Raw genomic sequence first — 70,724 nt, 5'->3', positions numbered from 1 at the left:
GTGTGCATAGGTTTGCATCCTTAACTGATTAATAGCAGGAGGTTTTGTCAATTGAGTATAAATTGATTCAATTGGAATATGTGGCAAAACAGTAGTTCTGAAGCAGGGGGAAAAAACATGTTTTAACCACGCAGCTGTTGTATTAGAAGAGATTTTCCTTTCTGGGTGAAAGGAACAGGGACTGCCTCTTCTTGCCATCAGCAAGAAGTATTTGTATTAAAAAGTCAATGTGCAGTTGATCTAGGATGGGGAGCCCAGGGTTCAAATTCCCATTTGGCCATAGTTGTTTTAGCCAGTCTCTATTTCTCAACCTAACCTACCTCATGTTATTGCAGCTAGGATAAAATTGGAGTGGGGTTTTTTGGGGGAGGGGGTGGAGACTACATACAGAATGTCACCTTGAGCTCCTTGGAGGAAAGGGAGCATAATATAAATGAAGCAAGCATGAAACCAACAAGTAAAAATGATAATACTTCTTTTAAACAAAACTGCCAGGTTAATCAGGGCTACTCGTTTTTTAGTTGGTCCAAAAGTTTTTAATCAGTCTAAACCATGGCTTGGGAACAGCTGCTCCTCACCCCTTCCGAGGTAGACTGGGGCTGATGACGCTAGGAACCCAACAACAAAGTAGTTGCTGGTTCATTTCCAGGCCCAATTCAAGGTGCTCACATTAGTGTTTAAAGCCTGAAATGACTTGAGGCCCCAAATACCTGAAAGAGTGCCTCCTCTTGGGTGTTAGGCTTGACAAAGGGGGTCCTAGTGTTGGTTCCAACAACCTCAGAAGCTCAGGGATGTGTGTGTGTTTGTGGTCTGCAGCAGCCCCTCGGCTGCGGAACTCCATCCCCACAGAGGTGCATCTGGCCTCCTCACTATACAGCGATTGCTGGAGACACATCTCTTCACCCTGGCTTTTGACACCTGAGTTGTATACTGTTAGAACCCACCTTTCCTCTATGATAGTAAGTTGTGTTAAACCTTTTTTAACATTGTGTTTCACCTTAGGGTGAATGGTGGGATGATGATGATAATGAGGATGATGATGATGATAATAATAATATAAAAAGACATGGGTTGTCTCATCCCCAATCTAATGTAAATGTTGCAGTCCTTATAGAAATTGTTGCAAGCCAGTTCAAGTTAGAAAAATTTCCCTGCAAATCCACACGCCCATCATATCCTCTCTCTGTACTTCTAAATCTCCTTCACATTACTTCCCCAGGTTGTTTCAGTAGCATATTTATAGTATTATTATGTTTGATTCTTGTGCGTCTCCCAATCTTCCACTGAAGAGCTCCAAGTGCCTTAGGAGAACAGAAAGCTGCCTTAGACCGGTTCACACTATTTGTACATCTAGACCTTTCACTCAATCCTTTGCTCACCTGGTGCCCTCCAGAAGTTTTGGTCTACAGCAGTGATGGCCAATCTTGGCCCTCCAGCTGTTTTGGGACTACAATTCCCATCATCCCTGACCACTGGTCCTGTTAGTTAGGGATGGTGGGAGTTGTAGTCCCAAAACAGCTGGAGGGCCAGGTTTGGCCATCACTGGTCTACAGCTTCCATTAGCCTCAGCCAGCAGAGCCGTGTCAGCTACGGGAAGGCAAAGTTAACTGTTTGTTTATACTCCATTTCTGCTAATACGGTTTCCAATTCAAAGTGGCGGCTGGTAATCTAACAGGCATGATAGAAAAGGAGCATGCGTTGAGAAAGGAAGAGGAGATTAAGCAAATTCAGGCCCTGTTTCAAGCAAAATGTTAGCTCCAAGCTCCATAAGGACAAGGCAGAAGGTGGCCACTGTGCAAGGTAGTTCTGGGAGGCAAGGAGGCAAATAGCCATTGGTCCAAGCTGACTTCAATAGAGCTGTTTTCTCTCTCCATCTCTGACAGCCAGGTCAATGGTTGTGCCTTTGTAAGGATTACTGGAATGAGTGGGAGAGAGTGGATCCTGAAGCAGTGTTTACTTGCACAATGGTCCAAGAGCCTATATGATTCAATGCCTCAGGGGAAGATATGAACATAGGAAGCTTCCTTTAGAATGAGTCCATCTAGCAGCATGTTATTTATGCACATTTGCAGAGGTTTTCCAGGGCTTCAAACAGGAGACTTTGCCAATCCTACCTGGAGATGCCAAGGATTAAACATGGGACCTTCTGCATGCAGCCCCTAACTCTAACCACTGAGATACAGCAGCTCCCAAGATGAGAGGGTGATTTTTTTGGCTCTTTGGATACTTGAAGATTCTTTAACTTGAGACCCTTGTGTGCATTGGGGGTAACCAACATGGCCTCCAGGTATTGTTGGACTACATCTCATCATCATTCCTGACCATTGGCCCTGCTGGCTGGAACTGATGGGAGTTGTAGTCCAATAACATTTGGAGGGTTCCAGATTGACCACCCCTGATTTTACACAATAGAACTGTGCACAGGGATAGCACTTGATTCTTGGACAGGCTGAGTTCTGCCTAGGGACGCTGTGCCAAAACCACACAGAACCCAGGACGGATCCGTGCTCATCCTAAAGCCAAGCTGGAGTCTAGCAAGGGTGATGATTCCATGATCCAAACCCAATATTGTTTCAGAGCTTCATATCACCAATGTAGACCATCTTGGGCTTCATTCGTCATATATCTCCCCTCCAATTTCGCAGGACGGCGCTAGGTCAGCTGTAGGGGAACCTGAAATTGTGAAAAGACCTGTGTTATTTGTCAAGGACAGCCCAAGACATTATACTCCCTGAGGCTAGAAATAAGACGGTTGGCCCACCAATTTTGAATACAGAAGCCAACTGGATTGTCAGTCAAATCACTTCCGACACTTCAATCAGTTCAACATTGGCGACAGAACAGTGGCCCTCTACTGCATCTGGAGGCAACAGCCTATAGTTAGAAGGGACAGGGCAGACACATGTAATTGTACCCTCCCAGACACTGACACCAAGGTTTGCCTCCTAGCACCTGCTTCCTGAGGTGGCTTCCCAACTCTACCTAATGACAGGGCCGGCACTGTGTTTTCCTGTTGTTAATTTCCTGCAGTTACTTCATGTATAAAAAATAATTGCAGTTGGGATTCTGACTGACTCAAGTGGCTCTTGTTCCACAAATGTATGCTTTCGGTGTTTAGCTTGATGATGATGATAATTAATGATGAATAACCAGAAACAGAGCTATATTCACACACACACCCCCCATCTACACTAGCAAATCTTACGAAAAGTACTAGGGATGTGGGAGGGATTAGGTTTGGATGACTCCATGATTTGCATGTCCCGGAGAAATGTGTGAATTGAAATGCAGCTGTGCTTTGAAACCCGCCCGTTCCCGAAATTTGTGACGCAGTTCTCCAACTAAATAATGCGTACAAAACTGAGGGGGTAGTGCATATAATAGTGAAAATAACATACAACAAACGCATTATGTTAGGGAAGTTCATGAAGTGTACCCTAACTCCTTCATAAAGCCTACCCTAATCCTATAGAATGTTTCATTGGAAGTAAATCCTGCTTTTTTCGGTGGGGTGGAGTCCCAGATAAGTGGAGCCTAAGACTGAAGTCCGTAATGGTTTATACGAACGTTTGTGATCATAGAACCAGATTGGAGCATGGGTGAAAAATCCATTCAGTTTTTGTTTTGGGGCTTTTGGATGAAAATGCACTCCATCTCCTGTGGTTAAAAATGTGTATCTGCATGTGTGTTTGTTTATTGAAGGATGATTTTGGAATTGCCACAATTCAAAATTTGGTAGAAAGTAACTCCATTCTCCCTTGCACATGGACCTCTCTTCCCTCTTTCCTTTTTTTTTTAAAAAAAACACCCTCACAGATTATGGCACTGGTGCTTGGACATTTTTTGTTTTTTTAATAAATAAAATTGTATTTGTAATGTCAAAATATTATTTTTCTCTCTCTTCTGTAACTCTAACAAGTCAGATATGTTTCATTTAACGATAGCTGTTTGAATTTTGTGTATTTTTCTGATTTTGTGCAGTTGAACTGATTAAAATGGGTGATTTTTTTCACTCCCCCCTTCAGATTCTTCTGTCTCCAGCTGTGCCAAATACAGGATTTTAAATTTAATTTTGAACACTCATCAGGGTCATCTTTCCTCATTCAAGAAGGGGTGGGACACCTTATTTTCTCTGAGGCTCAAGGGCCTCAGGATCAGTGGCGTAGCGTGGGGGGTGCAGGGGGGGCCGGCCGCACCGGGCGCAACATCTGGGGGTTAGGGGGCGCAAATCCACGGTTAGGGGGCGCAAATTACTTGCCTTGCCCCGGGTGCTGACAACCCACGCTACGCCACTGCTCAGGATTAATCCTCTCATGGATTAATGCATTAGCTATTGATAACTATTAGTCACAATAATGGCTTGTCTACACAGTCTGAAGCAGTCGTGTTTCTGAATATCAGTTGCTGGAAACTGCATTTTTGTATTTTTATATTATAAACTGCCCTGTCATCCTCAGATGAAGGGCAGTATAGAAATGAAGTACAGTGGTACCTCACGTTACATACGCTTCAGGTTACAGACTCCGCTAACCCAGAAATAGTGCTTCAGGTTAAGAACTTTGCTTCAGGATGAGAACAGAAATTGTGCTCCGGTGGCGAGGCGGCAGCAGGAGGCCCCATTAGCTAAAGTGGTGCTTCAGGTTAAGAACAGTTTCAGATTAAGTACGGACCTCCAGAACGAATTAAGTACTTAACCCGAGGTACCACTGTATATAAATAAATAAGATGTGCTCGTAGAGTTATTGAATCGGTTCCCCCATGCATAGGAATGAGTTCTCAGTCCTTCCATTCAAAAATCCACTTCTGGTTTTCCCAAGTCCAAGCTTGCTTTGTTTTAGCAGCACATTTAATGTATATGTAGGGGGTCAGGATAGGGCAGGGAGAAGCCTATTGTTGAACAATTGGGTTCCACAAACCGGTCAGTAGAGCACGAGACTCTTAATCTCAGGGTCACGAATTTGAGCCCAACATTGGGCAAAAGATTCCTGCATTGCAGGGAGTGGACCAGTCACTAGATGACTACAAATCTTAAGTTGTGCAGATTTTACCTGTAAAGCCCTGCTCATCTACATGATCCTGCCGGGCTTTGTTGGACGTGGCAAACTTGCAGTGTGACATCCTGGCTATATTTTTGCAGTGTGAAAAGTAGCCAAGCTGGAGAGAGGATGGGGAATCATCCCTGGCAAATGTGTATGGAAGCAGGAACCTCTGGACACCTTCCTCCTCCTGTCACTTATCTCTGGCAGCTACTTAGCCATCAGCCTTGAACTTACTCAGATTTTATTACATTTTAATCTCTCCCCAAAGAGTTCCTTTCATGGTGCTTCTGGACCTGCTGCACTTGGAAGCCAAAAATGGCCTCGGCCAATTCTATCCACTGATACAAGGCAGTAGCTTTGTCTACACACACACACACACACCCTACAAAATATTTGTTATACAATACAGTCGCAGCAAAGACAAGAACACAGCACCAAGTCTCAGTCCTGTATACCTGAAGGAGCATTTCCACCCGCATCGTTCAGCCCAGACACTGAGATCCAGCGCCGAGGGCCTTCTGGCGGTTGACTCATTGTGAGAAGTGAGGTTACAGGGAACCAGACAGAGGGCCTTCTCAGTAGTGGCGCCCCCCCCCCTGTGGAACGCCCTCCCTTCAGATGTGAAGGAAATAAGCAGCTATCCTATCTTTAAAAGGCATCTGAAGGCAGCCCTGTTTAGGGAAGTTTTTAATATTTAATTCTGTATCGTTTTTAACACTCGATTGAGAGTCACCAAGAGTGGCTGGGGAAACTCAGTCAGATGGGCGGGGTATAAATAATAAATTGTTATAATTATAATTATAATTATTATTATTATTATTATTATTATTATTATTTGCCATTTGTGCCTCAGTTACTGCAGTGAGATCTATAGGGCAGGGTTGATGAACTTTATCCGCAGACTGAGGGCCATACTCCCTCTTAGGCAACCTCGCAGGGGCCGTGTGCAAGTTGTGGGCAAGGCCAGAGGCAAAAATGGACAGAGCAATAAGCAAAAAAGTTACCTTTGTACTGAATTGTTCAAAATTATTAGTATTCTTCACATGTTTTATCCAACATTTTCACCAAGGAGCTCAAGGTGACATTCATGGTTGTCTTCCTCCCCATTTTATCCTCACAACAACCCTGAGGTAGGTTCAGTGGCGGAGCTTCATGCCCCAGCACTGGGGGGCGGAGAACAAGCGGGGGGGGGGGGTGGCTGGCGCACGTCCCAAGGGGCGCGACGCGCGTCCTGGGGGTGTGGTGCCCAGTGTGGGCAGGGGGGCAGCTGTAATTGTTATGTACTGAAGTTCTCACCCTGGGCCAGCAGGGGTGTACTGTAGATAGTTCAGGTCCACATATGCAAATAAGGGATCGAAAGCAGTGGCGTAGCGTGGGTTGTCAGCACCCGGGGCAAGGCAAGTAATTTGCGCCCCCTAACCCGTGGATTTGCGCACCCTAACCCTAACCTCCAGATGTTGCGCCCGGTGCGGCTGGCCCCCCCTGCACCCCCCACGCTACGCCACTGATCGAAAGCGACGTTCAGTGATTGGATAGTTACAAAGAATGGTTACTGTTGCGTTCTAGTGGAGCTCTATATAAACAGGCTGGCTGAACCCTTCAGTTCAGTTCAGTTCTGGCCTGTGAATAAACAAGAGCTGTTTGAAGAATCGCTGTGTCGTCTGATATGTTCACCCACAACTTAACAGCGATGGCACCCCACCAGGATTGCGCTGCCAGGGGCGGTGCGCTCCCCCTGCCCCCCCTCTTCCTCCACCAGTGGGTAGATTAGGCTGAGATTGATGTGGCTGGCTTAAGGTCACCCAGTGACCTTCAAGGCTGAGTGGGGATTACTAGCACTAGACTCTCAGGTGCTAGTCCGAAACTCTAACCACTACACAACACAGACTCCTTTGCTATTCATATTTTCAAACATCTAACCATACAGTTCGACACAATAGGAATGACAAAAGAGGAGTGCTTCAGTCAGTTCCAGGAAAATGCTGACATCAGTTGTGTTTCATTTTGAAAAGTGACCAAAGTTTTCCCTGAGAGCCTGGGGAGTTATACCTATGTTCTTTAGGTGCCTAATAAGTAGCACAACTTGACCTCCAAGCCATGGTCCTTGGAGGAGCAGCCATAGCTATGTGGTGGAACAGCGTTCTTCGACTTTGGCCCCACAGATGTTGATGGACTTTCAACTCCTCATTCAGTTTGGCCAAAGGTTAGGGGTGATAGGAGCTGTAGTCTAACCAACACAAAGGAGAAGGTCTTCAAAAGGAACAACAGACAAGATCACAAGGACTATAGAAATAATGAAAATGGCATGGAAATTATTTATATGTAGGAAAAGCAAGACTGCATGTAAAATGAGAGAGAGAGAGAGAGTGTGTGTATGTGTTAACCACTGTAGTCTAACAATCACAACCTTTATCACCAAACCTCAAACTATTCTATTGTTATGATGACAGCTCCTGCACTGCATCCTGTTCTATGCTTCATCAGAGCAAAATGGAGAATCTCTCACAATGGCAGCTGTAGATCCTCTTCTTTGACTTTTCAGAACTGTGTTAATCTTTGTTCATCTTAAGAAATATATAATGCAATAAATAATGAGTGACATTATTTGAGAATTTGTCCATTTTGTTGTGATGAAGCACAAAACAGGATGCAATCCAGGAGACCTCATAACAATATATTAATAATTTGAGGTGCTTAGAGGAATTATTGTATTATTATGTAACTGTTGGCTAATGCATTACAGTAGAGAGAGAGAGAGAGAGAGAGAGAGAGAGAGAGGGAGAGAATGTTCTGAAATAATTTGGGGGTGTGTGGCTCCTCAAAGTCCAGCAAACAAACTAACAAAAATGCTTAAGCAATTCTAGAGTTTGCTAGCCTCTCAGTCAATGCCTCAACATTAAAACACGGTATTAAAAACAATTTCAAACAACATACTGTATATTGAACAACAGCAATACAGCATATACCAGTCTATCAACGCCCTGGTATGCAGAAACACTTTTATTTCTTCACCTGACCGCTCAGTATAAATTATTTCAGTATTTCCCAAAATTTAGAGAAAAATATTTCAGTTCGTTGATCTTTTATTTCAAGAAGAAAATGTACTTTTCCATTTAAAAAATATGTAAAACCTTGGATAATTAAACAATGATAAAAATGCAATTGTTGTGTTTGCAGAGGAAATCAGCCAGGGATCATTTCTGTAATTCGCTTTAAATTGCAGTCCTACATACTCATGCACCAGGGGAGTAAGCCCCATTGAACTCAGCGGGACTTCCTTCTGAACAGACACGCGTAGTAACGCGGCAATTGCTTTAGCGTTGCTTTGTGTGGACTCTGATTTCAAAGCGACTGTTCCTTTAACCGCGGTTTATAATCACAGGAACTACAAGTCCCAGAATGCACCGATGAAGTGGCATTGTTCATATCCGGTAAAAGGAGTAAGTGATGGGAGCTGTAGTCTACAATGATTGCCGTTTGGACCTGTAGGAATACATTTCCGGTGGGGACCCTCTTTTGTTTAAATTGGGTGCTCGACTTTTATGAATAAAGTAGCCAATATCTTGCACAAGTAACAACAGTGATTGTCTTAAAATGATCCTTGAGATGGAAGGGAACACGCGCTTGTGCGTTAGAGTACAACAAAGCATGCATTTTTTTTGAAGTGAGTCTGATCAACTCACTATGCAGAGGTTCGTTTGCTGACTGTATGAAGCTTCCTTACACTCAGTCGGGGCATTGCTCCATCTAGCTCAGTATTGTCTGCACTGACTGGCAGCGACTCTCCAGGATTTCAGACAGGACTCTCACCCAGCAGCTAGAGACCCTGGGGATCGAACCTGCTACCTTGCAAAGCACATTCTCTACCAGTGAGCTAAGGCCTTTGTCCCTTAGACCAGGGAACTCCTGGCTGCTTTGGGCTTGAGAGCGCAAATATTGTAGTGGATCAACAATAGTTTGCATATGCTGATCTAAATTGCACCTTAAAAGAGAAAGCAGCGGTTCTGTCTTTAAGTTCTGCATGTTTGTTTTGAAGTCCCATTAAGCTCATTGAGGCTCATTCCAAAGTAAGTGTGCATCGTGTATTGTCTTCTAAATGTGACTTTGAAATGGGAAGTTTACTTTAATGCCAGAGGGTGCTGCAGATAATCTGGATGTATATTTGGCATCTGTTCCACCAGGAAAGGATGGGAGTCTGCTGGGGTTTTTTTTAACCTACTTGCAGATGCTCATTCTGTATCTGCTTAAATGTCTATCATTAAAGCTGACAAAGCCATTCCAGCACAATGCTGGTGAGAGGAGGACAGGTTAGACCGGTTTGCTTACTGAACAAAGGAGCAGCAGCTAAGCAAGGTTAGGACACACCAGTAGAAAGCCAGGCAGGATCCGCACATGCAGATGGAAAACCTGGCCTACTGAACATGTGAATGGTGTGCAGATGGGCAGGGAGTAGGTTACAGAACTATAGCGTCCCAATCAAGAGAAGTCCTAGTACTGCTATTTTCTGCCTTGGTTAAACCACACTGGAGTACTGTGTCCAGTTTGGGGCACCACAATTTAAAGCGGCTAATGACAAGCTTAGGGACGCGGGTGGCGCTGTGGGTTAAACCACAGAGCCTAGGACTTGCCAATCAGAAGGTCGGTGGTTCGAATCCCTGTGACGGGGTGAGCTCCTGTTGCTCGGTCCCTGCTCCTGCCAACCTAGCAGTTCAAAAGCACATCAAAGTGCAAGTAGATAAATAGGTACCACTCTGGCGGGAAGGTAAACAGTGTTTCTGTGTGCTGCTCTGGTTCGCCAGAAGTGGCTTAGTCATGCTGGCCACATGACTTGGAAGCTGTAGGCCGGCTCCCTCGGCCAATAAAGCAAGATGAGCGCCACAACCCCAGAGTCGGCCACGACTGCACCTAATGGTCAGGGGTCCCTTTACCTTTACCTTAATGACAAGCTGGAGCGTGTGCCAAGGAGGGCGACCAAGATGATCAAGGATCTGGAAACCAACCAAGCCTTATGAGGAACGGTTGAGGGAGTTGGGCATGTTTAGGACCCATAGCAATGAATTCAAGTTATAAGAAAGGAGATTCCAGCTAAATATTGGGGGGAGCTTCTGACAGTAAGAGCTGTTTGACAGTGGAATAGACTCCCAGCACAAGAGATGGTGGACTCTCCTTCCTTGGAGGTTTCTAAGCAGAGGTTGGATGGCCATCTGTCATGTATGATCTAGCTGAGATTCCTGCACTGCAGGGGGTTGGACTAGATGATCCTTGGAGTCCCTTCCAAGTCTACAATTCTACAGTTCTATAAGTCCATGATTCTGTTACAGACGGCAGTAAAGCAGCAACTGTTGTTGGCGTGTAATCTTTCCGAAGGAGCAAAGTCTAGTTGAGCGTAACTCATTTTGTTTTACAGTGGAATTAATTTCTGCTGTTAGTAAGAAGAACAGGGGAGGGGGGCTTGTTTATGTATAAGAAGAATCACGATAGCTATACGTGTGCATTTTGTTTTGCGGGGTGGGATACAGGCCTGCTATGATTTTCCTGCGCCTTTCTCGCCATGGGCGTTAGCGTTGCCAACTTCTTCAGGGACGGCTGCTGTGCCTTTCATGGCAAACAAAATATCCAGCAAGCAAATGCCCAAATGTGAACACGACTGAGGGTGCAGCTGTAGCAGCGGCAGCAGTAACAGAAAACTCCACCTGTTAAGTTTCTGCCTGTCACACCCCATGCCAGGCACAGTAGCAGGAGGAAGTGGGGAGTTGTTGACAGCCTCTTTTGGGGGTGGGATAAGGGGCATTTGACTGGAGGACTTGGTTGCCAAGGGTCTTTTACGGTTATGCAGCATGTATAAAAGGGAGAGGGTGCTTTTTTGAGGTGGGCCCCCCGCCCCGCACAGTTCTATATTTGCAATAAATGATGTGCAGCTATATATATTTCTGTATACTGTGTATCATAACTCTCATCCTCAGTTCTAAAGGCTTAGGCTACCTAGGTGTTTTTATTTTTATTTTTTTAAAGCCAAACCCAAGCACCCCGATTTCCCTTTTACGTATGTGCTGGGTCCCTCCGCCCCGGGGTGTGCGCGTGTGCGCGCGAGGCCACAACAAAGCCCCGCGCGCCTCTGGAGCTCGCGGCTTGAGCTTCCTTGTAAGCCGGCGGCGGCGGCGGCCAGGCTCGCGGAGCCTACCCTTCCCATGATGCAGCGCGCCGCCCCGAGTCCCCAGTGGGCCGCCATGTTGTTGGAGTGAAAGGCAGGGGGAGCGGCAGCCGGAGCTAGAGGCCGGGGGGAGGGGGGGGCCTTTGAGATCCATCTTCATCCTACCGTTCCGCCCGTGAGTATCCGGACCGGAGTGGGCCGAAACGGGACTCGGCACCCCAGGCAGCCCGATGGTAGAGCCGTATTGGGGCTAGGGGTTAGGCCGAGGCGGCGAGGCCCTTCCGAAAGGCGGCCCTGGGCGGGCATTATCGCCGAGGCTCTTCCTCGCGCTTGTTCCTGGTACATATTTTCGAGTCCAAGCAAGGCCTCTATTGTTGTTCCAGGAGGGGAGGGGGGAGGGAGAGAGGAAGGACCGATGGGGGGGCGGCTCGAGGGGCCCGGGACGCCCCCCTTTAAACTGTATAGCCCCCCCCCTTCCCGGAAAAAGCCCCCACCTTAAAAAAAGAAACAGCAGCTTATACCATCCCCTGGGGTGGTTTTGTTCTCTCATTCCCTCCCTCCCCTCCTTCCTTTTCTTGGGGGGGGGGAGGAGAGGCGGGGAAGAGAGTTTACTTCGGCTTAAAATAGTCTTTCCAAGCAGCCAGAGTGATTAATTTGCTTCATTTTTGGGGGGGCGGGGGGTGGTGGTTTGGTGGCGGTGGTCGGGAGGTGGCTGATTTCATGGTGCAGGATTGAACTCCAGCGATGTGGGGGATAAAAGGGGGAGTACTTTGGGGGAGGGAGGTGGGGGAAAAGTGATTAAACAGGGGGAGATAATTAGGATTTTCAAACGTCCGTAGGTGATGCCTAATTAAAATCGTCCGCGAGCAGGGCATACAGGAAATGGTGTACGTGACTTAAACTTTGTCTGCCACTGGTGTACAGGGTTGGGTGGGTAGGTATGTATGTATACATTGGATGGGGGGAGCTTCTTAGTGTCCGGTTGGGGGGAGTGGATGGTGTGCTGGGTGTTATACAATGGGGAGTGGAGGGTGTTTCTCTTCCCTGGCCCACAGTGAGTTAATACCTCTGGAGCTCGTGTTTCTTTGTAGTAGCTAGTTGGGCTTGTTTTGGGACCCTTGTGTTTGTTTTTTCCAGGGCGAGCATGGTGGTATAGGGATTTCTGTTTTTGTTTTGGTCCGGATGAAAGGGGCATAAAGAATACATGCAGTAATGGATTTCCTGGTTTGTCTCGTTTTTTTATACATATAGCTTGTGTGTTTATCTGTAAGTGAGCAACAATGAAAGGCTGGCTTCTCTCCCCTCTTAGGCCCTCGGCCCTTCTAGCTTCAAGTTAGTTCTTGGTGAAGCCATTCTGAAGTGAAACAAAGTTACGGAAGAGGAAGGGGCAGCCCTTTGTTATCATATGAACCCCATGGAAAACATTATCAATTTAAAGACTTCTATTTATCGGAGAGGGGCATGCCTGATCATGTAAGAACCATAACAAAGAACTGAATGTACAGTTTGATCCTTTGCATCTTTACTCAGAAGTGAGTCCCACCACTTACTCCCAGGTAAATTTACATAGGATCACAACTTTATGTCATGGCCCAGAATTAATGCTGCTTCAGTTCACTGAAATAAATAAATTTTTAGTGTGCTTAACTCTTGTGTTGGGCTGTGGTCTTAGAATTTGTAGGCAACAAACTTCAAACGCAAAGAGACAATTTTCCTAGAAAAAGGAGGATTTGATGGCTTAAAAATACAATATGGGGATAGCAATTTACCTTCTGGATTACAATTTTTAATTCCTTCCCTGGTATTAACCCTGGAAGGCTAGTTTCTATGTAGCAATTCAGTTGTATTTGTTATGCCATGTTATATCAGTTTTATTAAATTGTTTTAAAGTTTGTTTCTAGTTTATATAAAAGAGAAAGTTACACATTGTGATTCCTTTTACCAATCTGTAGTAAGGACGACAAAAAAAATGTTTTCTTTCTTTTTTGGTAATGTGGATATAGTTTATATTGAAGGGTGCATCTTTGATAAGGGCCACAGGCTTCCTTTTTGTTTGTAAATTAGCAGCTATCATAGGAAGCTGATAACAAAACTTGGGATTCAAGTGAGGGGGAAATAAACTGTGGTGGTCATGTGACTTGAACCACCCTTTATAGTTTGAAAGGTTCTCTGTAGATCAGGGCTTTCAAAGTGGGGATTTGGTGTCAACCTTTTTTGGGCAGATGAGAAATGGAGAAAGTCACCTTTTGTAGAACTTCCTCTTGTGGGCATGGGATGTTCATGTGGCGTGGGTTCACACTGAGAGAGTAGGCTGCTTTGGACAATTGGGTTGCCATAGGTGGTCTTTAGGCCTTTCCAGATTACTGATTCTGTGGCACTGCAGCTGTCTTGTTCTCTCTGCAGTACCGGAAGCTTGACTGAAAGTACATTGATAGGACATTCTGTTGTAGTGTTAGGGAGCAGAGGGATTGTGGCTGAATGAACAGACTGTGCTGCAAAGTGTGGGTTCTATCCCTCAGGTGTGCAGTGAGCAGATAAGAGTGGTGTGGAGCTTGGTAATTAGAGTTTGGGAATCCCTAGTGTAAGAGTCCTCTGTTTGCATGAAGTGATATAAAAATACCTTAGTTTTAAACTTAAACTTGCCATCATGCTGTTCCCCCTGTGCCTTTTCAAAAATGTGTATTTGCATTTAGGGATTTCCTTGCGTATGGTAGATTTAGCATTCGTTGGTGCTGCTGTGCCTACATAGGTGGTTGTACAAATGTACCTTCACAACGCTGAGATTTGAAAAGAAAGCGACAGTTCTTAATTTTTTAAATCACATTTTCCCCACTATACAGTTCTCTTTTACTGCCATCGGTATTATCTTCCGCAACAACCCTGTGCGTTTGGCTATGCCAGAATGGACTGTACCTACCCTAAGATTCATCCAATGATGTTGATGGCTTAGTGGGTGTGTAGTCTTAATCTTCTATTCTAACAACTGCATCACACCAGCTCTCAGTTCTGTAAGGGAGCAGGAGGAAGTGTAGTGTATTGTAACTGACACATTTCTAAACTTTGTAAGCTGCTCTGGGAGCCTCTTTCGGTGGAAGAGCGGAATAAAAATGCTTCAAATAAATTACTTCTTGAACAAGAGCACAAAGTACTGGACTGAGGAACTGTTGCTTCAAGCCTGGACATGGTATATTGGGCATAGTGTTGCTTCAAGCCTGGGCATGGTGTTTTAGGCCTAGTTTTGCTTCTGTAATGCTGGAAATACACATTAAATTCCCGGTGTTAAAATCACATTTTTAAAAATTGAGTGATGAGATGACATGGGATATTCCAACCCATTTCTAGCCGTTTATCTTTCCTTTCATCTTTCGTTACAGCCAGTGGGCAATAGCCAAAAAAACTTGTATTCAGAATAGATCAATTGAAATCAATGGGTTTAAGTTACTTGATTCCATTGATTTCAGTGAATATGACTACTATGTATGACTAGTGTTAGATATTGCTTAGTGAGCATAAAGCTTGCTTTGTGCAATCTTTTTTTCTACTTGTACTTAAAGCTGTCTGCATGGGCAGTCACTCACTGAAAAATCTGGTTTGCTATTTTCACTGACTAAAATAGTGAAATACAGGGGTGCTTAAACTGTATCTTCAATTACTTGTGTGTTTCTTTGGACTAGTCATCAGGGCAGGAAAAGTCAATTGCAAGTTTTTAATTTTAGACCTGATAAGTTTTGTATCTTCTCCAGCCCCCCAATTTGACTTGTATTAATTTATTACATTAGTAATAAATTTTCTGAATCAACGCATTTCTGCAGAACATTACAACAGTGGAACATCTGCCACATTTTTCCATTTGTAAAAAAAAATCCTCCCCACATTCCTACAAGGTGTCTACAGGAGATGTGGGCTTTCAGTGGTGGGGCCTGCTTTGTGGACACTCCCACTGGTGCTATTGCTAGTACGGTGCAGATGGCAGATTAGGCATGATTGTTTCAGAGAACGTTTCGGTTGTGTATAATTGTCCAATGGCTTCTAATACCTTAATTTCTTTTTGCTGCCACCTTAATGATTTTGTTATGCTGCTAAGTGAGCTTTTTATTTCTGTTAAACTACTGTGCAGATTTTGAAAATTGAAAGACAGGGTATAGTTTTTTAAATGTTGCTTTTCTTTAAAAAGGCTTGGCAGATAATAATTCTTCTTGTTAAAGGAGAAAAGTGGGCATAACATAAACATAACAACTATGAATGGAAGATTACTTGTTTATATTTTCTGTCAATGTTTCCATATTTAGAAGGAACCAAAATGGGGGGAAGCCCATTGATTATACTTGTTTTTAGAATATTCTGTTTGTCTTGTACTTAATTATAGTACGTACTAGAAGAAGGCTGAAGTAATTTTACTTGAATAAAGATTCCCATCTGCCCTCATTTTGTTACAGAGTAAGATACTTGTTACGTATGGGTAACCAAACCAGAAATCTTCTAAGTTCTGTATCAGAATACAGTTTGGTTTTTGTTGCAACCCAGAGCACACTTACTGGGGCAGTTTGCTGTATTGAGACTTTCCTTCAAGTAAATAAGTTTGAAAGGGGGGTTTTAATCCTAACACATTTTTAAAATTAAGTACTGCTTCACATATATGTATTTACCACTTTTCATGTGCATGAACAAGCTATTGTGCATCAAACTTTTGTATACCCAACAAGTATAGTGGCCCACTTCAGTTGTAATGGAAAACCAAAGTTTCCTGCCATGTGATTCCCCCCCATGACATTCCCCACTCTCCCATCTTCCTCTTTTTGCACACCAGAGGATAAGATTGTCAGATTTTCCAAGGTACCCTACCATTTACTTGAAGATGAGCGCTCCTGCTTTCAATGGAATGCAATAAGTAATTGGAAACATGGCCTTGGGGTCAGTTCGCATGGGCATAGAGGTCACTTAATCTCTCAATTACATTGCTTGGTATTTGATTTGCAGATTAAATGTGTGAACTGATTCCACTTGCCCAATTCAAATTTAATGGTTTCTCACTATCTGAATGAGCATTGGGATTGTTTGTTCCCCTAGCCCAGGGGTAGGCAACCTAAGGCCTGGGGGCCAGATACGGCCCAATCGCCTTATTGATCTGGCCTGTGGACGGTCCAGGAATCAGCATGTTTTTACATTAGTAGAATGTATCCTTTTATTTAAAATGCATCTCTGGGTTATTTATGGGGCATAGGAATTCGTTTTTTTCTTTCCAAAATACAGTCTGGCCCACCACATGGCTGAAAAAGGTTGCTGACCCCTGCCCTAGCCTCTCCTTTTGGAGATCTAAAAAGTTTAGAAGCCACTACTTCTGCTTTTAAACAAAGTGCAGTTCCCCATTTTGTCTGAACCTTGGGAACAGTGGTTTGTAGAAAGTCTAGATCAGGGTGGTCCAGCCTCTTGAACGAAGTGGGGGGCAGGAGTACTTGGATACAGAATCTGGAGCCACACACTGAATTAAATTTCTATATCATAAATTAAAGTGTTAGCAATAGAGTTGATATTATTCGATATACACAATTAGTATATTTAATTAAATATTTATAATTAATTACATAATCAGTAGATTTTATTTATTAAACAGATCAGAGCCATTCTTATAAAACTAAGAGACGAAAAAGATCCGGCAGGGATGAAGAAGAAAGAGGAAAAGAGCATGCAAACAAGCAACCTGCTACAGCTGCTGGGCAGATTAGTGAAGTCCCACTCAACTTTTTTTTTGCCCTTTCCCCCTTCTCTCCTTTCTCCTGCACCCAGCATTGCAGTTGCCAAAATATGCAACACACACTAACGTGTGTGCACTTACACTCTCTAGGCCAAGTTAGGGATTCCCTGCAAATGCCTACCCCTCCCTCCTACAAGGAAGACAATGCTGGCATGACTGGAGAAACTGCCTCTTGCTCCTTTCCTTTCTTCTCCCTGCCCCAATTCTCATCCTGCCCCTGAGGAGGATTCTCAGCTGCAGCTGGGATGGGTGGCTTGCGGTGGTCATGAGCAAACCAGTGCAAAGTTTCCATGTAGTCCCTTCTAGTTCCCTGCAGCTTCGGTACTTAGCAAGGGCCTTGAGGAGCTTGTATTGGGCCACCCTGGTCTAGATGGTTAACAAGCCGCAGTCTAGTTGGATCCTGGCTTGCTTTCACTAACTATAGTTAAAACAAAACAGTGTGGATGCAACAGTAAACTATGGCTTGTTTAAAATGGGGCATGAACCTTCCTTTCTGTGTTGTTTAAGGAGCAATTTCATGCAGTTATCCAAATGCACATGAGCTGGTGTGTTTTCCAGTTTGAAAGGTTCCTACAGTCATTAAGCATTTGCTCTGAAAGGGTTATTCTTCGAACCAAGCTTTGTGATGGTGTTGGAGCGCTGAGGGTTTCAGCTCATGGACAGTTGATACACATTTGGTAGGCTTTTCTGCTGCAGACATGCCCTCAATGCATGAATAGCTCTTGGAAAGATTGTGTGTGGCACCATTTGGCATGCTTTACATGGTTACAATCATGTGACACTGAATATCTAAAAAGCACTATTGACTAGCCACCTTCTGTTCAAATGAACAGATGCTGCTATCTTCTGATGAGTTGAAACCACCACTCTGAAGCAATTTAGATATAATTTAGGGTGTTTATCTGGCTTATGCTTGGTACACAAAACCAAAAAAGTATGACATGCTAACTTTATGTGCTGTATAAATATCTCAGAAATATTTTCCCAGTGACAAAAAGTATTTGAATTGAAACACTTGATTAGGAATTGCAAATAAAGCAAACTGTGATTTTTGTAAGTGTTCTTAAAACGTGACCCACACACTCCTCTTACATTGTTTAGATCATATGGGGGAGGGGAAATCACTGAAAAGTGTAAACTTGGGCCAAGCTCTTAACAAACAGTTGTTTGTGTGCGGCCCAATAGCTCCCACTTTGCTCTTCCTCTGACTAGAGTGCATGAACAAATCAGAAAGGGGATAGCTTAGCATTACTATCTGAATCTGGGATCACTTTAAGAAACTACAATTAAGAAACTACAATTGCTAATCAGACTTAAACCATGTTTTGTAGTTGATTTACGGATTGTGGTTTGTTAGAGTGAAACATCCATGTTTCTGGTGTAACATTAAGCTATTCCCATGCTGGTTTGTTTACCCGCTTGTGCTAGAGAAGGGGAAATGGGAGTGATCAGGTGACTTGCACAGTATGATTTATTAAGCCAGTATCTTCACCTTACCATTACATGCGAATGTGGACATACTAATTTTAGCATGCCTAAGGAGCTGTGTGCTTCCTCGGAACAGCCACTTGAAAAGCTTTAGATTTCAGTGGCATTGCATCCATCCATTATATAGTTTAGTTTAAAATATTTTGAGTGTCTCATCAATACAAAAGGAATCCCAAAGTGTTTTACAGCCACAATTAATTAAAGTCATATTTGACTGTGATAAAAGTTGAGTAGAACGTTAAACTCATAATAAACTCAGTGGCCAGCAATTTGCCCAAAGGCCTGGGAAAATAAAATTTGGCACCAGCCTTATCTGTGAGTGGGAATACTTTTCTAAAAATAAAAAATTACTGCACAAAAATCAAGTAATCTTGTCAAATCATTGGCCGGTCTAGCCCAGTACTGTCTGCTCCAACTTTCCCCAACCTGGTGCTCTTCAGATGTTTTGGACTATACTTCTACCAGACTCAGACAGCGTGGCCAACGATTATGGATGATGCCAGTTGTAGTTCAGCAACAGGTGGAGGGCACTAGGTCAGGGAAGGCTGGCCAGCTCCAGTGCTGGCCTCTCCAAGGTCTCTAACAGGTCCCCCCACCCCCACCTCAGAAGCCTTGCTACCTGAGGTATTTTTAATCTGAAACCTTATGCTAAAAGAGTATATGCTGCTTAAACTGAGCTGCAGTACCTCCTTTCTGGCCCTGTGTTCTTCAGTTGGAATACAGTGGTACCTCTGGTTGCGAATAGGATCCATTCTGGAGGCCCGTTCGCAACATGAAAGGAATGCAACCTGCAGCGGCGCATCTGCACACTTGTGGGTTGCGATTCGCTGCTTCTGCGCATGCACATGATGTCATTTTGCGCGTTTGTGTAACCAACCCTTTCTGGTACTTCCGGGTCGCCGCGGGACGCAGCCTGAAAAAAACATGACAAACGTAACATGAGGTATGACTGTACTGATACCTTTACTGGGGCTTTGTGTGCAGTTCCCTCCCTCTCCCACCGTCTGCTTGACCCAGGGGTGGTCAACCTTTTTTTACCTACCGCCCACTAATGCATCTTTCTTTATGGTAAAATTTCCTTACCGCCCACCAGTACTTGATGGATGGAGGATTCAGCTTGTGCTGTAGAACCCCCTACCGCCCACCTAGAATCCTGAAACGCCCACTAGTGGGCGGTAGGGACCACGTTGACAACCCCTGGCTTGACCTCAAGTGCTGAAGACAAGTGCTGTTGGCACCTTTGTCTATTTTATTTCAGATTAGCCGTTGTACAGGATAATTTGGCTTTGGAGCGTGTGTTTTTGGGTCCAAAGATGCTTTCTGTGAAACGCTTTTGAGAACAGTAATTGAGGAGGTAAATCTTGCCTGACATGGTGAGATTTGATATCAGGAGCCATGGATGTGGTTATTAAGCTTATGCTGGTGCATGCTTTAGAGACTGGAGGAAACAGGCTGATTTAAGCATTTTGAACCTGTCTCCTTAGGTATTGGTGGAATGAGCGTTGCGTGTGTTTTGAAGAGAAAAGCAGTGCTCTGGCAGGACTCCTTCAGCCCCCACCTGAAACAGCACAGTCAAGATACAGCTAATCCCAACATGCCTGTTGTTTTGACATCTGGAACAGGGTCCCAGGCTCAGCAACAGCCAGCTGCAAATCAAGCCCTTGCAGCAGGGACCCACTCCAGCCCTGTTCCTGGATCTATAGGGGTTGCAGGCCGCTCCCAGGACGACGCAATGGTGGATTACTTCTTTCAGAGGCAGCATGGTGAGCAGCTTGGGGGAGGCGGAAGTGGTGGAGGCAGCTATAATAACAGCAAACATCGGTGGCCTACTGGGGATAACATTCATGCTGAACATCAGGTAAACAGTTAAATATTTCACAACTGAACAAATGAGCTAAGCAGGCCTGTGACAGTTGCATGCAGTGAATGTTATTAAAATCTGTGTATCTACATGAGCATTTTTCATTCTGTTGCCTCTTCAGCCTCATTTTATAGGACAATGCAGTAAGATAATTCCTCTATCTCTTAAATAAAAATGTGTATATATTTGCAAATTGTTTTATGCTTGTTGACTTGTTTCTGCCTTAGTTGGACCAGCAGGGCAGTGCTTCTCCCCCCCCCCCCTTGTCTTTTCAAACCCACTACTATTGTTAGTTTCCATAGTTAGAAAAATGATGAAACTTCTTAAAGCAGCACTGGTAAACCTTATTAATGTGCTGGGTTGGCAAGATGTCAGTGTTGTACCTGCTTGTGCCTCCTTCTCCCCCCCCACCCATGTGGGGATAAATGCACTCTTTAAACACTTCATTGAAGCATCCATCTCTTCTCCAGCTTCTTGGTAGACTTTTGTGCTCATTAGCTGGGGAATGCCTTTTAAAAAAATGGTGCTGAGCCAACTTTTCTGCTCAGCAACCAGGACAGACTTAAAAATTGGCTGTCAAATAGAAAAATCTGCCCAGCCACCCAAGAAAAACCTCATGCCTTGTGTGCACTATGTGAGCCTCTGGGCACTCCCACGGACTAAATGGCATAGGGGATAAAATTGTCACCTGAATCATCCATTGACAAGCAGTGGAAGCTGGAGAGTACAATAAAATCTGTAGTCTCCACCAGCTCCTTCCAAAATAAAAGGGATTTTTTAGGCTGTATAGGAAGGGAAGGGAAGAGTTACTGCTACCTGCTGTTGCTGTCTCTTGTGTGTGTGTTTGTTTGTGTGTGCGTCCGTATTTGTGTATAACCTATGACCTGTCTGGGTGGGTTGTATGTGTTTATGAGATGGGATGGCATGATGCTTATTTTGTGTGTGGGGGGGGGGGTAAAGGGGTGAAGGCAAATTTAAAGGGACAGCTATCCATAAATACACTTAGTTGTCTCTTAACTTGCATCCTCGTAATCAGCAGTGGACCCCCACTGAATCCTGAGTTCCGCACCTCTGAGCTAAATGATCTCCCCTCACTAAACTCACTTAAACTTGATGAGTGCTCAGATGATTACTTTTCTTTTTAAAAAATGCTATACCCTGTTCCTGAGCCAGTGAGGAGCTTTTTAGTAAGCCTTCAGTATGCCCACATACAGTATTTGTGAAAACTGCTGAAAAATAAAACTCTTTTATTTTTTTGGCCAGGTGATGGCCTGAGCATTGATGATAAAATGTGAAGTGGAGCTGTGTTTTGAGAAATTGCCCCACAGGGAAAATAGAATGTGCCTTTTGTGTTTGTCAAAAGAATGAGCACTCCAAAATGATTTGTGATGGTTATTGTCTTTCCTCCTGGAGAATTTGAATTGTATCTTGTTTTGAAGATTTATATTTGTAAATATGATTTCCATAGCACCACACAATAAGTAAAGAAGTCAGAGTACAGTGTAAATAAACTGTATAAAAATATCAAATGAAAGAGCAGTAACAAAAGAGGTAGAAACAGCATCCAGATGTAAAAAAGACACAAACCAGATAAGCACTCAATAGGAGGCCTGTTTGAAAAGTCCTCAAGAATTAAAACTAAAATGGTGGAGCTTTCACTGAGCAGTAAATGGGTTTTAATTTAGCACTTAAAACAGAACAAGGAACTTACCATGAAGAGATCTCTCTGGAGGACATTCTGTGAGTGGGATGTTGCCACTGAGTTGGCCATCCCCTGATTGCCACCCAGCTTATTGCCAAGGCGGAGGGTCCCAGAGAAAGGCCTCTGATGATCTTAGTGCTCAAGCAGGATCATATGGATCAGAGTTGATCATTTGAACACCCAGGTCTTAATTGAGCATCATCCTCTCCAGTGATGATACTCCTATCACAGGGTGTGTGGGTGTGTTTGGCAGTATCTCTTTCTCTCATGGAAGATACTAATCTGTCTGCGTTCTTGACATTTGTAAAGACAGTAGGCTGGTTGCTGCTGCTTTAGGTTCCGGAACTTGTAGGACTTGGTTACTGACAGACTACGTTTCTGTACAAGACCTATGGAAATTAGAAGAAACTGCTTGAACCATAATCTAGTGCAGTCTTTCTCAACCTTTGGTTCCTAGATGCTGTTGGACTACAACTCACATCATTCCTAACCACCATGGCTACTGATCAGGGATGGTGGGAGTTGTCATTAAAGAACATTTGGGGACCCAAGGTTGAGAAAGCCTGGTCTAGTGTATGGGACAATATGGTTTAGATCAGCTGTCCCCAATGTGATGCCAACCAGATGTTTTCAAGTAACTCCTATGTTGGCTGAGACTAAAGGGCGTTGCAGTCCAAAACATCTGGAGGACTCCAGGTTGGGGAAGGCAGCCCGATATTACACCGTACCATAAAATCTCTTCAGCTACCATAACTGTTCTCTTGTAGGGGAATTCTGCTGCCTTTAATAACGTTCTTCCTTCTCCCCTTCAAAGTAAACCACCCTTATCATTCCTGAATGACTTTTTGTAACTAGGTTGAGAGCCAGGCTGGAAAGTAGCTTTATGTTGTGCATTGTTTGCCTAAATGTAAATGTTTGTTGCTCAGGAGCTCAGTTTGTTGAAATGTGTTAACCTTACTATTGCAAGTGAACACTTGTAATGTGACCTATGTTTGTGAAGTGTTGGGAGGGTGAGTTTATGAAGAGCAAGTATGTTTTTGGTGGTAGTATGTTTTGGAGCATTATAAACTTCTGTGTTACCTACAAAAACACTGTTGCAATAGACATCAAAAATACCAGGGAAGCGCAGGAAATGAGAATCATGGAAGTATGGGGCATCAGCAGAGAATACAGAATTTGACTAGATATTGACTTAACCCTGGTGAGGCTACACCTGGAGTACTGTGTCCACTTCTGGGTGCCACAGTTCAAGAAGGATATTGACAAGCTGGAACATGTGCTGAAGAGGGCAACCAAGACATTCAACAGCTAGTAGCTGTTGATAGGCTTGTCTTTCCTGAATTTATCTATTCTCCTTTAAGCCACCCAAGTTGCTTACCTTCACTACCTCCTGTGGGAGTGACCTGCAGGAACAGGTGCTTCCTTTAATCTGTCCTAAATATTCCAATGTTCAGCTTCATTGGATGTCCAAAAGATCTAGTCTTATGAGAGAAAGACACTTCTCTATCCACTTTCTCCACACCATGCATAATTTTACAAACTACCATGCCACCTCTTGCTCTCCTTTTCTCTAAAGTCCAAAGTCCCAAATGCTGCAACTTTTCCTCATAGAGAAGTTGCTCCGTAACCCATAATTGCATTATATGATCCAGGCCATACAATCAAATATTTTAAACAGCTGCAGCACTGTTTCTGTACTATAGAAAAACAAAACACAGAAATTGTCCCACGTAAATGACTCTTGATATGTAAACCTGAACATTCCTGTTTGGAGTTGGTCAACTTGCAGCCTACAGAGCAATCTTAATCTGGTGTCTGGCAGTTCTATCAAAGTTCAGTGAAGATGTGGTTAAAAAGTCACACTTACTGTTTCATAAGGAGAAAAAAGATTCGCAGTGCAATCCTGTACATGTCTACTCAGAAGTAAGTTCAGTGGGGCTTATTCCCAGGTAAATAGGTATAGATTGCAGCCACAGAATTTTGCGGTTGCATCTCTCTGGGTTTCTTGGAGAAGCAATGAAACACTATGCATTCCACAATGTTGCATTCCATGCTGTACCTTCACAATTGATCATCTCATATTGCCAAAATGCACTGTGACAAGAGCTATGGAATGCCTTCAAAATAGTAAACCCCTTGAACTCAACCTAATATGTCACTCGTGATCACATGCATCTTTGTGAATCATAGGCAGAAAATATCCCTGGCTTGGCTAAGGGAGGGACATGGTGACCATATTTGTCAGAACCTGCTGAAAGAGGAGGCCCTGCCTGTGTCTGTTTTACAGTGTTGTCACAGTTAAACACGTTGCTCAAGTGTGCACATCTTCAAAAAGCTTTCTGAACCCAGACACCTGATCTGTGCCATATGGGCCTTGCGTCCTTTTTGGTGAAGATATGTTGGCATGCTTGCTTTACATAGATAAATACAATAGGCTGATTGTCCTCTTGGGAATAAGTGGCACATGGCTGCTTATAGAAGACAGTCTTTGACTTGAACAGAAACTTAAAAGGAGGCAGTTTGAACCATGATCTAATATGGCACAAGACTATATGCTATTCTTATTCCTACTTCCAGCATAACCATATTGCCTCTAAGTACTAAAAGCATGGTCCTCTGACTTCAGGAGCAATTCATCCCATAATTTGAACTTCCTCTGTTGCCAGATCTCTGAATTGAATACTTTCCCCCTTTAGAAAAAATAATAATTGCCCAGTATATCTTTCAAATTTAAAGTGTGTTGGTTAAGGGGAAAATCCTGTAGCTTCTGAATATGTCCCATGACTCCAGAACTCTTGTTGCTCCTGACTTAATGCCTCTTACTTTTGACTGGTTGCTGCCCCACTTTTTTCTAAACTAAAAAACCCCAAATATCATAACTTTTCCTTGTAGGAGAGTAGTTACAGTTCCTTGATCATTTTGGTTGCCTCCCCCCACCCCCCGCCAGTATTACTTCCTTTTGGAGATATGACAGCCAGTATGGTATCTTATGCAAAGTGATGAATATCAGGAATCTGTACCCACAGTGTTCTGGGGCGTTCGTCCAACATCCTACCTGAACTGATTTGGGGGTACATGTGCAGGGAGAAGAGGGAGAGCTCTGTTGCACTAGTGTGATTTATGACTCCTGCAAGGGCAATTATTTAGTTGAATGCAGCCCTATGTTAATAGAAGCTCAAGTCTGATTTGGTCAAATAAACCATGGTTGAGGTTGTCTTGCTTCTCAATCACAGTTCCTTTGAGGGGAAACAACGAATAATGCCAATGTCAGCCTCTGGTTTGTTTCCTCCCAAGTGAAGAGCTACTTGGGAATGCTTCAGCTGCATACCAGCACACTGGTCATTCACACATTAAATCATAGCTTGATGTGAACTAAAGCAGCGGTGGAATTGATGTGGATGAATTTGATAGTAGCGTTGAAATGTTCATCTACATACAGGTTGACCTTTTATTATTGGTACTTTAGTGGCTGACAGCCCACATACACACATTGCTGATGGTTCAAGAGAATTACTAATAGCTGAATTCTTCTTTCTAGCTAAAACTTGGTAGAGGGTGTTTCATTAATTGCTGCTTTAGAATGGGCAGAATTATAGAAGGCTTTGATTATTCTTTTTCAATTTTATTAATATAATCTGTTTTGGTTGGCTATATGTCCAAAAATTCCCATTTGATTTCCTTTGTGTCTGCTAAACCTCCTTTTCTCTTATTAACTTGAATATATAAATATGCTTTTTTGTTCTGCTGTTATTAGTTATATTGGTATACATTTGTGTTCCCCCCCTTCAAAATATGTTTACTTTACAGACCTAATTATGTTCTGCAAGTCATATGCAATTGCTTATATGTTGTTTAGAATTGGTGTACAGTTGTTCTGTCTTTTAGTTTTATAGGCCATGTGACAAAGCTTCTTTCACCTGTTTTTCTTGAATCTTTCAATGTTTAATAGGTTCGATCTATGGATGAATTAAATCATGATTTTCAAGCACTTGCTCTGGAAGGAAGAGCTATGGGAGAGGTAAGTGAACGTATTTTGTTGCATTTCTTTCTTTATTTCCTTCCAGGTAAGCCCAAACAGTGTCCCCTTTTCTCTTGGATACTGCCCTGGCCCAGGCCTGTCTGTCTTTTCAGAGATGGAACTATAGAAGGTGCTCTCGCACCATTTTCTGAGATGCAAAACTCAGTATACTATAATGGTATTTGTCCAGGTACTATATGTTTTGCCCCCCCCCCAACCTACATCTATGCCATCTTAAATTGTGTAGGAGGTCTCTTTTACCCATGAATGCTACAAAGCAGGGTTTGTGATTTAGAACGGATTCTTGAAAGAGAGGTGGATCTTGCACAGATTTGAGATGATCATTTGGTGCTGCAGTGTAAATGAAAAATGAGCACTTGAATAGCAGCAGTGTGTAGTGTAGACCATTATTCCCCAACTTTGGCTACCCAGATGTTGCAGAACTACAATTCCCGTCAACCCTGTCCAATGGCCAAATAGTCTGGGACTGAAGGGAGTTGCAGTGCAACAACATCCAAGATTGTGAAAGACATTAGGGATGTTCCACCCTGAGTAATGAACACAGGAAGCTGTCTTATGTCTGGTCAAAACTATTTCTCCATCTGGCTCAGTATGAGCTACTCTGATCATACCCATCACCTGATCATTTAATTGGAAATGTCAGGAATTGAACTGGGGATCTTCGGCATGATAAGCGTGTTCTCCAAATAATGAATACTGTGAATCCATATTTATTTGTGTGGTGGATGAATTAAGACCAGTGTTCGAAATTAGCCAGGTACATTTTGGATCTGATTATTGGCCACTTGCAACCAAGTGAAGCCATCTCTGCCATTTTGTGGTGCATGCCTTGGGATCATTGGATCTTGACTGTTTTCACACACTAATACCATATCCTGTATAATTCTATCAGTTATATTTTATCTGCACAATCAGAATGAATTTCAGGAACCAAAATGCTTTTTCTGTGCAGCCTGAGCAGGAGCAGTGAATGAAGTTAAAAGCTAATTAGTTTGTCTTCACTTTCCCCACCCCACTGCCCTACTCACAGTTGTGAAGAATATTCTTACATTATGAATGGTCCATGTCACCATTAAGAAAAAGAGGTAGGAATAGGCCAATATTTACGTGGACTATCCATGGATAAAGTTCGCAGAAGTTCTTAACCTAGCTCAAGGTTGCCATCTAAACTAGCCAGATGTTTAACTGATAATCAATCACAGCCCCGTTGATCATTTGAAAAATACAGATCCTTACGCTATATATAAGTCCACTTTAGAGACCACTTTTGGTTGTGGGGCTCAGAAAGCAGAGTACATGTATATGGGTTTTTATTCCGGAAATAATACCAAAAAAGCAGGAGATTATATGAATAGAATATTCAAAGATGGCTCATGAAGCCCACACAATCCTCCATTGTCCATTCTTGACGCTGATATTAAAGAAAATCCACTGACTGATTTGCAAAATGCTTGTCTAAGAACCAAGTATGCTAACTTAATTGCTTCATAATTGGATAAAGGATATCATCACTCTAATTAAAGTAGTTGCTAGTATGCCCCTGAATATGATTCATGTTGACGATGACAGTGAAATAAGTAACAGGAAATTAAGTAGTTCTTTGGCGGGAAACAGTGGTATATGCTGCACTGGAAGATTTGGAGAATTAATTTTGATTGGGTGTAGGGAGAGAACAGGGCAGACTCACAGTTTGTGATACCCTTTCTGCCCCTTAAAGGATCTAAATGGCATGATCCAGCAACCTTCTAATGTACTAGCTTTTACATTTGCCAGCACTGAAGAGCTTTGCACATACATAATTATAGAGTGAGTGTACAGATAATGGCAGTCCAAAATTTCACAGTGAGGCAGACTTACTAGCTTGCCTCTCGATTGAATTCATAGAAATGAAAAATCATAAATAGAAATTGCTCACTAAGAATGTCTCTGTTGTCATACTGCAAAATTTAGCACCTGAGAGTCAGCAGTTTAAGCTAATCATGGCATGCAGACACCTTGTATCATTGAAATTTATGTAGCCCCCCCCTCGATAATCTTTTCCATCCAACAAACAAGTGAACTGTCAAAAAGTCTGGGCCTGTAGCAAACAGCTGACTCCATGGTATAGATATCTCGCCATGGAAATAGTTTGGCAGAGAGTATCTCGCCCTAAGAACGGATGACTTGGATTACTTCATGACTTAGAATACCAGAAAAAGAGCAGCTGGTTGGCTGGGGAACTGAATAACTAAGCTGTCAACCCTGTAAGCAGTGAATAAAGTTTCCAGCCACCTAACTAAATGACTAAATAGTTTTATCTATTTTGAAAAACCAAACAATACCAATGTTTATTTTCATGATGCTATCTGAATTAGTCAGCTTGGAAAAGAGATTGCTAGGCAAATAATAGTGAAAAAAATAAAATGTTTGAGGTTTTTTACTTTACAGTCGAGCAGTATATAATTTTTATTTAAAAAATAAAATGTAAGCATGAATTCTAAACACAACAAACAGTTGGTTTTCTATATAAGCTGGGAAAGGAATAAATATAAGAGACCAGGAAGGGAGGCAAAGTGTTCCCAAGGCCTATGAAAGGTTTAATAAGATAGTGAGCGAATATTTATTCAGGTTCACAGCCTTAATAGCCAAGCTACTGAAATTCAACACACCTTGAAAAATACCAGAAGGTGTTTTGTTTTTAATAAGCCAGATCTTGGGTTTGATTTGTAAAACTCTGGCCCCTCCATGTGCCATGGTAACGGTATCTTTCCTTTGAAACACTGCATAACCCAAGAAGACCGCAAGGACTGCATTGTCAGTGCTTTAATTGACTCTGATTCAGTTTGGCATACTGTGAGCAGAATAAGTGAAGCTTGATTCTGCCCTTTATAAAGATGTTAAATAAAAAATAATGAATAAAGGCAACTGGTTAATGGTAGAGTGTGGGAGGTAGACTTTCAGGATGTACTGGTGTTGTGCAAAAGGAATAGAAACCTGCCAGGACCTCAGGGCCAGCAATCTCCATGTTTGCCAATGGAAGAGTCATTCTCAGAAAGATTTACAAATTGATGTTGTTTATCACCAGCTAAACGTACACAGGAAAACCATTCTGACATATATTGTGGTAGTTGTGATGGAAAGGTGGTATGCAGTTGGTAAAATGCTTGGTTTGTGGCATGACAATGCCTCCCTTCACTCTGCCACAGCTGTTTCCCAGGCGTAAGCATCCCATGTAACTTACTCTTGTTCTGAGCGTATACAGGGCCTGAGTTAGGCTGGTATGGATGTGGGAAGGCTAGGGAGATCTTTTAGCTGGAGTTCATACTATCTCACTTCCTTCTAATAGCAAAATCAGCTAGAGAGTGCCAATAGAGTTGTAGCCAAAACAAGACAACTGGGGACACTAGAGAGGGCTATCAGCATGCTGGAGGGGGGAAAATAACTTAATAATCCCCCGTCAACCCCCCAACCCCAGCACCATGTGTACTAATCATGCTAAGTGGGCACAGAATGCTGAATATGTATTAGAGGGGGAAAATCGAGAAGCAGATTCAGGGATGGAATGGAGTTTCCTGTAGACTAATAATAATAATATAATTTTATTATTTCTATCCCGCCCATCTGGCTAGGTTTCCCCAGCCACTCTGGGCAGTTTTCAACAGAACATTAAAAACAGAATAGATTACATTACAAACTTCCCTAAACAGGGCTGCCTTCAGATGTCTTCTAAAAGTCGGATAGTTGTTTATTTCCTTTACATCTGATGTGAGGGTGTTCCACAGGGCGGGCGCCACCACCAAGAAGGCCCTCTGCCTGACTACCGCTGGCTAGCATGAACACTGGGCAGGAGCACTTCACATTGCAACATTTTACTGCAGGTCCCACTTGTCATTTATTATTTGAAAGGTTCTAAGATGTGCTGGATCATGTATGTATGGAAATAATGAAAAGAGAACCTGCCTACAGGCTCACAGTCTATACAGCATGAAGGAAAGGGGACTTGTTTTTCCTGTTCCAGTTGTTCAGCTCCTGCTTGTTAAACCTAAGAACCCCACTAGATCACACCCAGCAGTCTGTCTAGTCCTGGACCCTGTTTTCCAGTTTGCTGCTTCTGTGGAGCCTAGAAGCCTCCACCTCATTTTCTCCTTCCTCTGGTGCTTCCATCATGGCTTAATGAAACTGGCTATTAATGTGTCGGTTTTCTCCATTATTGTGCTGGACAGGACGGAATAATAATGCATTTGCCCCCTTTCCAGAGCTAGATCTCTTCTTTCACTCCACAAATTGGTTTTCCCATGTGTCCGCCAACCCCAAAGCTTCAGTTCTTCTGGATATTTTTGGATACAGTATTTTTGGTCTGGATTGGAGAGAGAGCAGCAGAGAGATCATTTAAAGGGTGTTTAGAGAGTGTTCCCCACTTAACACAATTTTTGCTTCTGCATACATGGGCCTGGAACATAACCCCCGCATAAGTTTGGGGAACACCTGTACTAATATCTTAGTTATTTCTTAAAAGATAACCTTTAAACATATGGTATATTTCTCATTTTGTTTTACAGCAGCTTTTGCCAGGTAAAAAGTTTTGGGAGTCTGATGATTCAAGCAAAGATGGACCAAAAGGAATATTTTTGGGTGATCAATGGAGAGACAGCGCTTGGGGGACATCAGGTACCTCAAACCATCACGTAAATCATTTGGATCAAGTTTTTCTACTCTTTTCTTTTCTCTCTTCTTCACAGCTCCTTAAAGCACTATAGTAGAAACATTTTAGAAAAGAGGTAAATAATATCCCTAAACAGTTGTACAGTACAGTTAGATATGCAAGGTTCTCCTATTTAAAATTTGTTTAATGCAGGGCTTTGCTGATCTGTCTGTGTTTGTGGGGGATGTGGAATGGACAGTTGAGGACAGGTCTAGCTCTCTTTGTCACTGTTTTCCCGGGTTCTGTGGAAGGGAGCAACATGAGAGAACGAATGAAAATTACTGGAGAAAGATGTAGATAGTATCCCATGAGTAATTACAAGGCAGATCTTGTGGCTGCCGTCTTCATCAGTTACCAGATGTTAGTTTGAATTCTGCATTTTCTTGAAGTCTGTAGTTCTCTCCCTCCTGTTTTCGCCTTACTTTTAAGCTGTTCAGAGGAAGTTAGGAAGCACATTATCTGAAGATGCACAGTAATCTAATGCTGAGCCCCTTCAATTTTGCTGCTGATATATGTATAAATATAGCCATTTGTTTTTGTTGCAGATCATTCTGTTTCCCAACCAATCATGGTTCAGAGAAGACCTGGCCAGGGTTTTCATGTGAATAATGAGGTTAACTCAGTGCTGTCCCCACGATCGGAAAGCGGTGGACTTGGAGTTAGCATGGTAGAGTATGTGCTGAGCTCATCCCCGGGGGATTCCTGTCTCAGAAAAGGAGGATTTGTAAGTATAGTGGATGATATCTGGTGTCACTGTCTCTAAATCATTATGTCTGTTCCTGTTACGTCGAATACATCATCACAGTTTTGGAACAGTTGGGAATCTATTACATTCTAAATGCCCAAAATACAAAGCTGATACAGGATAGTTTTTTAAAGGGACGGGAAGTGAACAGAGTAGCTAGGCCCAGAAGTGAACGTCCAATTGCTTTTTAATGATAGGCACTGACAGTTTATTCAACAGAATTAACTCTGAGTAACTTACCTTATTAAGATCAAGATTGTATGTCACAATTCTGCAAGAATGCAGGAAAAGTGCAGATTGTGGCATTAGGTGCAAAATTCAGCCTCCTGAAATTATATCTTTTGTCCTGAAGAAAAGGATAGTTCTAGTTTTTATGTTCAAACAGGTTCTGAAGGAAGCTCAAAAGTCAGAGAGGCAGCTGAGTAGGGTTTCCATTATGTGTACACAATTGCATTCACATAATGTTCAGGGGTGGGGATTAAGTGCATCAAAGATGCCGCTATAAATTGCACAGTAAAATAAGTAACATCAGTAAAGCTGAAACAGATTTTAGGGTGATGTCAAATGCTAATTGTAAATTTTCTTGATGCAGCGATGTGTGGTTGTTGTTTTTTTAAAAAAGAAGACATTGTGAAGTGCTATATTTTACACAGGGGCCAAGGGATGCTGAGAGTGACGACAATGATAAAGGGGACAAGAAAAATAAGGGCACATTTGATGGTGATAAATTAGGTGATTTGAAGGAAGAGGGAGACGTAATGGACAAGGCAAATGGATTGCCTGTACAAAATGGAATTGATGCTGATGCAAAAGATTTTAGGTAAGTATGTACCTATATGTGAGTCCAAAAAAGTACTGGAACTGTAATTTAGAAAGCAGTAGAGCAGAAGGGGGGGGGTAATTGGGTTTCACTTGGGAGCTGATAATTGTAATCAACATTTGTTTGGTGTTCCTTTGAGATCTGAAAAGAACACATTTTTGCTCACGCAGGCCAGGCTGGGTTCTCTTTCAGCTAGCCTACTTTCTTCCCATCTGAAGGCTTCTCCACACCTCAGAGGTGGCTTTTCAAGGGATACAGTGAGTTGAAGCAGGAGGCAGGAAAATGCTATGCTGTCAACAGAACTCTGCTTATGACTCAGGGCCAATGAATAATCTGTGGTAAAATATGCTGCTGTGGCTGGGCACACTTTCCTATAGTTAAGAAAAGTGCAGTGACAAAATAGCAAAACAAATGCAACTTTTGTTCATGAAAGCAGCTGTGAATTGTAGGTGGGTTGCAGTCTCCCTGAGCAGGCCCATTTATAAATGGCAGGAAACATGTTTGGGGATGGGTAATGAGAGGCAATGCCTTGGGGAAGGGTACAGTTGGTGTAGTACAGTGTCTAGTGTATATTTGAATAGGGAGAACACTTGGTGAATGAATGCACCTTCCATTCACTAGAAGCTGAACTTTTGCAGCAGGGAACCTTTTCTATGCATGTAAACTCCCTGTGCGGTTTACACCCATGATCTAAGTAGGTGTAGGGCAACCTGCACAAGTAGAACTGCTTTCCCTGCATGAAGCAGGCTACAGGGTAAAGGAAATGTGATACATCTGGAAGGGGTGGAGGGTGACGGTAACTGAAGAAGAGATACGGAATCAAACCAAGGAGGGGTGAATGATCAGGGCAGGCAAAATATAGGCGACAAAGCCCACAAACAGTGGCTGCAGGGAGGATCCTCTGTCATCACCCCATTTCCAAGTTCAGGAGAAGAGAGAAGATTGCCATATCTGATGGGTTGGGGTGGTAAAGGGTGCTCTCCAAGGTGAGTGTTGCAAACAAATTTATTGGCAGCTATATGAAAGAGAAGGCAAGGTCTTTAAAAAACAACTACCCCAGAGTTTTAGATGTAGTTTAATAGGGCAGATATTGGGAATAAAGTGGGAGACAAGGGAACTCTTAACAGCTTATAGCAGCAGCAACAACAACAACAATAGATCTACAATACAAAATAGCCAGGTGATGGTGGTGAGTTATTTGGTGTTTCAAAAAGATGAGAAGGGAAAAAAGACACAACTCAAAAAAATTCATTTTAAAACTGTCCTGCCATTGACACTGATGGTGTTTTTTTTAAAAAAAATAAAAAATAAAAAATAAGAATTTTGCTCTGAGTAACTGTTTTGTGATGCTTTTTCTTTTTCTTTAGTCGGACACCTGGTAACTGCCAGAACTCTGCAAATGATGTGGATCTTTTAGGGCCAAACCAGAATGGATCTGAGGGCTTAGCCCAGCTAGCTAGTACGAATGGTGCCAAGCCTGTGGAGGATTTCTCCAACATAGAGTCCCAGAGTGTTCCACTGGATCCCATGGAACATGTTGGCATGGAGCCGCTTCAGTTTGATTACTCTGGCACTCAGGTACCTGTGGATTCAGCTGCAGCAACTGTGGGCTTATTTGACTACAATTCTCAACAACAGGTAGATCTTGCATTGATTAATATGGATCCTTCCCCCCCCTCTGTCTCCTGCAGGGCATGGGTTTGCACACACAAACCTATGCACCTGGAATAACCTCTGTGTACCAACCATGCAATTTTCTTTTGATATGTATAAAACGGCTGGATATCCCCATCCCTTTACCCCTCCCTTGATATTTCTAACTGCTCTGGGCACTTGCACTGTAGATTAAGCATATAGGTTGTGCACTTCAAAGCTAGGGTCATCATAGCTGAGGAGCTTACTCCGCTCAGTAAATGAACATCAGCTTTGGTTTGCTGGCTATAGTGTAGGAGGATCCGTGTAGCGAGAGCTAATTTATAGAAGTGTATATTTTATAAAATATTACCCTGCATGTGCTTTCCACTTCATTCTATTACTGTAAGATCCTTCTGCACCCATTCATTGCACAGTCCTTTTGTGGCAGGAGCCACAGCTGCATTCTCAGGAGGGCCATGAATCTGAGAAAAATATCCAGCTTAGCTCTTCGATGACTGCATACAGAGTTGTCACTTGGGACACCCCACCTCCCTCGAAGCAGGCATTAGACTGGCGGAAAGTCAGAAAGAAATATAAGAGTAACTCTAAGCAGACTGTGACCCTCTGAGGCAACGAGGTGCTAACATTCATAACATTAACAGCACTGGATTGAAAATAACCTGCCGGACACATTTTGAATCTTTTCTGACTAGGCTTTAATTGGATGACCTAGGCCTGGTGCCTACCAAGTTTAGCCCGGTTGGAGAAAAGTTCACACAACTACCTTTCAACTGAGAATTTTAACTGAGTTGTAAAACACATCTTTAAATTTGATTTCTCAGCTGTTCCAAAGACCGAATGCACTCGCTGTTCAGCAACTGACAGCAGCACAACAACAGCAATATGCATTGGCAGCTGCTCATCAACCGCACATAGGTAAGTCTTTCAGTCCCTTGTTTATCAGTAGAGTCCAGGTTGCCTTCTGTTGATCATCAGCATTTCTCCAAGTTTCTTTCAAAACAGCATTCATTTGTTTTGAAAGGGTAACGCAAGGGGTAATATAGGAACTTGGGTTGGTGGGATTGGGGGTTGGAAAGGTTTGAGATTCCACTGTTTGTAACTCTGGCAGGGTGTGAGCATCATATTTTTGGCTCACTCATGTCTAGCAATGATGACACTCTTGCCCTCACTGAGAACATTGGTTCTGTAATGAGAGTTTTTTTAAAGTACTCATTTGCTCTGAGCCAGACATGAATGGGCTACTTGCAATATTCAAACCAGTTGTAGTTAAATAATTCTGTGTTTTTCTCTGAATAGACCCAACAACGTGGATTAGCAATGCCCATTATTTCTGGTTTTCCTAACAAAACTGGTTGAATACATTCTTTGTTACCTTGCTCTCACGTTCTTTCCTTTGCACCATTAGAAAATGGATATACATGTAATTGCTTATATGGGCGTTTGGTTGAAGGGCAAACGTCCATATTTGCAATTAATAATGAGAGTTGAGTAAATAAGTAATTCCTGGGTTTGACCCAAACACTGTATGTAAGGATAATCACTTCCACCTCCAGGGTTTACATTCCCTTTTAAATTGTGATCAGTACAATTTTCCATAATAAGAACTTCAGTGTTGCTTTTTATTTATTTTACGCTAGATTTTCAAAAGACCATTTAACCTATATTTTGTAAGATTTATATATGTTGTCATGCATATTTTGAAATGTATATGCAAGGGCATACAGGCATCTGTTTGCTTGTTTTTTCCTTCAGTTATTTTGTTTTGCCACTTAATATTCCTTGCATTCGTTGTTGGCATCCCAGAAAGGGATATGTGGATGCCTGAGAGAAAAGTTCACACCGAGAGCTTTGCCCCCTAACTTCCCTACAGATGTTCTCTCCTGAAGAGGCAAGCTTTTCTGTAAACTGCACAGCTGCTTGTCTCCGAGGTGCAAACAGCTTCACAAGAAGGCATGCCTCACAGTGTGCACATATTGTGTCCCCATATGGTGTCCCCCTGCTTCTTTTTGTATCCTGCCAGTGTGTGTATCCTGTCTGTTTTAGGACTTCCTACTTCTCCAGTCTATTATTAATATGCCTTTGCATTGTTCTGAATTCTTCTAAGAGAATTCTCAGAGTCACAAAGGAAGATACACACACATGAGTAATAAGGTTCTTGGTAGAAGTAGTTAGTGTGATGCTAGTGTGATGTTTGCTGTGACTAATTTCCAGATATCCCTGGAATAATTTTTGTTTTTATGAAGTGGTTTTCATCTTTTCAATTTCACGGCGTCCCAGAGCTGACACAAAAATCTAGGAAGCTTTCAACGTCTTACAGCTGAACGTGAAAATTTGTATATTGTACATGCTCTCATCTGATTAAAGAAACCTTGGTCAGTAAATTGTATCATCTTCAATTAGATCTGCAGATGAGAGAAAAACAACAACATTGTTCTAATGTGGCCTTCCACAACCTGGTGCCCCCTAAATATTTTGAGCCATCATCAAAATCATCCCTGACAATTGGCCATGCTGGCTGGAACTAATGAGATTTGAAGCCGCAGTAACATCTGTAGGGCACCAGGTTGGGAGGTACTGTTCTAAAGGGGGGGGGGAAATGCTCTCCTTTTGAATGATGTACACATGTATTACAACAGGCATTCTCTTACAAAAGAGGAAGGGCATGACTCCTCCAAGGCATCACTTGCCACCTTCAGTTCATGCCCACCAGTTAATCATGGCTACCTTTTTAGTCAATGGAAATTAATAGACTTAAGAGACGGCAACCCTAATCGCTTGTTTTCTGAGTGAAGCTTCTGACTTTTACAGCTCAAATTTTAGACCCGTGTCTTTTCCCATGATAGATAAGTCGGCTCAATCTCCAAAACACGCACACACACAGGCAATCTTTCACACACACACTCACGTTTTGGTAGGGTTGCAGTTCTAGTCAAGTTTGTTTTTACTGACAGGTATGTTTTCAGCAGGTTTAGCTCCTGCTGCCTTTGTGCCCAATCCGTACATCATCAGCGCTGCTCCTCCAGGAACGGACCCCTATGCGGCAGGGCTTGCCGCAGCTGCAACGTTAGGTGAGATGCTTAATGAGATGTATGGTTATTTTTAAAAAATATCTATCTATCTTATCTATCTATCTATCTATCTATCTATAATGCTGTAAGTTTGGGGAGTTTCCTGCTCATGGGTGGAAAGTTTTTACACCTTGCAGTAGAGCACTGGATCAGAAAGCATAAAACTGAACCCAAAGATGTTTTGCTTCTGCAGCACAAGTAGCAGCATGAGAACAACGGTAGAACTGACCTGTTATAGCACCAACCTATCATAGCGCTGTTTTTCTTCTGCTCATGGTTGTTTGGCTCAATTTTTGCTACTGAACAACATGTCAAAAGTGATCCTGTGAATTGGGGTCATGTTGGTCTTACTTGCATGCAAGGGCTCTTGTGTTCGAGCGTCTTCACAGCTTAAGCAGCTGAAACCATAGCAAGCTTAAGATAATAAAGGGAAGTCATACAAGGCTTGGACAGCTGGGGTTAATGCTCTTTCTCCCCACCCCCTTTACTGTATACTGTTGTACTTCTGTGGGAAGGAAGTATCCCCTTTCAAAATGAAATATCAGATGGATGTCCAGCAGATACGCAACGTTGTCTAAAGCATAAGTTAGATTGTATGCGTTCATCAATATTCTCTTGTGAAATTGGTCTGGGAGATGAGAAACTATAGCAGGATTGCCATGGTACAGGAGATTTTTTAATAAAGGGCTTGTGATGACATTTTCGTAACCACGTTTTAAATATTGGGGCCACGGGGCTATTTTATTTGTTATACAAGTGTCTCCCCACTTAAGCACAGGTTATGTTCTGGGCCTCCGCATGCATAACTGAAATGAAGTGGAGAGCATCTTCTAAAAAGCCTCCAGTTGCTGCTCTCCTACTTTCCCCAATCCAGGCCAAAATATCTGGAGTTGAAGCTCTGGGGCTGGCCAGAGGCTGGAGGGTGCATGGGATAGTGGACTATGCTGCTGCTGCACTACCCTGAGTGCCAGCTCTTAGGCGGGAGGCTGAGCAGCTGAACCTGAATTGGAAATAGAAAGAGGGAGCGCATGATTAACTCCACCTATTTCTGCCCCATTCTGAGACAGCAACAGTTGGGAGGCCATTTCCATATTTTTTGGAAAGTGGAGGTGTGAAAGCATGGCACTTCTCACATGGCTCTGTCCCAAAATGTGTTTAAATATAGGAAATTTCATGGAACATGGCCAAGGACCTGGTTACCGTATTTTTCGCTCTATAACCTGCACCTGACCATAACACGCACATCGTTTTTAGAGGAAAACAAGGGGGGAAAAAATCTGAATGAAACAGTGGATGTATCATTTTTGTGCTTCATGCTGTGGCCACAGACATGTGATCTGATGGTGAATTTGGGGTGACCCAATGCAAAAATCCTGAGAATCCCTGTGGATCCATGCTTTGTAACCACGTTTTTGCACCATTGTGGCCCCAGGCAACAGTGGGTGCGTGATTTTTTTTGGTGCAGGCTGTAGCCATGGACATGCTATGTGATCTGATGGTGAATTTGGGGTGACCCAATGTAAAGATCCTGAGGATCCATGTGGATCCATGCTTTGTAACTACATTTTAAGTGGGGAGGGAAGGAAAAACACAGAAGGGACAAGGAGCATGAGAGGGGTGTGCAGAGAAGCAGCTGGCTAAGAATGCAGGAGACGGATTTAACGGGAGGGAGGAAAGAAAGGCAAAAGCCCCCCCCCAAGCCAGCCCTCTCTCTCTCTCTCCCTCTCTCCCACCTGCATGTTTTCTGGCTGCCTGCGAGGAGCAGGGAGAAGAATTAGAAGGAAGGACGCTCTGCTTTCCCCTCTGCTTGCCTGGAGGGGAGGGGATTTGCCTGCTCTTTGTTCCGTTTGAGCAAACACAGCAACGAAACACAAGCGGGTGGGCAGTAAGACCCTGAGGCAGAATGCAGGAAAACAGCAACTTCCTCTTTTTAGGTTTCCCTTCTCCGACATGCGATTTGATTTTTGCCTGATTTTTGTTCCTGCACTCGCCCTAGTCGGCTCCAGGGACCACACATTCGCTCAGTAACATGCACAGACATTTCCCCTTCCTTTTTAGGAGAAAAAAATCTGCGTGTTATAGAGAGAAAAATACGGTACTTGAGCACCACCATGGGATGCTGTTACGTAGAGTTACCATGACATAGGCCAATCCCATTATCTCAGGCCCTATTTCTTTATATCAATTGGTTTACTCATGTCTAGCAATGATGACACTCTTGCCCTCACTGAGAACATTGATTCTATAATGAGAGCTTTTTGTAAGTACTCATTTGCTCTGAGCCGGACATGAATTTTCACCTACTTGCAATATTAAAACTATTTTAAGGAGATGCATACTTTTATCTTGAAGCCCTCCTTGAATAGATGCTGGTGGTGGTTGATAAACGCTGCTCATTCTTCTCTTCCCTTCTAGTAATACATATGTTACTAGAGAAGCATGGAATTGGAGTTATGGGGAAGGGGCAGTATAATGGCAATACAATCTGGTGCCCACCTTTTAGAGCTGGTGGGATGGGTTGTAAATGTGTGATGTGCTGATCTATCATCTTTTGACAATGAGAAGTTTGTGCTGTCATTATGACTACGTGGGAGATTTTGTGTGAATGCCTAGAGTGGTAGCTTTGGTTATTTTGAGCCTGGATGCAAACTCCTGCTCAGCCATGAATCTTCAGTTTGTGTGTTAGTGTGGTGTAGTAGCTAGAGCAGGAATGCAGAACCTGTGGCCCTCCTTAACTATTGTTGGACTACAACTCCCATCTTCCCTATCCAGTGGCCATGTCAGCTGGGGCTGATGGGCGTTGTAGTCAAACAGCACCTTTAGGACCACAGGTTATCCAGCTCTGGGACAGAGTGTTGAACTTCAGCTAAGCAGGCTTGGGTTGAAATTCCCACTGAAATGGAAGAGCAATATTTTTATCCAGGATAAAAGAGGATGTAGAACTATTCATATACCTTTGAACTCCATGTAAGACAGATGACAAAAGCATGTAATGAATGTGTGCAGTAAGTTCAAAAGCATGCTTTCAGCTTCTGTCTACTGATCTCTCTTCTTTTTCTGGCCAGGAAAAACCAAATTATCAACTCCCTCTTTAGAAACAGTCAATGCAAGCTAGTTACTTCAGTAAATTCAAATTAAATTTTTTGCTCCAGCATACACACAAACATTAATTCGATACTCTGCACAGCTGGTAACAACAGCTCACTTAATTAGAGACTGTTAACACCCCAGTCAAACATGCAGGTAATCTGAAAAAAATAGCATTAGCAATTCATTTATCTAGCCACAGATGGGGGTGGGAGGAGTTTGATTAAAATCTAGGTGATTTTAAATCATGGTTTAAATTGCCATGGGAAAAGTACTGATCTTTTATTCATTTAATTAAAATCAAGCTTTCCGTCTAAACTTCAGATACCTTCCTAAACAAAAGTTGCTTGACATAACCTGGTCTTATGGATCAAGTAGGGGCTTAAGTCTGCATTATCCAGGCAAATGTTAACTGTATAACAAAAAAAACCAAAAAAAATTATTTTTCACTGTTTTAGCAAATGGCACATTAAACATTGCCTGTTTAATAAGCCTTTATTCACAACTTGTGTCAAATATTAGCATGGTAGCTAGATGTTAATTATTCCACGGAGACACTCTTATTTCAAAACATAGATTTCAGTTTATGAATATTTATGTCTGTCTAGAAGCCAAACAATAACACAAATGTGTTTATTTCTCTTCTCTTGGAAAAGCACTGTTTTTGTTTTTAAACTACATCATGGGTAGTTAGAGGTTGTAAGATAGGAGAATAGGATCACCTAGAGATTAAACAGGCTTAGTGGATTGTCTTGAATAGGTACAGGATGTCCTTTTCTGAAGTCATATTCTGGATCCCAGTTTCTGTGATGAGCGACTAGTCCCTGACCTCGTAATATCAAACTGATGTACATAAGAACAGAAGAAGAGCCTGCTGGATCAGGCCAGTGGTCCATATAATCCAGCATCCTGTTCTTACTGCCACAGACCATATGCCTGGAGCGTTCTGCCTCCTATGGTGTCCAACAACTGGTATTCAGAAGCACTGCTACCTCCTAACTGGAGGGCAGAGTATGGCCCTTATGGCAGGAAGCCATTGACAGCCTTCTCCCCCATGAATCTGTCAAATCACCTTTTAAATCCATCTAGGTTGGTGGCCAGCAGTGCCTCCTAGGTGAATGAGTTCCATAGTATGTGGTGTGTGAGGAAATACGTAGTTGTATCTGTCCTGAATCTTCCAACATTCAGCTTTTTTGGATGTCCAGGAGTTCTTGTATTATGAGAGAGGAAGGAAAACCTTTCCCTATCCACTCGCTCCATACTGTACATAATTTTATAAACTTCTATCGTGTTACTTCTTACTCACCTTTTCCCCAAAACGTAAGATGTTCCAAATGCTGCAGCCTTTCTTCTTAGGCAATTGTTCCACCTCCCATCATTTTGGCTGCCCTTTTCTGATCCTTTTTCAACTTGACAATATCCGGTTCGAAGTGAGGCGACCAGAACCACCGTACACAGTATTCCAAATGAGGTTGTGCCATAGATTTGTGTAACGGTGTTATGATATTGGCATTTTTATTTTCAGTTCCTTTCTTGAATTTCCTATCATGGAATTTGCCTTCTTCAAGGCACACCAGGTCGGCATCTCCATCGAGCTGTCTACTGTGACCCCAAGGTTTCGCTCCTGATCAGTCACTGCCAGTTCAGACCCCATGAAATGAAAAAAAAAATTGCGGCCTGAATGCATCACTTTACACTTGTTCACATTGCTTTGCTTTTGTCATTTTACTGCCCACTCAGTTTGGAGAGGTCCTTTGGGGAGCTCTTTGCAATCTCTTTTTGTTTTAACAACCCTGAACAAAGTATCATCAGCAAACTTGGCCACCTCATTCCTCACTCTTAACTCTAGATTGTTTATGAACAAGTTAAAAAGGACAGGTACCAATATCAGTCCCTTGAGGACTCACTTTTGACATCTCTCCATTCAGAGAACTGTCCATTTATTCATTCTGTTTGCTTCCTGCAACTTAACCAATTCCTGATCCGCAAGAGAACGTCTCCTTTTATTCCTTGGCTGCTAAGCTTATGCAGGAGTCCTTGGTGAGTTATTTTGTCAGAAGCTATTGTTTATCAGCCAGATCACCTCTATATCTTATGCATGTTGACAGTCTGTAAATGTATATTTTCTTTCCCTGTGATCTCTTGTTAACAAGGGAAAGACCTTTAGCTCAATTTGTTTAATATTGAGCACTGTGTTTGACAGATGCCCATTCTTTATAGTTTTAAGTCGTTATACGTGTAGGCTTCACTTCTAACGCATTGAGTCAAACTAGGCATAACATTAAATGTGTGAATGCATTTAATAATGTGTATTTTACTTCAAATGTCTAAAATAACAGCCACATGGGTGGAAGGTTAACCCTTTTCTTCAGTGCTACAGTCCCAGCAAAAATCCCATTTAGAAGAGCTATAATTGATCTCCTGGGGGGGGGGGGCGGCGACGGCTAGTTTTTGGCAGGACCATGGCCTTTTGCTGACAACCTTACAATCTTCCTCCTCACTGTTGCCATGGGGGGGGGGATAATCCTAAAAACAACAAGTAAGGTAATTATTCCTTTCCACAGCTATTACTTTAGATGTTTTTTTAAAAAAGACACATTAAGGACATCCATACACTTTACACCATCCCTTAGTACTGTGTTTAGATTTCATTTCCCAGGCTATTCTAATTAAATGAACTTGAGGTTGTTATGTTTTTTAAATAAACTGCAAGAAAACACCAGGGACTTGTCACTTTTTCAGTACCTGCAATGTAGCATGTTTATAAATAAGTAGATGCTGAAATGTCACCGGGCAGCAGTTTGGACAAGCAATAGCCACAGAATGATACAAAGCTCTGCCATCCAGCACCTTTTCAAAGGCTGAATTGGGAACCAAGCCAGGCTAAACAGCAGCATTGGAGGGTGGTGGGGGAGCAAAGACCTTTCCAGTGAAATGGTTGAGAGAAGAAATAACAATACAAGTACAGCATGGGGTGCTTCAGGTTTTTAAAGACTGAAGAAGGCTGCTGCTGAAAAGTGCCCACTTGCTGGCTGAACAAACTGTAGAAAAATGGCATAAATTGACAAAATGTGCTTGACCATGAAAAGGATGAGAGACAAATGGGACTTGTACGATGGTGAGCTGGTCAAATGTCAGCAACAGAAAAGGGTGTGAATGGCTAGAAAAAGCTGCATTTTTAAATTTCTGTATGAGAACAACACACACACACACATATATATTTTCACTCTCCACCTTTTATTCATGCATCTCAAATAGGGATAATGCCAGCAAGGCATTGTAAATATTTGCACCAATAAGACAATCCTGTCTGTTAGAGGGTTTAAAGGCTTGGTAGCAAAAGTATATACATTACTTCTGAGTAAACATACAGTGATCTGAAAAGCTTTATGATCTAGAATAGCTTTGCTAGTTCCAGATTAGAACTTTTCAATTGGATGAATGGGAAGCACAAGCACCTTAGGTGAAATACTTTATCTGAGCAGGTGGATGATGTTCTTAAAGACTTGCAGTGCTCTTTTTGCCGAAAGTGGCAGACCATTGCAAATGGAGGCTAAAGCTTTGTTATTCCACTGCCCCCTACTCCCACTGTGGAGGAGTAAGCAAAACCATTCTCTTGTTCTGAATTACACAAAAGCACCAGCAGGAGATAAAGTCAGTCCTCTGTTGATATTTTAGGTCCTGCAGTTGTCCCTCATCAGTACTACGGAGTGGCTCCCTGGGGAGTATATCCTGCCAGTCTCTTCCAACAGCAAGCTGCTGCTGCCGCAGCTGCAACAAATTCCTCAAATCAGCAGACCGCTCAGCAGACGCAGCAAGGACAGCAACAGGTGAGCACCAGTGCGCTTTTGCACCAGCCATTAATTGGCCTGAATCTGCAGCCTTTTTTTCAGGCACAGCTCTTTTTTAAAAAACACACATGAGCCTTTCTTGCTGCAGGAAGGGCTGAAAAGAGGAAGCGGAATTGTTGCCTAAGGATTAAAGTACTTAAGCTGCCCCTGCTCCCTTTACATATGTCCTAGTTCATCTGCATAACTTGGGGCCAGTCAAGAAGGAGGTAGATTCTCTGTGATGTGTTTTGTTAAACCAGCAACGGGGAACCTGTGGCTATCCAGGCACTGTTGGACCATGGCTGTGATCATCCTTAACCACTGGCCACGCTTGTTGGGGTAGAGATGAAGTGGGAGTCCCAATAATACCTGGAGGGCCACAGGTTCCCCATTCCTGTCTTAAACCCATATTAGATGCTCCCAAAGTATTGGGTGACTTTGTGGTGTTTTGAGAGGCACAGTTGTTGGCTGCTGAGTTGATCATCTTTAGCGACTCATGTGGAGTTCTGATTTCCAGGCTCCAAAGAATCAATGAGCAAATTGGAAAAGGAGCAAAGGGGCCTTCTGAGGCACCTAGATATCACAATGCAGTTGTGTTTATTTCATTAATGTGGCTGCTCCATTCACACACAAACTATAGAGGATGAGGAGTTCATCTTTTTTGACATCAAGGGGAGCATGCAAATGAGGGGAATTTAAATTATGTCCCCTCTCCATACCTTGCTGAGCTGCATCGCTTCAGGCATTTTCCCTCTGCAATCTGTCTCACTTCCTGTACTGAAGTTGAGCTGGTCAAAAAGTGCTTGAAGCAGTGCATCACAGTGTGGAAAGGATGAGGAGCTAAGATATGGTTTCACTTCCCAAACCTGCATGCTGTATTTCACGTAGAAAAAGAAAAAAATTCTTCTAGCTTTTTATGTGAATAGGGCAGAAGCACAAATGAATATACACGGTTGCCCTTTCATGCCTAGTTTACCTTGGAGGGGATTTAAAGGCTCTTCATCTGAGCACAGACTTGAAAAAGCTGTGGACGCTTCCTCCAGGGAAGAGATGAAATCTTTGAGGTGGAGGTGGCAGCAGAGGGTGTGTGCTGACAGTTTGTAAACCCTTAAGACTTGAGTATGACAAGAAGTGGGTTTAAAATTGCAAAATGTAGCTTATGGTTACATTATAGCAAAAACTTCTCAAGATCAATTTAGCAAATCAGAATCCATTTTTTCTGAACTTGCTACAAGAGACTACTGCAGAGTCAGTGTGTTGTAGCTGTTAACAGTGTTGCACTAGGTTTGTGGAGACACCATTCACATCGCAACTCAGCCTTGAAGCTCACTTTTCCTGACCGTCGGCCAGTTGTAGTCTCTCGGTGTAGCCTACCTCACAGGGTTGTTAAGAAGATAAAAGCATGTGAGAGAGGAGGGGAGAGGGTTAATTATACCACTATCTTGAGCTCCTTGGAGGGAAATATGTAATGTGAAAGTAATAATAAACAAAAATTCTGAAAGTTGCTCATTAATCAGGGTTTAATAATGGTCCCAGTATTAGGGACCGTGGACCTGGTAGGGTTGTCTCAGGCATTTGGGGTTTGGTGCCTGCTGTGCTAGTGTAGCATCAACGGGATAGGTTACTGAAAGCCAGCAGGTAGAACATGTATATGTGTATTTGTGTATAGTAATGGAGAAGAGCATCTTTCTTTGGCCACCCCAGTTGTCCTCAAAGGTCTGGCAGTGATGACACTCTTGCCCTCACTGAGAACGCTTGTTCGGTAATGAGAATCTTGCTTTGTACTCAGGTGTGCTGAGCTGGACCTTCTTAAACAGAAAGCAGCAACAATGTTAAAAGTTGCCAGTTTCTTCCTTTGCCCATTGAAAATGCATCCGTCCCCTTTTGAGATATCCAAGACAAGAGTGCATATTTAGGAATATATTTTTATAGCACGGAGAAGGTAATAAATTCCATAGCCATTGCAAGACCTCCCTCGGTAAAACTGAAGTAAAATACAGTAAGCTTATTGCTATTCATTGCCAAAGGAAGTTCAGGCTGTATTTTAAATTAGATCAGCTTCCAGAAGTTTGTAGAATTGCGGGCTTCGGTCTGTTAATTGTCGATTAGTCAATAGTTCACACATTTTGGCAGTGCTTGGTAGCCAGTGTTTGTTTTTTCCTAGTAACCAATGAGGCTGCTTTTTCACTTCCTGCTCTATGGCAGCAAAGTGAGTGTTTTCTTCTTTGTACTTGGTATCCTACAAAGTTGTTGGTTTTTTTACTGGGAATGATTAGTGGAGAGTGTGTGTGTTTGCAGTCCCCTCCAACCTATGACGCTGATGTAGAATGGCAGCACAGAATGCAGACGAGCTATTTTGAAAGTGGCACCCTTTTGTTTCTCTGTTCTGCCATTGAAAAGCCATTTGAATGTATGAAACCTTTGGTGTATACTATAGAGGCTTTTCCTGTTGTTTGCCATAATCAAATTTGCAGTAGTCACTGGCAGTCATATTCCCAGACCACTGTGGCTAACCAACTATAAGGATTGCATAACTCCATTTGCTTTCTGTGCCTTAGGTTCTCCGTGGAGGAGCCAGCCAGCGCCCTTTGACACCAAATCAAAACCAACAGGGCCAGCAAACTGACTCATTAGTGGCTGCAGCAGCAGTGAATTCGGCTCTTGCTTTTGGGCAGGGGCTGGCAGCAGGAATGCCAGGTAGGAGCTTTTGGTTCCTTGTAGCAGCAGATCTTCCTAAGCTTTAAAAGGAGCCTAGAATTTTTTCCGGGCCGGTGGACAGCGGGCACATTGGGGGCATTGCGTTTAATAAGACAGTAGTGTTATGTAAAGTCTCTAATATGATTAATTGACCTGTTTTTGTAGGTTATCCAGTGCTGGCTCCTGCAGCTTACTATGACCAAACAGGTACTCTTGTGGTGAATACAGGGGCTAGGAATGGCCTAGGAGCTCCGGTACGACTAGTGGCCCCTGCTCCTGTCATCATCAGTTCCTCAGCAGCACAAGCAGGTAAGCCTCCCTATAATAGTTTGGGATAGCAGTGATTTCCTGTACTTCCGTATGTTCGTGATTGATACAGTCAGTGTATTAGAAATCCAGTGAAGCAATGACCCTCCTATAGAATTCAAATTATATTGAACATTGAAGGTGGTGTCATTTTACATGTCTAGGAAGGCACAGCACACACTAAACTAAAAAGTCACAAGCTAAAGCTTTGTGGTTCAAAAAACCTGGCTAAAAAGGGTAGAATTATAGAGTTGGAAGAGACCGCAAGGGACATCTAGTCCAATCCCCTGCAATGCAAGAATCTTTTGCCCAATGTGGGGCTCAAGATTAAGAGGTTGAAATTAAGAGGCTCATGCTTTACCAACTGAGCTGTTTCGCTTCTTCCCACACCGTTTGGCCCCATCCTGGGGCCCAGCCAGAGCAGAAAATGTTTTAGCTGTGATTTTGACTACCCTCACAAATGTAAAGTCAAGAGTATGGGCAATATTTTTAGGCATGTAAATGAATGTACATAAGAGAGGAAGGAAAAGGCGAGGCCTTGACTTAACCTTAAGTGCTGCCCAGGATCCTAGTGTAAAAGCAGCTGAACCACTTTGTGAAGAGCACCATCAAAAGCTGCATCAGTGTGAGCGGTCAGTTGTATACATAGTCTAATACAATTGCATTTAATTTTAGAAGAAGGGATGTCTCAGAACAAGGGCAGTAATTTTATGGAAAGCTGAAAAAAAGACAGTTGGGAGGTTTTAAATCCTTTCATTACATCCAGAGCTTATTTAAGACCAATACAATAAAGGCTTACGTAAAATGTATACTGCTACAAATTGGAAATGGCAAAACACAAAGCAAGTACCTGAAAATGTTGGCGTGATTGAAAAGCCAGAGATGGTAATAGGCACGAATGTTTCCTGTAAGGCAGCCTTCACCAACCTGGTGCTCTGCAGATGTTTTGGAAACATGGCTCATTTCCAATGGATCAAAGAGAACATCTGGAGAGGGGCACCTGGTTTAGTAAGACCACCAGAGGCGAAAAGAGCACAAACTGGCAAACAACATACCTTGACCATAAATCAAGCCAAGATGCATTAGCCAATTGCTAATGAGAGAAAGGCTAATAATAGTTTTCTTCATATGCATTAGGAAAACTGCCAGAGAAGCAGCAGGACCATTAGACAGACGAAGTGGTTTGCCAGGGGAATAGCAGGCAACCTAGATGAATTCTTAGCATCAGAATTTGCAGCAGAGTTCAGAAATGCATGCACCTGAGCCATTTTTTCCTTCCAGAAGTAAACTTGAAGGAAAACAGAGAAAATAGTACATCAGGACTCCTGGCGAGAAGTGAATGCATGTGAATAGTCTATGGCAGTAGACTAGGACTCCTGGCAAGACTCGAGGTCTACCATTCATAGTCAGTGGGCTTCTGGCAGGACTTCTGCACCAAGCCTGGCCCATGCATTGTTGGTAGCAACTAAGACAGGGGTGGAGATTGTGGTGCCTTCCAGATGTTTGACCACAACTCTTATCAGCCCTAGCCAGCATGACCAATGGTTGGGGGTCATGGGAGTTTGTCGTTCAAAACATGTGGAGGGCAACAAGATGGTGAAGGCTGCCATAGGCCAAGGTAACAAAAATAAAATTCCAACATTTTAAAAAAAAATTCTGTATCTCAGTGGGTTTTTAAAACATTTTACCTCAAATTGAAATTAAAGGCACACTTCACTTGTGCCTTCAGAGATCTGCTTCTTAGCATGCTAAAGAGTAAGAGCTGTTTATGCTCAGAGCAGCCCAGCAGTGCTGCCTCCAGCCTGGGATGGAGCGAGCTCAGAACTGATAACAAAGGAAAGGAGGCAACCCTTGATTTAAGAGAGGCAACACAACTGCTTTCCTCTGTGGAGGCTGATTGAAAAGAGAGAGGTCAGAGCAGTAAATCCTTGTGGAGATGTTGCAGCCAGCCTTTTCTAACTTCAGGCTTACGGGAACCTTTATAATTTGTTACGTTGATGCTTTGCGGCACATCTGGGAATTGCTGACCTAGGTGCTAGGTGGAAATGGTGTCTGACCTGTTTTGTTCAGTAAACGACAGGTGAAGATGCACAGATGATGTAAATGTAAAACGGGAGCGCACTATAAGCAGGTTTCCCAAATTGCATTTTGTTTGTTTTAAAAACCTTTTTCCTTCTTTTTGGTAGCAGTTGCAGCTGCTGCTGCTTCAGCAAATGGTGCTGCTGGCGGTCTAGGAGGAACGACCAATGGACCATTTCGCCCTCTAGGGACTCAACAGCCGCAGCCACAGCAGCAGCCCACCAGCAACCTGGCATCCAGCTCCTTCTATGGCAACAACTCCCTAACAAGCAATTCCCAGAGCAGTTCGCTCTTTTCTCAGGGCTCTGCCCAGCCTGCCAACACTTCCCTTGGCTTTGGGAGCAGCAGTTCCCTTGGTGCTACACTGGGGTCTGCGCTGGGAGGCTTTGGAACAGCAGGTAGGAGTTGTGGTTGTCTTGAAGGGGAGGGCTGTGTGTGATGGGCGAGAACAAGCAAATCAGTTCTGAAGAAATTTAACCGTTGTGCCCTTGATATACCCAGTAGCAGAAATCTACTTCCTGTAGATCATGTCTGATGGCTTCAGTTGCCACATACCTTATGTATGTACCAATGAATGTTTTCTTTCTCTGCCCTTTCTCCAAAAGAGCTTAGGAGTGCTAGTCCATATGGTCCTCCTTGTTTTCTCTAAACAGCTGTCCTGCAATACTAGCTCAGGGCCCCCCAGTAAGTTTTATTGCTGAATGGGGATTTGGAGCCAGCCCTCCTCCATCTTATTCCCAGCATTATTCCCACTGTTTCGTACAGCTCTCCACTAAATGTACAGTGTAAAATGTGGAGCAGGAAAAAGTATTCATCTTGGACATCCCGTTAACTTTAAGGAGTTCTTAAATGTCATGTTCAAATATCTCCACATTTCTTCTGTTTGCACTTCTCCTAGGCCAAAGCATAGTACCTCTCCTTGTTAATATCCATATCCTCCCTTTCCCAATTGTTCAATGCCCCAATCAGATTTATCCTCCCATTTCTTCCTTTTGCAGTTGCAAACTCTAATACAGGCAGTGGCTCTCGCCGAGACTCTCTAACGGGCAGCAGTGACCTGTACAAGAGGACATCTAGCAACCTGACTCCTATTGGGCACAGTTTTTATAATGGCCTTGGGTTTTCCTCTTCTCCGGGGCCTGTTGGCATGCCTTTGCCTAATCAAGGACCTGGCCATTCTCAGACTCCACCACCACCTTTATCTTCCCACGGATCTTCTTCCAGTTTAAACCTTGGTAAGGGGGTATTACAGCTGTTGCTCTGGGGTGGAAATAGGGATGTCTGTCTTCATGCTACTGAGCGACAGTTTGGGAAAATCATATCTCCGCTTAGGAGATAGGCCAAGAACAAGCTATGTATGAACTTTTTGTTTCCACATGTCCCTTCGCTCTGAGCTGCAGTTAAACTAGAAAGCTTCTGATTTAACCAGCTTTCCATTTTGTCCCAACCAGGAAACTATGATTACCAGCTTTGGAAGAAGGCAGGTTATTAAACCACAGTTTGAAGTTGGCTTAATATTTGACCATATTCCAAGAGCCTGGTAATCATGATTTCCAAGGTCAGATGAAAACAGGGAAACTGTGATTGGTTAGAGGCTTCCTAGTTTAATCATGGCTCATAGTGAAGGGGCTGTGTTTGTGGGCAAAAGACTTATGCATTCAATTGTGGCCCATTGTTTGGGTAAAGCACTGCTTAACCATCGTGGTTGCCTATTTGGCTTGCTCTCTGCATATTCTAAAAGAAATTGAATGTCATATATTCATAATCGTTGGTGTCACCTCACACTAATAGCCTAATCTCCCTGTTACAAGTTATGGAAAACATTCAATTTTTTGAAAAGGTTTAATAGATTTTCTGATCCTCCAAGAAATCCAGAATTAAAATTTAAACCTGCTGCCCATGTTGCATGACATGATAGAATAAACAGGCTCTAAGAATCAGCACATTTGGTTTTTCCCCCCCGGGCAACAAATGTACTTGTTAGATGAGTTTCTCAATATTTTGCCATCATTTCATGTCCTCCTTGTTGTGGAGAAACTACTGCGAGTTATTTACAACAACACCACACACACATGGTATGTTCCAAATGTCTTGCACTTAATCTACTGTAAGGAAAATAATCTGGACTTACATGAATGACAAAGAGGAAGTGCCATCTGTGTATTTGTGGGGTGGGTTTCTATAGAAGTTAATCCTTAAACAGAAGCATAGGAAAGCACCTTATACTGGTCCATCTAGCTCAGTGTTGTCTACACTGACTGGCAGTGGCTCTAAAATTCCAGGCAAGGGTCTTTCCTAGCCTTTCCACTCACAAATTGATTGCACTATATTGCCTTATTCATGTGTTTCTAATAAATCATGCTGCAGGCTGAAATAATATGCTGTGCCACATGTCATGATGTGCAGCTAAGACTAAGGAGTAGTGTCCCATTATAATGGGCTTCATTAAGCTTTCCACCTTTGCATTTTTTTAAAGCAAAAATGTGACAGACACTGGGCAAGAGGTAATAGGTGCATCTTAAACCCATTCTTCAAGATGTAAGGTGGTATCAAGAATGAGACACAGCAACCCCTGTCACTCAGGCACTTCTACTTTCTCTTTCACAGACGAGAATAAGACTTTCGTAATGTCCAAACTCAGGAACTATAGTTAAACTATTGTTAATAAGAACAAACAAGGATCTATAATGCAGCTTGATTTTGGCTTTTTCACACTAACCATAGTATAAACAAAAGACAGTTCCCTCAGTTGTAGTGTCAGGAGGGAGTATGGTTAATTTAAAAGTGGAAGCACTTGATCCCCTCTCCATAGATGCCAAAGTGGAAGGGAATGCAAAAGTCTGAATGAAACAGTCAGCCATGCAACTTTTGGGTTGCAGTGTTTAGATTTCTCCTTATTATAGTATGCTCTGCTCTGGTTGCAGTCTGGGTTAATAAAAAAAAATACATACATTGTATTCACAGCCCTGATTCTTTCCACTCAGCTGCCTGTTTAGTATTTTGACAAGGATTTTAAAACTAAAATCACGGTCCCCTTGCAGGAGGGCTTCCAAACGGAAGTGGCCGTTACATCTCTGCTGCCCCTGGAGCTGAAGCCAAGTATCGCAGCGCAAGCAGTGCCTCCAGCCTCTTCAGCCCCAGCAGCACACTCTTCCCTTCCCGTGTGCGTTATGGGATGTCGGATGTCATGCCCTCTGGTCGCAGCAGGCTGCTTGAGGACTTCCGTAATAACCGGTACCCGAACCTACAGCTGAGGGAAATTGCCGGGCACATCATGGAGTTCTCCCAGGATCAGCATGGATCCAGGTGAGATGGGGAAGCTAAATGAGAACAAATCACAGGGTTGCCCTTTTGTACAAACGCTCACAGGTATGTAGGGACAAGTGGGCATATGAACATCAACCTTACCTGTAGTGTCCTCTGGCATGCTCACTCCACTTCAGCCTTCCCATGTTGAAGGAGAAGGTCTGAAGGGGGCTTCCTAGCATGTTCAACTGAAGGTGCTTAGAAACCTCCTTGCAGCCAGGACCCTTCATCCGCAGGGAATCTAGGGATGTGACTTAATGCCTCTTGTGGAAGGCACCAGGATGTGTCGGGCTTGTTTTCTTCAGCTCTCTGCTAGTGGCATACTCTAATTTAACTCATCTGAGTTAAAATAGGCATGGAGTTTTTATACAGAGGGCAGGGGGTTAGACCAGAATAGCTCTGTGGTTCTTCTCCAGTTTGCAGCTGATCCTCAATTAAGCATGTGAGGCAGCTGAATGACTTTCGTCAAAATTTCAGCTCAGATAAAACCATAAACCCATTCTTTTTAATTGCAACCTCTGCAGATTTATCCAGCTTAAACTGGAACGTGCCACCCCAGCGGAACGGCAGCTTGTATTTAATGAAATCCTACAGGCAGCTTATCAGCTGATGGTTGATGTATTTGGAAACTATGTGATCCAAAAGTTCTTTGAGGTGAGTCATATCCATGATGCTAACTATTTCTAGTAGTTGAACTGCTTCCATCTTAAAATAAGAGGACAGTCTTAATTTGATTCTAATCTGTATGCTGTCATTCCCTCTAGTTTGGCAGCCTGGAACAAAAACTTGCCTTGGCAGAACGTATCCGTGGCCATGTCCTCTCCTTGGCTTTGCAGATGTACGGCTGCAGAGTTATCCAGAAGGCTCTTGAGTTTATCCCTCCAGACCAGCAGGTAATTGTAAGTTTCCATTTTAACTTTACTACTTGATGTTGAATGTTGTTGTTCAACTGTGTTACCTTGTTGTCCTTTGTTGTGTCTGTGTGTGTTGTTTTTTCTTTTAGTTTTTATGGTGCATCTGTTCTGTGACCTGTTTTCAGTGTGCAAATAGTAATAAACCTGCAGAGATCAGGGCTAGGGATTCAGGGCCGAGAGGAATACTGTGAGTGAGTTTTCAGATCAGTTCTGTCAGAAACTTACTGAAGAAAGCATTTCTTAAGGAACTTTTAAACGTATGTTCTCCTTTTGGATCCTCTCTCTTGGATCAGAGAAGTGCTGATCAGTGGCTAGCTCTCAGTCAGAAGGAACAGCAGCTGAAGAGATCCAACTTGCTCTCTGCCCCACAGATTAACAGCATGCTATGGAAATCCTCTCCTTGCTAACTGCAAGAATAGATGGAAATGTTCCTTCCCTTGGATGGAGTCATAGCTGAGTGGTAGAGCACATTTCACTGCACGCAGAAGGCCCCAGGTTGAATAAAAGGATCAATTTGCAGATGATAAGAAAGGGCTGTTTCTCCCTAACACCCTAGAGAACTGCTGGCAGTGGATGATACTGGTTTAGATGGAGAATTGATTTGAGCCTGTTCAAGGCAGCTTCTCACTGCCCCTGTGTTGCTTGCCAGTTGCGATTCTGGTGGTGCTTTCTCTCTCTCTCTCTCTCTCTTTGCCCCCTCCTTCCATAGAACGAGATGGTCCGGGAACTGGATGGACACGTGTTGAAGTGTGTGAAAGACCAGAATGGGAACCATGTTGTGCAGAAGTGCATTGAATGTGTGCAGCCCCAGTCCCTGCAGTTTATCATTGATGCGTTTAAGGGGCAGGTAAGTGTGTTGAGGGTCTGTGTATTGGGGGAGTGGGATTTCTGTAAGATGCTGTGGTTATAGTGGTGAGAATCTGTAGTGTGTTTCTTGTTTGACAGAGCAATGTGAGCCAAAAGATAGGCCCCTGACGTGAGAACACTACACCCCAAAACCCCACTCTGAATTTTCCCCGGGGAACAGGCATTAAGAGAGTATTCCTTTTTAATGTTATTAAGCTTGCTCCTAATTCCCTGCTGAAATTGAAGGTCTGAAGCCAAAGTTATATAGGAGAGGTAGATTTTGATCAATGTTTAAAAGGTAGCAATGTGTATATTGTAAGGGAGTTCCAGCAATGAAGAACAGCAAAGGAGCTCCTTTCAGGAAAGCTGGTGGAGCAAAGGCTATAGCAGGTGTATAGCAGCATTATCTTTTTCTCATGAACCCATTTGTGACCCAGGAGACCCTTGGCTTCTCCTATCTAAGAGCTACTTCTCTTTTCCAGAATTGGACTCAGCACGAACTTTTAAATGGTGATACATATACATCAGGGCAATGAAAAGGTTTTTGAAAGCTGGGCTGACAATCTTAAACTCTCAGCTGCACCTGCCTGTTTATAATAAAGGTTCTGAAGTGGAGCAGGCTTTGTTTCACAGCTTTCAGAGCCTCACTCTAGCCGAATAATCATCATATTCTAAACCTTTTATGTCCTGCAGAATATTTCAGTTTGTTGAACTTTAGGCTGTTCTAAGGAATTTTCCCCTGTCCTCACTTGTGTCTGTTGAACTCAGGTGTTCGCCTTGTCTACCCATCCATATGGCTGCCGTGTCATTCAGAGGATCCTTGAGCACTGTCTACCTGAGCAGACACTCCCCATCCTGGAAGAGCTTCACCAACACACAGAGCAGCTTGTGCAGGTAGTGCTTGGGGGTAAAAGAAGGTTGCCTGCAAACCATAAGGACTCTTGTGCCTTTTAAGGCTTGAATAGACGCTAGAGATTTCCAGGGCCCGTTTTATCCCACCACAGTGCTGGGATTGTGGTGGAATCTTCCATTCTGTAAATAAAGCTAGACAAGCCCTCTGAGAGTGTTTGGGGCTGGCAGCTCTGTTACCAAAGTTATTTTAAAACACTCCCAGAATGACTTGCCTATGATCTTACTTGGCCACCTCGGTCAGCTTCTTTCTTGTATTTGAAAATTTATAACCCGCTATTTCATAAAATAGAAAAATGCAGCTTACAACATGCCGAATCCAGCCTACATTGCTCACTTGCTTCACAAGCATATATTCACAGCTCCTAAGGACTAGAAACTCAAATAGAAGCTTTGAATTCTGGAAGCCGAATGTTGTACCCTATACCACATTCTGCAGTTTGTTTCTGTCCTGTCATTTATGTGCTCCTACAGAATGGTAGCAATCACACCCCTGAATATAATATAACCTGGGCTTGGGGTGGAGGTGTGGAGTGTTCATAATTAAACTACGATTGGGCTTACAGTCACATGTGAACAAGGCCACTAGCAGTCTCTTGCCGTGATGCAAAATGTGTGTACATTGTATGGTTTAGGACCAGATTGCCAAAAGTTATGCTTGGGGTAAAATATAAGGTAATGTTTATATTTAATTTGTAATTGTATGAAATATCAACTTGGGGACCTTATGTATGCCACCATGAGCTCTGAGAAGGAGAGGCTGAACGTAAACAAGTTCCCATATACATCAGTAGTTTCATTTTCATTATAGGTTATTAATACTGGATTTGGCTATGTCCTTAGGTGTTTTTGAAGAGCGTTAAGAACTTTTGTTGTTCCAGAACGCAGCACCAGGTTGTTAACTGTGTTCCACTGTATTCATACCATCTTACCAGTGTTTAAAGGTCTTCACTGGCTCCCAGTCTGATCCCAGTTTCAATTTAGAGTACTGGTTTTAAGCTCTAAAAACAGGTTGGGACAAGGTTATCCAACGAACCGTTCTTGCATGTAAACCTTTCTGTTCCTGAAGCTCATCTTCTGAAAGAGGCTGTACTCCATTTGCCTCTGCCTAGAGGGGTTAGGCAGTGGGAGGTGGCATGGGACAGAGCCTGTTAAGTGATGGTGCCCCATTTGTAGGCTGCCCTCTCCAGAAATATTTGCGGCACCTCCTCTTCTATCTTTTAGGCACCAAATTAAGACGGTATTATTTACTTGGGCCTTTGGTGAGTTTTACAGAGCACTCTGTTATTCCTGATGCTTTCTTGTGTGTTGAAGTTTTATCATTTTATTTTTAAAAAAAGTTTATGAGGTTTTATTGTCATTTGCTGTGTTTGTAAGCCACCTTGAAGGCGGCTCCTTGTGGTGGGAAGGCAGAGTTCAAATGTCACAGAGAAAGAAAGAAAAAAACAATGCGAGTTCTAAGGATTTCTGATACACGAGGTTCTATTAGAGCTGATGTGCTCCTGCTTGTCTGCCCAACAGGATCAGTATGGGAACTATGTCATCCAACATGTACTTGAACATGGGCGACCTGAAGATAAAAGCAAGATCGTGGCCGAAATTAGAGGCAATGTGCTGGTCCTGAGTCAGCATAAGTTCGCCAGGTAATGTGTGTTCCTTGTGGTGTGTTTTTTCTAAACACGCGCAAACACGCACAACTCTAGATTACACCAGAGGGTGTGGGGAGAATCCAGCTTAGTGTACCATTACAAAAACAAGAATTACGACAGAAACTAGAACAGGATTTCTTAGTGTGATGTGAGCAGAATAGGAGACTTAATTTCCAGTTGTTTACCATAGCTGCTAAATAGTGGCCATTGTTAGCCATGGTGCAAGCTTTCATTGGAGTGTGAGTGTGTGGGTGTGTGTGAGATAAAATAAAAAGAACCCCTTGAATATAAAGCTTATGTGTGGTCTTGGTTGAAGTTCTTGCTGGCTTAGTTCAGATGGTATCACCAAAATGGCTTGGAGCTATGGGAACAGATTTTTGCATCGTGATTCCTTCCCTGCTTTCCTGGTTGAAGGTGCCAGGTGTGCACATGTGCTGTGGCATAAAGCAGTTGCTCTAGGATGTATATACACCTCTTGTTTCCAGCCCTTTTGTGGATGCATCAAGTCTTCGCTACCCCTGCCTCTATGTCAGTGAGCCAACATTAGCAAATGCTACCGGCAGATACATTTTGATGAGCGGTAGGGAGACGAGAAACGACGTCTGCATCCAGCTTCAGGCATCCTAAAGACTTAAAGTCAGCCTTGGCCATTTCTATTATTTACCCATTCTGCATTCTCATACAGCAGTGGAGATGCTAGTGTCACCATTCAAATGTTAAAATATATACTGTTGATCCAGTATAAAACTCCTCTCTGCTTTGGGGAGCATGTGGTTGTTTTTTGGGGTGCTGTGCTTGGGTATTGCGGATAACCTGTGGCCCTTTTGCTTTGCTGCAGCAACGTTGTGGAGAAGTGTGTTACGCACGCCTCCCGCACTGAGCGTGCCATGCTGATTGACGAGGTGTGTAGTATGAACGATGGCCCTCACAGTGCCTTATACACCATGATGAAAGATCAGTACGCCAACTATGTGGTACAGAAAATGATTGATGTGGCAGAGCCGGCCCAGAGGAAGATTGTCATGCACAAGGTAAGCGGCTGGCCTGGCCAGTTGTAGTGAACTGAGCAAAGCCGGGAGAGAGCAGGGGAGGTGAAGAAAGAGTCCTAGAGAGACCAGCCAAGAGGCCTGGAGGACTCCACTCTCTTGTCCCAGGGAAGTAAAAGTTCTCACTGCTCTCTCTCCTGCTAGCATTCTGTCTTCTTTGTAGATTTTACATACACCTTTAGCAAGGTGACTCGAGTCCTGAACTCTACATAAATTAATACAAGGCAAGCAAATTTCCACACATTTGCTTATTTTGCATCATTCTGCTTGTGCATTGTCATAAGGAGGGTGGGAGAAAAGCTATTTAATTCAAAAGCACTGCAACTCTCAAGGGGCCGGGTGTTGCTTGTGTGTTAATGCAAATAATACATTGTCGGGAAGAGCCACAAGGGCAAAGCCTCTACAGGTACTTAGAACAACACAGGGCAGCTCTGGAGGAGATAGCTCATACAGGTGCATGGAAAGATGGTCTTATTTTGAGTGATGAACATTGGCAAACTAGTTTTTCCTCAGTTATTTTTTCCTCTAAATCACACTTAGAAGGTTGTCAGTAGCAGTAACTAGTGGGGAAATTAGCAATAAATAACTACAGTAGTACAAGTGCATTTTTTTATTACACTTGCATCTGATGAAATGGACTCTGGCCCATAATACATTTGCTGCTGTCTAACATGTCACAAGATTTGTTGTTGTTGTTTTTAATTCCAGAGGGATAGTCTTTTACAGTGAACACACACAGAAGTCACCTTGCAGCACTGGTTTATTGCGACAGAAGCCTTTTGTGGATCTGATGAAATGGGTTCTAGACCTTGAAAGCTTACGCGGCGATAAATCAGTTGGTCTTTAAAGTGTCACAAGTGTGTTTATGCAACCCCAGGCATATTAATTGACTTTAATGAGCACTTGAAACATTTACATAGCACTTGAGAATGAACTAGGTTCAGGAAACGTAGTAGCCGTAGTACACATTTGGTGCAGAAGAAAACAAGGGTTTTGTTGCAGATTCATTTAGAATGCACAATAGAAACAAAGGATCCCCAGCAAATTACCTCTTGTTTTTCTTAAGAGGTGTTTTGCCCCGATTCAGTCTGCAATCCACCCTGTAGAATTCAGTTTGCAAACATTTCTCCATTTCAGAATAATGTGTAGGGCTCATCATGACCTATAGCTTTGGTTACAGGAGTGGTCCTCTGCATATTACTCAGGATTCATGAGCATCATTTGCATGGGTTGTTCCTAAACTCCTATAACCCTCTTGTTACCCTCTAGATCCGGCCTCACATTGCCACTCTCCGCAAATACACCTATGGAAAACACATCTTGGCCAAGCTGGAGAAGTACTACATGAAAAACGGGGTTGACCTCGGGCCCATTTGTGGACCACCAAACGGTATCATCTGAAACAATGAGCTACAGAAGAGAGAAAGTTACCACCTGGAATTTACAGCCAGCAACCACTCATATTCCAATATATGCTTTGAAAATATTCATGGTTGCTCAACATAGACGTGAGAACTACAAGAAAAAGAAAAGAAAAAAGGCAAAAAGACCCTTTGTAAATTTCTTTAATTTTATTCTGCATAACATGTACTAATTATTTTTTTAAATACTTAATTGCCCTGCTGTTTCAGTGGTGTATAGAATTCTTGTACATAGGCAACAGATGTACATGGAAAGCCACATTTTTTTTGTTCACTGATGTAACTATTTCAAATATGGAAACTTTCAGGGTGGCTAATCTGAATTTAAATGAAATGCCCATTTTTAACTCCTCTACCTTAAAGACAGAGCTTTTTTTTTGGAAAATGCCTGTTCTGTTCTCTTTTAGTCAAAACTCAAAAGAGAAGTATAAAGTTTTAGTTAAATTGCACAAATCTGCATTTAACAGTTTATAAATTAAAAAAAAAAATCAATTTGCTAAAGCTACGATTAAGATAAGTTTTTAAGTTTCAGAGACTTTTAAAATTCCTTTTTCTTAGTATTAACGTGCTAAAGAATTAAGCTTAGCAGTAAATATCGGGAGAGAACACACACCAAGGAAGTTTTTAAACGTAGACAATGGGTGTGTAGTTACTGCCTACTCCTGTTTCTTCTGTTAACACGGAGGCAATTTTTTTATTATTATTTAGCATGTAGAGAAAAAAAAAATCCAACTCAACTTTGGTCTTGCTTCTATAAATATATAGTGTATACTTGGTGTAGACTTTGCATATATAAAAATTTGTAGTATTTTCTTGTTTTGATGTCTAATCTGTATCTATAATGTACCCTAGTAGTGGAACATACTTTTGATTGTACAATTGTACATTTGTAAACCTCTGTAATGTAAATGTGGAGAAGTTTGAATCAACATAAACCCATTTTTGGTAAGAAAATAAATTAGCAAACCCTGTGCATTTCAGTGTATATTCACCCCTTTTATGGTCGTAGCATATAGTGTTGTATATTGTAAATTGTAATTTCAACCAGAAGTAATTTTTTTTTCTTTTGAAGGAAATGTTCTCTTTATACAGCCTGGTTAATGTTTAAAAGAAATGCTTGGTTTTTTATTTGTCACCTAGTCAAGAGAGTAGCAATCCTTTCTAAATGTTCTACACAAATGATTCAGTTCAAAAATAGTGTTTATTTGACTCTTTAAAAAGAAAAAGTAATGTTTTACTTATTTTGTGGCAGTAAAAAAGTGCAGAAAAGTACAACCCCCCCCCCTAGTATTCCTTTACAATCAGAGTTCCCCTTTCACCTTGTAAAGTGTGAATCACTTTGCCTTTTTGTACAGAAGATAAACTGTATTTTGCATTTTGTCTACTTGTAAGTGAATGTAACATACTGTCAATTTTCCTTGTTTGAATATAGAATTGTAACACTACACGGTGTACATTTACAGAGCCTTGTGTATATTTCCAATGAACCTTTTTGCAAGCACACTTGTAACCATATGTGTATAATTAACAAACCTGTGTATGCTTATGCCTGGGCAACTATTTTTTGTAACTCTTGTGTAGATTGTCTCTAAACAATGTGTGATCTTTATTTTGAAAAATACAGAACTTTGGAATCTGGGTTTGTGTTTCATTTGAATATTTTCAATATAGTGCACCAGGTCAAAAATATTCTTACTGTTTGTCTGTCTTTCTTTCTGACTTGAAAAGTATCATTTGATGGAACTGTTAAGATCTGAGTAGTTTCTGTAATGGAATATTTATTAATTGCGGTTACATACTGTCTTTTGTCAAAATACTCAAGGGCTTACAGCAGAGCTTTCCAAACTTTTCATGTTGGTGACACACTTTCTAGACATGCATCATTTCGTGACATGGTAATTCAGTTTTACTAGCAAACCGGAGGTTAAACTAACCCCTTTCCAGCCCGGGGAGGAGCGTTCACGTGACACATTAACATGTCGCAGCACTCAGTTTGGAAAGCTCTGACTTATAGCATAGAGTCGGGGGAGAGATGATAAAAGATGAATGGAGAGAGAAAAATACATGCCAATAGGATTCATTACATCAGGCATCCCCAAACAGCCCTCCAGCTGTTTTGGGACTAAAATTCCCATCATCCCTGACCACTGGTCCTGTTAGCTGAGGATGATGGGAGTTGTAGTCCCAAAACAGCTAGAGGGCCAAGTTTGCCTATGCCTGAATTATATGATGAAGTCACATTATGACCAGGCAGAGTTGTGGTTTTTCGGTCAGGGGGGTAGTGGAGCAGAAGGCAAAGGGTTAACTGCTCTTCAGGAAGAAGGCAGGGACTATTTAAGTCCTTCCTGAAGGGGAGAAATACTCTACTTTCTTGGCTCTGCCTTCTGGAGAAGAGCAAGGTGGCTTGCTGTTCCTGAGCTCTCTTGCTTCTGTGTAGCTTATAGGCCCTAAGCCTAGAGCAAAAAAGGAAAAGAATGTGGAATGTGAGGTTGTCTTGGTGTTGTGATGGTGCCTGATGTTCTCCATTGTGCACAGCCTGTTAGTTTGCAGTGAGGTCTACTCTGGGTAAAGAAGGAACCAGCTCTCATTTGGAGTTTGTACCCACTTATCAGAAAACTGGTGTGGAAACCAATCTTGTCTTCTCGGGCAAGAAGAATTCAATCTTGCTACCAAGAGAAGCATAGCTCCTGACTAGTTCTTGAAAGCGGGCAACATTAAGATTCCTTTCTTTGTGGCTCATCAGCATTTTTGAAGTAGCTTTGCAAAATGTGAAGAGCCCAGAGCAGCAATTTGGGCACACTGCTAATACAATCTAAGGTGGGGATACCACAAGTAAAAATGTTGGAAACAGCTAAAAGTAATTTGCAATCATAGAAATAAGGTGCCACCCCTGGGTTTCAGTTTAAGACCCTGAAATCTCCGGGGCTGAGATGCTCCTAATCTGGCAACCCTCCTGGACCACCCCACTCCTGAGCAGCTGAGGGTGGTGGGGAGAAAAGATCAGCAGAGGGGGGCTTGAACACCTGAGGGTGTCTAGGGAAGGAGCCTAAATAATTCTGGGCTTTAAACACTAATATGAGCACCTTGAATTGGGTCCCAAAATAAATTGACAACCAATTGATTTACCACAGTACTATTGAATGAATGGTTCACTAATTTTTCATCAAGTTTGGAAAGTTTTCCTCTTGCTGCAACTTGTCAAAGCTAACGAGGACTTGAAAACAAATTCAACAACACCCTTCAATATCGTGCAAAAGCTTGGCATTAACGTATATTCAGCAGAACCTGATCTGCTTTTCTGGAGTAGTACTAGCACAGCGAACACTAGGCTGCCAGCCCAAAGTACAAAATAGGTTTCAATTCACCCATTTCATTAAAAAGTGCATCTCTTCCTCTGTGGGTTTTTGTTTGTGTGTGTACACACCTTTCTGAATGACTGGAGTGTGTTAAGTTTTCCAGAGCCCAGCTGGCAATGAGATCCAGAGTGATAAGACCATCAATAACAAATTCCCTTTAAAAAAGAAAGCATCACTAAGATCAGTCTTAAACCAATGAAAGCATTTCATTCATTCATGGACCTGGAGTACTTTTGCCTTCTTCAACACAGCTGTTTCCCTATATTATCAGTAATAATTTTGGACCATGGACTTAATGGTCTTTCTAACCAGTTTATTTATATATTGCATTGCCCCCAGATGTAGCTGTCTCTGCTCAAAGCAGCCCTTGAAAAACCCGGTCTAAGTACAGAAGTACAATAAGAATACATTAAGAAGCATAATATCACAACAACATAACACTGGAAAAAATAAGCAATTAACCGTTTAACAGGCATCAGAATTTAAGTGAGCATAAAGCACACCAACAGATAGTTAAAAACAAAACATCTAATAGCTTCACACCCAAAAGAAGCCCCAAAGCTGCTGGTGGGGGGAGCTTTAGGTAGTGATGTTTTTACTTCATTTGTGAAACGCTAAACATTTCACTTTTCTCTCTGCCCCCCAGTTTCATGCTTTAAAACTGCTGCTTCATTCCCAGTACGCCAGAACAAAAGACAAAAGTTTGCTAATCCTGATTTTTTTTCAAAAAAAAAATACCCTAAGCATATGCACTGTAATGCACACAAATCAAGATCTCAGGAATAAAAACCAGTTTGCTTCTGCTGTCCTGATGCTAAACTTCCCTTGAGAATAATCACCATTTTTATTGTAGGAAAAGATAACACCATTTTTAAAAGTAAAAATGATAAAAATTAGTTTTGCGTATATCCTTACATTACCATAGTCTTAAATTATCAGCTATATTCTCATATTATCCCCCTCTGTATCAGCATATGGCTTAGACCACATGGGGGTGCTGTGTTACCTAGCTCATGCTTCTAACTGCCGCAAAGGCAAGAAAGAATTGTAAAGGAACACAGTCGCTTGAACCACTGAATTGGAGCAAATGTCTACCAGGCTCTCTGCTGACTGACATTTTCTCTGATTCAGCAGTAAGGTGAGGGTTTTCCGAGGAAAGCGCCGGGACAAAAAAATAAATGCTCAGGCACAGAGCTTTAAAGCGTGGACCTTCCCTGGAAAGCCCAGTGCAAAAGTCTGGATGAGCCCTAAGTGGCTTTCCTGGGTTTGGGGAAAGGATATCTCCTAACCTGACTTGGAGATGCCAGGAACTAAGCCTGGGAGCTTGTGCATTCAAAGCAGATGCTCTATAACCCTTCAATACATTTACAGTGGTACCTCGGGTTTACTTATTTCATTCCGGAGGTCCATTCTTAACCTGAAACTGTTCTTAACTTGAAGCACCACTTTAGCTAATGGGGCCTCCTGCTGCTGCCGCGCCGCCGGAGCACTATTTCTGCTCTGATCCTGAAGCAAAGTTCTTAACTTGAAGCACTATTTCTGGGTTAGCGGAGTATGTAACCTGAAGCGTATGTAACCCGAGGTACCACTGTATTGTGTAATGAGCTTGCAAAGACCAGAGCCCAATTTGTCAGCAGCAGGAAATGGCAACCTGTTCTAGGGGCTATGCTGTGATGAAAAGATAAGGTGGTCCTTTGACTGCAGGCTCACTGTCTAACAGACACAATGCAGAAGGTGGGAGGGAAGAGACAAGCGAGGAAATGCAAGTGTCAGGTGTTGAAGTGACACATGCCCAGTTGAAGTGTTACACCTGCAATTGCAATAGTAGTGCAAAGCAGGAGTGCTGGGTTGCCCTTGCAGCAGTGGTGCCTTGTCCTCCAACCAGCAGTGAATCATAGAATCATAGAGTTGGAAGAGACCACAAGGGCCATCGAGTCCAACCCCCTGCCAAGCAGGAAACACCATCAGAGTACTCCTGACATATGGTTGTCAAGCCTCTGCTTAAAGACCTCCAAAGAAGGAGACTCCACCACACTCCTTGGCAGCAAATGCCACTGTCGAACAGCTCTTACTGTCAGGAAGTTCTTCCTAATGTTTAGGTGGAATCTTCTTTCTTGTAGTTTGGATCCATTGCTCCGTGTCCGCTTCTCTGGAGCAGCAGAAAACAACCTTTCTCTATGTGACATCCTTTTATATATTTGAACATGGCCATCATATCACCCCTTAACCTCCTCTTCTCCAAGCTAAACATGCCCAGCTCCCTTAGCCGTTCCTCATAAGGCATCGTTTCCAGGCCTTTGACCATTTTGGTTGCCCTCCTCTGGACACGTTCCAGTTTGTCAGTGTCCTTCTTGAACTGTGGTGCTCAGAACTGGACACAGTACTCCAGGTGAGGTCTGACCAGAGCAGAATACAGTGGCACTATTACTTCCCTTGATCTAGATGCTATACTCCTACTGATGCAGCCCAGAATTGCATTGGCTTTTTTAGCTGCCGCGTCACACTGTTGGCTCATGTCAAGTTTGTGGTCAACCAAGACTCCTAGATCCTTTTCACATGTACTGCTCTCAAGCCAGGTGTCACCCATCTTGTATTTGTGCCTCTCATTTTTTTTGCCCAAGTGCAATACTTTACATTTCTCCCTGTTAAAATTCATCTTGTTTGTTTTGGCCCAGTTCTCTAATCTGTCAAGGTCGTTTTGAAGTGTGATCCTGTCCTCTGGGGTGTTAGCCACCCCTCCCAGTTTGGTGTCATCTGCAAATTTTATCAGGATGCCCTTGATTCCATCATCCAAGTTGTTGATAAAGATGTTGAATAAGACCGGGCCCAAGACAGAACCCTGTGGCACCCCACTAGTCACTCTTCTCCAGGATGAAGAGGAACCATTGATGAGCACCCTTTGGGTTCGGTCAGTCAGTGAGTTACAAATCCACTGAGTGGTAGCATAGTCAAGACCGCATTTTACCAGCTTCTTTACAAGAATATCATGGGGCACCTTGTCAAATGCCTTGCTAAAATCAAGGTAGGCTACATCCACTGCGTTCCCTTCATCTACCAGGCTTGTAATTCTGTCAAAAAACGAGATCAGGTTAGTCTGACATGACTTATTTTTCAGAAATCCATGCTGACTATTGGTGATCACAGCATTCCTTCCTAGGTGCTCACAGACTGTTTGCTTAATGATCTGCTCCAGAATCTTCCCTGGTATTGATGTCAGACTGACTGGGCGGTAATTATTTGGGTCCTCTCTTTTCCCCTTTTTGAAAATAGGGACAACATTTGCCCTCCTCCAGTCTGCCGGGACTTCGCAGTGGTGGCAGGTTGTGCTCACTGGGACTGGTAGTGATGCCAAACCATAGGTGGAGCCAGAGCCAGTGGCAGGCAAAACAAGTAATTCAAGTTGTGCCCCCATCCTCCTCTCTGCTGAGTTCTCCAAGGGAAACATAGGAGGAGGAGGAAGCTGACAATCATCTCCATGCCCCAAACTGGATGTAAGTAAGAAGGCAGGCAGGCAGGTTGGGGGCTGCCTGAGGTCCATGCACTCTGGGCCCCAATGGTGGGGGCAAGATCTGAAGAGGGGAGCCTGCTTTGCAACCATGCAGGGTGCTAAATGGCACGAGGAACTTGCATGATTACAGTAAGCTCCTAAGTGTGGATATCCACCCTCAAAAAATAAATGGTAGACTGGGCACAGGGGTGCAATGAAGAGGCTAGCAAGTGGGTCTAACTCAGAGCAGGGCATTTAGTGAGGCACCCACCACCTGCACTTCCCGGAAACGGCAGCTATGGGGTGCGGGGGGGCTAGCTGGGGGGCTAGCACACAGAGAGGTGCATAGAAAGATGAAACCCACATTCCTTGCTTTGCTTACTTTTGCCTCTGGCCCTCGCCTCCAAAGGTTACCCAGTAGGGAACATGGCCCTACGGCTGAGAAAAGCCTACCCAACCCTCGGTTAGCAGCGTAGATGCACAGGAGGGGTTGCTTCTGCTTCATACGCCGTGGAGAAGGTGGGAGAAAAGAAGCAGAAACACATCTCCAGGGAAGAGTGCGAGAAGGATTAATGTGTTGCAGGAAGGTGTGGGAAGGTGCATGTTGTCCTCAATCTTACCTTATGGCGGGCTAAGGCTCTTTGATCCAACAGCAGAAACCAAGAGGAGTTCTAAGCTCTGTCTTCTGGCTAAGAGTGGGCTGAGGATGCTCTGAGAACTCTGGAGAATAATACCACACTTAAGTTCAGTAAAGTAGGCTCAGATACTACAGCAAAGGCACAGTTCTCTGATCCAGAGGAGGCTAACTAAATCCACCATTAGGCCGGATGAGGAGAAATGCCCTGAGCTGGTGGCAGAAGCTCCGCAAAGAGTTACCTTTCCATGCCATCAGGGTGAGGGAGCACCACAGCTGGGGTGCGACTACTGAGAAGGCCCAGGCTTGCTTCCCCACAGAGCGAGCAGCATCCGCTGAGAAGGGCCTCCTCTGTTTAGCTCAAAGCCTAGGTGCCAAAGTCCCGTTGCTGAGCAACAACGTGCAGAGCTCAGTGGAGTCGGAGGCCACCCAACTGGAAGAGTCTCTGAGGTCTACTTGCCTGGAGGCAGAGTCAGCACTCAAAGACAGGACCAGTCCTTGGGTCGGGTGAACAGCAATCCAGGTGGTCAGATGGTCCAGGGGTCAGGGAATCTGATGATCATGGGGTCAAGACAAGCAGGAAGCAACAAAGTAGGGCCAGGAACTACGAGCATTATTTCCAGCATCTGACTGCTGATGGAAGTTCTGCTTAGGAAGGCTGAAGCCAGCTGGTTCTCACCTTCTCCTCTGAGTCCTGGAAGGCTTATCAGCTGCAGGTGGAGTCACTCTGCCTTCTCCCCCTTCAGGCTGCTGTTCAACAGCCTGTATGGGAGGCTGTATGGGAGGCTAGTATGGGAAGAAGAGCTCCACCAGACCAAGTGCCACATGACCTCACAAATAAGTCTCAGCAACCTCACCTGAAGCTATAGTTGCCACAGTTCATAAACACAAGCAAGCCAGGTGGAACAGTGAGACCACCCAGGCCCACCTTCAGTAGCTCAAGAACTACTCTGGCAGGCCCTGTGGTTCCTGCTCATCATACACGTTGCATCATAACAAAGGACAACCCGACAGCCCTCCATCTCCTATGACAACACATCTCCTCATGCAACAATGACCAATGTCAACTACTGATGCCCTACTCCTTCAAACTCATCCACCACACTCATGTAACATCATGAGGTTGGCAGTTGTTGCAAGTTGTGCATAGGGAACCAAAGTATATCCCAGGGAAGACTCCAACAGGGGCTGCTTCACCACACAGCTGTCAGAATGGAGAGGGAGTCAGGCAGGTGCTCTTTGTGAGCTTGGCTAGGAAGAATTATTGCCGGGCTCCTCGTTCCCAAAACGGGCACCGTCGATGGCTACTGTCTATGAAAGTTATAAGCCTGAGGGGAAGTCGCCATCTTTGAGCTCACCCATCCCACGACAGACACCACCAATAATCATTCCGTATGGCAGCTATCAGAATGGAAGGAACAGAGAGCCAGGGCCTCTCCATCAGCCTAAGGGAACGTCACCATCATCAGGCTCACCTGTTCCAGAAAAGACATCATCAACAGCCAATCCCTATGGCAAATGCCAGAACGGAATGGACAGGGAGCCAGGCCCAATCCATGAGTCTGTGTGGAAGCAACCGGCATTGGGTTACTGCATAGAACGGCTTCGATCACTGATAGTTCCACCTCATAGTTATCAGGTGGGTGTGGAGAAAGATCCAGGTCTTATCCATGAGCCTGTATGGAACCAAGCACCAATGGACTCCTCTGGAACACAACCAGTTCCACCTGTGGTCATTCCACCACGCAGGTGTCGGAAGTGGGTGGATACACCTCTGGGCCCTCTCCACGAGCCCATCTGGACTCAACCATCCTTGGGTTCTTCCCTCTTCCTGCAGGCTCCAGCAGTGCCCATTGACTTTGGCAGCTCTCACAACTGGAAACGGACACAGTACAGCCACCTCTATGCACCAGGCTCCTCACAACCAGGACAGACTGCATCAATTGCTTCTGTATCTGGCAGCTGTCAGAAGGGGAAGGAAAGAGCATTAGGGCCACTTCACGAGCCTCTTTGGGACCAACCGCCACTGGGGTCTTCCCTCCTCCTGCAGACTCCACCAGAACCCATTGACTTTGGCAGCTCTCACAAGTGGAATGGGAGACTGCAGGACCCGCCATACGCAGCTGACTCCTCTCAGAAAGATCTGGTTCCTTCAGTGGCCATTGCACATGGCAGCCGCCAGAAGTGGAGGGAGAGGCAGCTGGGCCCACTTCATGAGCCGCTCTGGGACCAGCCGCCACTGGGCTCCTCCTTCCTACTTCAGACTCCACCAGAGCCCATTGAATTTGACGATTATCACCATGGGTGGTGAAACTGCCTGACTATGTCAATGGACCTGGCTCCTCGCAACCAGAGCAGACTTCACCAGGGACCATTCCACACTGTAGGTGTCACCTGGGCCCACTCCATGAGCCTCCCTGGTGTTGGCTGCCTCTGGGCTCCTCCTGCCTAGAACGGGCTTCATCTGTGGGTGTCATACCTGGTAAAGGTCAGGAGGTAGAGGGTGGACATTGGGGACCTCTCCATGAACCTCTCTGGGAGTAACATTGGGATTCTCTTTCCTAGAATGGACTCCACGAGTGAGCATTTCAGCTGCGAGCCAACGGAATGGAAGGGAGAGAACCTAGAACTTCTCCACAAACCTGGCTGGAACCAGAACCTGTGGGACTGCTTGCTTCTAGAACCAACTCCATCAATGCCTATTCCATCTGGTGCCTTTAAAAACAACGAACATACCTGAGCCTTGCAGTTGCTTGTTTCCTACTTTCTTCCATTGTGCCTTCTTTTTGTGTCATGCTTATTAGATTTTAACCTATCCTAGCCTGCCAAGTGCTAGACATGAAGAGCTGTTGCCAGTCCGTGTAGAGAACACTGAGGGAAATGGACCAAATGCTCTGATTCAATAGGCAGCTTCCTATTTGCCTATGTACACCTGCCCTGGCCCCCCCATTTCTTCTGTCCTGGCAAACTGAGCAGCACTAGGCATCTGGATCTAGTCAGCATCTGGTTTCCCACAATGCCTCTCAAGTGTCACTCCTAAGGAATTGTGGGAAATTCAAATGCAATCTGCCATCTTACATGGTGCATCAAAACCATCCCCTATGACAACACACCTCCTCATGCAACAATGACCAATGTCAACAAAAACTACTGATGCTCAGGCCCCTTCCCACTCATCAGCCACACTCACACGACATCACAGTGTTGACAGTTGTTGTAAACCCTGCATAGAGAATCACAATAAATCCCAGAACAGACTCCACTAGGGGCTGTTCCTCAGAGCCATTTGCAAAAGGGAAGGAAAGACAGACAGTTCCTCTTCAAGAGCCTGGCTTGGTCTGTCATTAGGCTCCTTCCTCCCAGAAGACACACCATAATTGGTGACAGCTTCCCACGGCAGCTGTCAGAAGGGGATGAACAAGGAGCTAAGCCCTCTTCAGGAACCCATCCGGGAACAACCACCACTGGGTTCCTCCCGCACAGAACTAATTTCACCGGCGGTTATTCCACCACCCAGTAGCCAAAATGGAAGGGCAGAAAAGCTGGACCCTCTCCATGAGTCTATCTTGGACCAACAGCCACTGAGCTCCTCCCTTAGGGAGCAGACGCCTTCAGTTGTCACTGCACCTGGAAGTCACCAAAAGGTTTCTCTCCATGACCCTGCCTCAGAGCAACCACTAAATCCAGCCTGCCGCCTGCCTGATCCTCTCCATGAATCCTGCTTGGACCAGCAGTCACTGGGTTCTTCCTTCACAGCACATCCACCATCAGATGGAGGCAATCAGCAGGGGAATGAGAGATACCCAGGCGCTCCACGTGAACATGCCTGGAAGAAGCCACCTTCAGGGTCCATTCCAGCCTGCAGTGCTCAGACTGTATTAGCGGCCATTCCACCAGGCGGTTTGCGGAAGAGGCAAATGGATCCTTTACAGAAGACTACCTTTGGCCAACAGCCATTGCGTTCCTCCCCACCAGAGCGTGCTCAGTCAGTGGCCGTTGCTCCTGGCACCAGCCAGAAGGCGAAAGTGCCACAGCTAAGTCTACTTCATGAGAGTGTCTGGGAGGAAATACCAGTAGGAAGCACCCACTTCCTGCAGACTGCAGTCGAGACCATTCCACCTGACAGCTACCAGGAAGGAATGGAGAAGCAGGAGG

At 43.4% G+C, this 70,724-nt stretch overlaps 1 protein-coding gene and 1 long non-coding RNA gene across 20 annotated transcripts; both read left to right on the top strand.

Moving 5' to 3' along the window:
- Nucleotides 1–10,752: 10,752 nt before the first annotated feature.
- Nucleotides 10,753–60,730, top strand: PUM1 (pumilio RNA binding family member 1). 19 transcript variants are annotated; one of them, XM_083626789.1, is made up of 22 exons: nucleotides 10,753–11,365; nucleotides 19,915–20,288; nucleotides 25,943–26,011; nucleotides 30,571–30,679; nucleotides 31,259–31,437; nucleotides 32,112–32,278; nucleotides 33,646–33,916; nucleotides 34,756–34,849; nucleotides 36,901–37,002; nucleotides 43,768–43,919; nucleotides 46,478–46,616; nucleotides 46,782–46,925; nucleotides 49,109–49,399; nucleotides 50,000–50,236; nucleotides 52,043–52,307; nucleotides 52,832–52,961; nucleotides 53,072–53,200; nucleotides 53,931–54,068; nucleotides 54,836–54,961; nucleotides 56,498–56,619; nucleotides 57,464–57,656; nucleotides 58,941–60,730. In XM_083626789.1, the coding sequence occupies exons 2-22, from the start codon at nucleotides 19,926–19,928 to the stop codon at nucleotides 59,070–59,072; spliced, it is 3,552 nt and encodes a 1,183-aa protein (XP_083482915.1). In that variant the 5' UTR covers nucleotides 10,753–11,365; nucleotides 19,915–19,925; the 3' UTR covers nucleotides 59,073–60,730. The 19 variants fall into 19 exon arrangements, with proteins under 19 accessions (XP_083482915.1, XP_083482930.1, XP_083482932.1 ...); XM_083626804.1 differs by having other exon boundaries at nucleotides 53,072–53,206; XM_083626806.1 differs by having other exon boundaries at nucleotides 36,898–37,002.
- Nucleotides 60,731–68,897: 8,167 nt separating this feature from the next.
- Nucleotides 68,898–69,317, top strand: LOC310769137. Its single transcript, XR_014551425.1, has 2 exons — nucleotides 68,898–69,035; nucleotides 69,135–69,317. It is a non-coding gene; the product is annotated as an uncharacterized lncRNA (long non-coding RNA).
- Nucleotides 69,318–70,724: the final 1,407 nt, after the last annotated feature.

Source organism: Podarcis filfolensis (assembly GCF_964270895.1).
Source record: "Podarcis filfolensis genome assembly, chromosome: 8".
In the NCBI taxonomy this organism is placed as follows: Eukaryota; Metazoa; Chordata; class Lepidosauria; order Squamata; family Lacertidae; genus Podarcis; species Podarcis filfolensis.
The sequence above is the reverse complement of the archived record's forward strand: the minus strand, read 5'-3'. Positions and strand labels throughout refer to the sequence as shown.

Excerpts from the sequence above, each read along its gene's own strand:
- PUM1 (XM_083626788.1), top strand. The coding sequence starts at position 19,926 with ATGAGCGTTGCGTGTGTTTTGAAGAGAAAAGCAGTGCTCTGGCAGGAC. Across the intron at positions 52,308-52,831 it reads CAGGATCAGCATGGATCCAG|ATTTATCCAGCTTAAACTGG; the intron begins GTGAGATGGGGA and ends CAACCTCTGCAG. Across the intron at positions 54,962-56,497 it reads ACACAGAGCAGCTTGTGCAG|GATCAGTATGGGAACTATGT; the intron begins GTAGTGCTTGGG and ends TCTGCCCAACAG.